The sequence below is a fragment of the Diadema antillarum genome, unplaced genomic scaffold (genome assembly GCF_040938485.1).
Source record: "Diadema antillarum isolate AM-2024a unplaced genomic scaffold, OU_Dant_1.0 seq00001863_RagTag, whole genome shotgun sequence".
Lineage (NCBI taxonomy): Eukaryota > Metazoa > Echinodermata > Echinoidea > Diadematoida > Diadematidae > Diadema > Diadema antillarum.
In genome coordinates, this window is record NW_027272533.1 from 153002 (window position 1) to 209921 (window position 56920).

The 56920-nt window shown below is 39.4% G+C and overlaps 2 protein-coding genes across 2 annotated transcripts; one reads left to right on the forward strand and one right to left on the reverse strand.

Annotated features, from left to right (window-relative positions):
- Nucleotides 1-7969: 7969 nt before the first annotated feature.
- On the reverse strand, nucleotides 7970-41279 carry LOC139712828 (radial spoke head 10 homolog B-like). The gene is made up of 18 exons (XM_071624619.1): nucleotides 41059-41279; nucleotides 38281-38356; nucleotides 37486-37554; nucleotides 35964-36137; nucleotides 31756-31962; nucleotides 30168-30344; nucleotides 29386-29533; nucleotides 28574-28704; nucleotides 25859-26045; nucleotides 24455-24566; nucleotides 23446-23623; nucleotides 22573-22734; nucleotides 13311-13478; nucleotides 12243-12374; nucleotides 11638-11734; nucleotides 10192-10347; nucleotides 8840-8994; nucleotides 7970-8179 (listed from the first exon to the last, which is right to left on the reverse strand). Exons 1-18 carry the CDS (start codon nucleotides 41277-41279, stop codon nucleotides 7970-7972), a joined length of 2760 nt encoding a protein of 919 aa, XP_071480720.1.
- Nucleotides 41280-41739: 460 nt separating this feature from the next.
- Nucleotides 41740-51272, forward strand: LOC139712827 (ciliary microtubule inner protein 2C-like). The gene is made up of 4 exons (XM_071624618.1): nucleotides 41740-41890; nucleotides 42730-43003; nucleotides 43637-43749; nucleotides 51116-51272. Exons 1-4 carry the CDS (start codon nucleotides 41820-41822, stop codon nucleotides 51270-51272), a joined length of 615 nt encoding a protein of 204 aa, XP_071480719.1. The 5' UTR covers nucleotides 41740-41819.
- Nucleotides 51273-56920: the final 5648 nt, after the last annotated feature.

The window sequence follows — 56920 nt, forward strand, 5'->3', positions numbered from 1 at the left end:
TCCCCTCGTTCATTAGGGGGGACACGATCTGTTTCAGTTTTCCCTATAGTAACTGCAATTCTCGCAAAATGCCAGGCACCTAACATTTTCAAAGGAGGTACCCTGGCTTTGTAGAGCAATCTTAGGGTCTGCTCCTTCACTACTTTCTCCCACCCCCCACCCCCAACACCAATGCATATACAAACTTTGCCAAAGGAGGTGTACAAATGATGCATCATTTTTTTAATTTTGTTTTTTCTAATGGAAGATGGAGATGAGATCTTGTAAATAGGAGAAAATGGTATCAAGATATTTACAACTTGGACAATATTTGGATGTAATGATTTTTTTTTCTTTTGGAACTGAAGATGTAATAAGTTATAAAGGCTTGTTTTACACAGTTTGTGACATGGCTTTTTTTTTTGTAGGTGCTCCTTGCAATGAGCAAAATTAAGTGAATTCAGCCACATTGTAAAAATTATTTATGATTAGATTGTGCAGTTTCTGTGTATCTGAGCTGGTTTTCTTTGTATTGACTTACAAAGTCTCCCATTCAACTTGTTTATAATGATTAGATGAACATATTTTTGTTTTTCGCTTTAATATATTGATTGATTTGACTTGTTCCTGTGTTCTCATCAAATACCAAAGACAAAAAAAAAAAATCAAAGAGTATTACGAGAAACTTGAAAAGGCCTTGTTAATTTTTCCACCGAATTTTTTGCTGTTGTAAAGTTTACGTAAGTAGAATGTAGACATGAAACATGAATGAGAAAATGGGTGTGTTACGTGACGTAAAGAAAGCTTTTCATCATGCAGGGAATTGCTACCATGTGACTCAGAATTTGCTTTTAATTCCCAAGACCTTTCCTTGTGAAAGAAATCAACTGTTATCTATTCTCTGTGTGTAACAGAATTACTACCAAACAGATAGGGACATGCTGGTTACTGTGGCAACAGACAGGAGTTGAATCCCAATTTCTTCTACTTTAGTTCCAGGCACATACTTGGCTTTTTTAGCGGTAGTCATTTCTCGTAAAAACAAACAAACAAATAGCAGTTGTACATATCTTCTTTTTTTTTTAGAACAGGATGCTACGACTGGGCAGTGTCTATTACTTCCTAGTAGCCCTGTGGAATTTAAGCTATTTACATACAAGGTTCTCATGACAATATGAATTGAGATTCCAGCAATGTCAATGAATTGAATGTGTTGAAATGTAGTACTCAAATGTCCACACACCCCCCCCCCCCTTTCAATGAGTTAGTTGTTTCAGGCATGAAGTCCCATGAAAACCAAATTTCTGTGACTTGGGGTTTAATCTCTCTACTACAATTTTATTTTACATTGTCAATATTTCATGAAGCAGAACAAAAACTGTCCTTTATTTGAACATCATTAAAACTGCTAACTTCAAAGTTGACCCATCAGTGGTTACAATATTTGAGAATTATTCTAAAGTTTAGATTTCTCTTTCAAAAGGGTAATGTTCCCTTTGTTTTTTCTAATTGTGTGCAGAATTGATGTCAAATTCAACCAGTTCAATCCAGTCTTTCTCAAATGCAGGATGCATAGTAAAATTCAGAGTTGCCAATTTGAGTAGGGACCAGATCATGATCACTGCAGAAAAATTACCCAAAGACGTGATAGGTTCAAGTGCATCTTACTAGTTCAATTTCTACTTGCAATTGAATGCATCTTTGCTATTGCTTGACTGTTGCAATATCGGGCAAGATTTAGCCAGCACAACCTTTTTCGGCTGCCTTGGATTTAAACCTGTGCAAGGCAAGTTGAATACCTGCAGTCTGAATATGTATTGAAACCGGCACGTTTCATTATATAGTGTAGTCCGTAATTGCAGAGACATCTAAAATGTGGTTGCAGAGGCAAGTGATAAATATAGTCGTACATAATTTATCACCTCCCGGGGTTCGGATGCAGTGATGCTTTTGCAATACAAATCTTTTTGTCCAAGATTGGGTGGAAGGCTGCAGGAATTTGACTGAAGTCCCATGTTGAGAGAAATCAAAGAGATTTAGAAAGTTCATACATAACCCGAGGGGGAAACCGGTGTGTCCAATGGTTGTAAGTCGTGTAGGTGATGATGCAATTTGGCAGCGAACGTTTCTAATGCTCCTTTTCTCAGTTAAAGAATGGACATGGACTGTGATTGGCAAATCACACCTATAGGATAGCAAACATCCATGAGTTGGTAGAGATATACCATAAGAGAAATCTGAACAGTGTAGAGCATTCATGCTTTCAGAGAGAAAAGCAAAAAAAAAAAGAGAATGGGTAGTTATATGCAGTTATAAGGACTGCAACAAAGATGTGCTCGTTTTGAGATCATATGTTCTGTTTTTGTATATGAATGTTGCATGATGAAAATTGAAGCTTGATGCTTCGTGAATGTCTTTTGTTATCTGTTCCATGTTTCAGAGATATATTTATATTGCATTTCGGGGTTCTCGTTCAAGCGGTCTTTATTTTTATGTTTTCGTTGTTTTTTTTTTCCTTCAAGTTGTCCTGTTTCATGGATGAGTGATCAAGAGATGTTAAAACGAGGGGAAAAAAAGTTTCTATGTATAAAGTGTTTTTAATAGGTCAGGCAAAATAGATAAATCTGATGTTGTTTGTATGTAGTTATGAATTAATATTATTGTTATTGATTATGTGAAGTTTTACTATCAGCTAGAATATCTGTAAAGAAAACAGACATAATTTTGTTGTGTGTTACGTGCATGTTCTTATCCTCTTTCTTAAAGGAATGCGTTTCTATATTTTTTTTTCCCATCCCGCTTTGCGCATCCCTGTGCTTACATGCTGGATCCACTTTTTTAGAAAAGAGAGAGAAAAAAAATGCATGTCTTTTTTTTATTCTCTCTTTCCTTCTCTCTAGGTCTTGGAGAGGTTTTGAATGATATTATCTGACTACCATGCAGTCTGTCATTGATCTACAGGATTAAGTTTTTGTTTTGTTCCTTTACTGTTTTAACTTTCTCGCATCGTTTTCATCCTTGTCCCAACCTTGCAAGAGAATCTGTTGCAGTAAAGTAAAAAGTAACGTTACCAATTGCCGTAGTACATCCAAAGATCTGTTCAGGAATACCAGTCACCGAAGGTCATTAGTCCGCGGGAACAGTACATGCTGCAATTTAAAAGTGCTGTTTTGTTTCGTTCGTTTCTACAATATAAAATTTCAGCCAAAGAACCCTCTCAGATGGTGAAAAAGAACATATTTGTGAATGTGTTTTATAAGGGTGTTTAATACCTTTACAGTTTTTTTGTGTTTTTTTTTTTTTGGTGTTTGTGCATCTGAGAAGTAAACTAAACTAGAATTAGAATCACGTTTCTGCTGTTCACATTCTGTAAATCACGTTTGACCGGCAGTGTGTGCAGGTCTTGCGGGGATATTTTCCAGTCGAGATTTGTCCACTTTTGTCGCTGCGTGTTTGTCGTACGAACGGCTTTGACCCATAGAACACCACATTATAAGAGGCAGAGCTTAGCATGACCCGACATTCACCTCTGTCGCAAAACTTTGCTCGGGGCTATCAAAGAGTTCATGTGTGACTTATTTTCGGCTTACAGCCAATGATAATTGTCTGAACAGCCTGAAACTCTGAATGTGATCTGAAACGCGCTTCGCTGAGTGACTACGTACAAGGTGATTAGCGCTATTTTTTTTCTCTCCTCAAAATGGACAAACGTATTTCCATTTGCCAGGGTGTGCTAAGTTCGGAAGCTTGTCGGCGGAAATGTGCATCGGTCAAACGGGGCAACAATCCAGGAATTTGTAGATGCATGAATGAAAGGCTGTGAGTTTTACATTTTTCCCCCAAAATCTCTGTTAATGTAAAGCGCACAGAGTAACATGCAGCTGCATGAAGAGAATTCTAGTATTAACCCCTGCCAAAACACACTTGCCAAGTCAAGCAAGGTAATTATCAGTCCATGCAAAATAAGATTGCAAATTCTCTAAATTCTTTTTTTTTTAATGACCACTTTTTGTAATCACAAGATAATGCATTGATTTGATTTTTTTTCTTCAATATGTCGGGGGGGGGGGGGGGGGTGTACACTTGTAACTCCTGTTCCCTTAAATGTGAGGTACAAATTCTTGCCATATATATATATTTTTTTTCTTTTGCAGAATACATATTTTTAAAAAGTCTCAATATTGTGTTCTTTCTTCTTCTTTTTTCCTTCCCCTCACTTTCTGTCAGATAAAACAAATTATGCTTTGCCGATTGATGATATACAAATTAGGTGATTAATGGATCGTAGTTGCTGGATCATGAACATAAATCAAACCGAATGCCAGTGGAATGAAAAAGAAAAATAAAGATGTAAAGCATGAATATGCCACTAGTGTGCTCTATGCTTGACCATATGTATTGAAAAACTCATAGAAAAGAGGTATATTATAATTATTTTCGAGGACGAAAATGATCGCCAGAATTTGTAAAGAAAAAGACTTGCCAATTTTCTGGAGGACTGATTGTGATATATTATATATATATATGAATATATATATAGTTGTTTTTTGGATACCAGAATGTGGTTGGTACCAACTATATATAAATCTTTGTATCTGATCTGTATAAAGATAAAAACATATTGTTTTTCTTTTCTCTCGTTTTTCAGTTTTAATGTGTATCGTATTTATGTGTGTTTTTGGTGTTTTTTGAAGAAATATTGTCAGCTTTTTTGAAGGACTTTAACAAGAAAAAAAAAAGAACAGGTCATTTTTTCCTTCATTTTTCTTCTCTTGAAAAGATTATTAAAACTGATTGAATTGAAATAACATCTCGCCTGATATGACTATGATTTCGAAGTTGTCCAGTTACAATCACTACAGCACAGTTGATAAATGTTGCCCTGAAAAAAAAAAAAAGCATATAGAACATGTTTATATATATATTTTTATATAATGCCTAGATAGACCCTTGTCATTTGATTGGTCGTTTGACATTGATCATTCGTCCCATTTCACTATGACGTCATCATCCGTGCAATCTTGGATCCATACAATTTGCTCCATTGCACGCACGCTGAGGGAGCCAGGCACACTATGCGTGTAAAACGCTTGCGTTTGCAGTGTGTGTATGCGACAGCGCCCTAGTGTAAAGCGCTCAGTGAGCACTAGTCTTGCGATCTCAGATTCTCTCATTTCTAAATTAGTAAAACATCAAATGACAAGGATCTATCTTAAGCATTATATAAAACAAATAAATGTTTTCATTCGTGCAATGGACAGAATATTTCATTCGGTGAAAGATGAAATGTCTGATCCATTCAACTTGGCCGCACCTCGTTGAATGGATCATTTCATCTTTCACCTCACGAAATATTCTGTCCATTGTACTCATAAACATTCATTATTTGTAAAATATACAGTGCACTCTCTTTGTGTGAAATTTTTGTTACAAAGTAAAAATTCAGGTCCCAAAATTATCATCTGTACATCTTTATGTACTTTACTGCTAGACTATAAGAAATAAACCAGTACCCCGAGGAAATATATTTTTTAGATAATATTCATATAGAGAGAGAAAAAAAAAGAAAAATATAGATATATGTTACATATGTACATGTCTATAATTTATGTAATACATTATTAAAATGGTCTACATAAACAATGGATGGTGATTGGTCATGAGGCAATCGCATGACTTATACTGTAAAAGTGGATATTCTCGCGCTCAGCCGGGTGACAAGAGTTTCGCATGTTTTTTAATTCCGCGGAATCAAGACATCAACCACAGGAACATACGGCAAGCAAAAATATTCATGTGCTTTTATTTTTGCGCTAGTTTCTGATTGCACGAAATGCGAAAAATTTCAACACAGCGAAAATTTCTACTTTTACAGTAAAGCAAGGATTGTAATCTGTTACAGGAAAACTCGATTACGACAAGGTTGGGACCATCAATTTTACCTCGTTATGACCGGTACCTCATCGTAAACGTACCCAAAGAGAGACCAGGTGAATACATTAATAGAATATACGGACTGCCAAATTTACCTCATTAAAAGTGGCACCTTGCTGTAAGAGATTCCACTTTCACAAGCTTTCCCCTGTACATACAGTACACTCACTCTAAGATTTCCTTTTGTCTCTATTTCACGTCTCACGCAAAACTCTTGCAAGCATACCAGACGTAGCTCATTCTACCAACAAAAAGGCAGACAGTCGCATCGGGTCTGTCACCTCGCTGATTACGATGCGACCTACGCCAACAAAGTCAGGGATCTAGGGCAATAACCCTCAGGTCAATTACCCCGGACCCTTCCCCTGGCCCTAATCCTAATCCTAATCCTAATCCTAATCCTAATCCTAATCCTAATCCTAATCCTAATTCTGAACCTAATCCTAACCCTAACCCAAACTCCTAACCCTAAAAACCAAACCCTAACCCTAATCTTTACTCTTAACATTACCACTAACCAGTATTTAGCCAGGGGGGTACTTGCCCTCGTGGGGTAATAGCCCTGATACGCAAAGTTAGATCACATGAATTTGCACAACCGCAGAAGCCAGCGCACAATTATGCCAGATGACAGTGAACAGACAGAGTAAAGTGTCAATATGATTTATTCATCAATACAATGAACAAAACTTCAGTCTTCTTTATGTACAGATATGTTCAACCTGAGGAAGAGGCCAGATAAAGTTTTTATATATAATTTTTTCTTCTACTTCTATTTTTGTATGGCAGTGCCTCAAACAACATTGAAATATTAATACAGATACATGTAAATACAAAATGCAATTCATGGTAATTATTTACAATTCACAATGAAGCAATGCATATATATATATAAGGAACGTACAAAAGTAAAAGCCTTGATTCTTACAACTAAGGCAGGACGGAGTACTGCAGAAATGAAATATATATGCTTGAGAGAAATTCTCAAATGAATGTAACATCATCTTCTAACTTTCCCCCATTCTTCATGAGGGACACTGTTGTAGACCTGCCTATAAAGATATAAGCAGTGTCAGGAAAACTAGTGGCCCTTGATTGCAGACTCACTACTTTTTCACATAAATATTTAAAAATTAACAAAAATGTGGCATTGTGTGTAGCTGTGCGATATGAGAGCAATTCCCAGTATTTCCGTTGCTATCTGAACGAGCTCCAAGGATTTGTTTCAGCCATCTTTCCTCAGTTATGTCAAATCCATGACATAATGCAACATCTCCACAATCATTCTAGTGCTAACACACCACTGGAGCTGTGATTTAAAAGCCAACAAGAAGTGATTTCTCGCAGAGACCTCGCAATGCTTCGTCACAAGAGGGTAACCCTAAACATTTGTGTTCAGATGCCGCGTTTACTGGAACAAACATTACAGACAATGCATGATCCCTTGATCTCAATTTTTTTACATGCCATATGTATGTTGTCGCAAGTTGCAAAGGGCGTTTCGACAGCTATCTGACTGTTTTCTGCAACTCTTGATGTCATCAAATAATGACACGTCCCAATCACTCATAGCAAGATATGTTCACACCACTTGGGGTCAACTACACTGTACTCTTTAAGGAGTATGTGATCAGGGCTTCAGGTAAAACAGAAATACATACATTGATACAACTGCATTGTTGATACACAACAGAACACATTTAGTCTTGATTTGACACAATGACAAGATACGGTGTGCTATCCGGACTGCATCATATGCCAGTCGCAAGATGATTTCAAAAGAATACCTACGTAGTCGAGGTACCCTGTCATTCCAACTTTGCTGACATGCTGCCAAATTTGCCAGTTCAGGTCAGAATTACCCGAGGGGGAATGTTTTGCACTATGGCGGACAAGGAGGAAGAGGAGAAGGAAGAGTAGGACGATGAGGAAGAGAAGGAGGATGAGGAAGAGGAGGAGGAGGAGGAGGAGGAGGAGAAGGAGGAGGAGGAGGAGAAGGAGGAGGAGGAGGAGGAGGAGGAGGAGGCGGAGGATGCGGAGGATTGACAGCAAATCATCATTTCTTGACCGAGATGTTGGACTTGGACCGCTCCACCCTGACCTCGCTGACGGAGCCCTCTATGGTCTCGTTCCCGCCTCCCGCCTCCGAGGCAGCCGCGGCCATCTCCCTCGCCTTGGCCTCCTCCGAGAGTCTGTCGGCTTCCCGCTGGGCCTGGACCCGCTTCTCTCGCTCCTCCCGCTCCCTTTCGGCTTTCAGAAGGGCCAGCTATATACAAAGAGGCAGACAAGGCCGAAAGGCATTTTTCTTAAAGGTGCAATCCCACATTCCACAACAAGCTTGAGTCTACCTTGATAAATGGGTTGAACCTCACTGAACAGAATGGTAAAATGCTGCGAAAGTTATCATATCATCATTACAGTACCACTTCTGAATTCCACTGCATATCTCATATTGGAAAAAAATATTAGATTCATCAATTCTGCTCCAAGTCACAGAGAAATTTAAGAAAGTATGAAAATTGAGAGAGAAACTATAACTTTAACCCTCTATTAAATATACTGCAAAATCTTTGAATCACTTGTGAACTAGCAGTTATGGTAAAGATGCATTGGAAAAATCTGTAACTGAAACAGTATTATATGAAAAACAACATGAATCAAATAAAGGCAATTTTTTGTCATTGTGCTCTACCTTGTGATACACTTAAAGGGATGGTATAGTTTTTGGTTAAGATGGGGGTTCAGATTTTAACATTTTGCGAGATAATTTCAGTGTAAAAACCACTTATGAAATAAGAAAAATCATACAATTCTAAGAGGAATTCAAAGTTTGTTTGACGAAAATCAGTTTTTAAATGGCTGAATGTCATTTCAGGACTTTTTGGGTTATGTTAAGATCATCAAAGAATCGTTTCCTGCAACCCACCTGACGCTCCTCACGGACCAACGCCCGCTTGGCCTGCAACTCCTTCATGTGTTCGTGGGCGGGGAAGAGCTTGCGCAGGAGGAAGATGTTGATCTGGTGGGTCCAGAAGTTGAAACGCCTCGTGTCCTCGCTCATCTCCTCCTCCATCTCTTCCACTGCTGGGTCACACGGGGTTGGGGGGGGGGGGAGGAAAATCAATTTGAATTGTTATTCAATGACACAAAGGAAAAGAAATAGGTTGGGGTAGTCTAAAACATGAATCCCACTTCCTTAGACTTGGAAAGTGCACCTGATAAAAAAAGATGGCCTTCCAAAGGTCGCTCATCGTTGAGTCCCATCACGTAAGTCCTGTAAACTAGACCAGGTCCTTGGATCTCAGGTCATCTACTATCATACCCATCATACACAGCCTCTAAGATGTGGCGAAAGTCCAACACGCAATGGACCCAACTACACTTGTTTTGCCTGGTCTCACATTGTGTAACCCTACATCCCCAATCCAAACCCCCCTCCAACATCCTTGAGATCTCCACAATAGATCCTGGTCCAGGACTTTGACAAAGCCACCCAAATGGTTCCTGATCCACCTATCAAATGCCTTGCATGCAACTGACGAAACCACACCTCTGTTGTGTTTGGTGCCACTGTATAGCCCCCATCCCTTCCACTCCTATCTCCTCCCCTTTAATAGGTCTCAACAATAGATTCTGGCCCATGACTTTTACAAATTCCCCAGACAGTTCTTAAAACACCTGGCAAACGTCCAGCATGCAACAGACCAAGCTAAACTTCTGTTCGGTTTGGTCTCACTGTATAAGCCCCACCCTTTCCACTTCTCTCCCAACCCCTCCCCTTGAAATCTCCTGGTCCAGGACTTTGACAAAGCCACCCAAATGGTTCCTGGTCCACCTATAAAATGCCTTGCATGCAATTTGGTCTCACTGTATAACCCCCATCCCTTCCACTCTGATCCCCTTCACTTATTCTGGTCCACAACTTTTAAAAATTCCCCAAACAGTTCTTAAAAACACCTGGCAAACGTCCAGCGTGCAACAGACCCAACTAAACTTCTGTTCTGTTTGGTCTCACTGTATAAGTCCCACCCTTTCCATTTCTCTCCCAACCCCTCCCCTTGAGATCTCCAACAATAGATCCTGGTCCAGGACTTTTAAAAAGTCACCCAATTGTTCCTGGACCACCTGGTCATTGTTCGGCATGCAATAGACCCAACTACACTTCTATTCTGTCCAGTCTCACACAGTATACGCCCCAACCCCCGTTTTGCGATCTCCATTTAGATCCTGGTCCATGACTTTCAAAAACTAAGTCTCCCAACGGTTCCTGGTCCTTACCTGCTTCCTCTTCCTGCTGCTGGGCCTCCTCAGCACCCATGGAGAGCACTGACTGGAGGAGGTGGGTCTGGGTCTCCGTGGCACCGTCCACCGGTAGGCCTGCGTCCCCCGCCACCAGCGAGAAGGTTGAGGTGACCTTGGCTTCCGTTCCAGCCTCTGCGAAAAATTTTTAAAAATTGACAATTGACATAAAGTGTAGCTGTATAAACAATGTTCAATAGAGATGTGTAGTTTAGAATAGTACTGAGCATAAAATCATATCCAAGAGGATGGTACACATTATGTACTTATGATGATGTACTAATCATGATGATGCTGATAATGATACAAACAGAGTTAATCACACTAATAATGACAATGTCAATGGTAAGATGATGATGATGATGATGATGATGATGATGATGATGATGATGATGATGAAACAACATTTATATAGCACCATTTATCTGTAGAAACATTCAAAGGCAGCTGGCTCCCACAATGATAATGGTGATAACAATGATAAGGATACTAATCATAATCATGCAGTGTAATTGCCATTGTCATAATACTCATAATTGCAATAGCAGTCAAACTTGTAATCATAATCACAATCACAATCCTACTCATAATTGTTACTGTCATCATAATTGTAATCATAACCATGATTATAATAATAAACATGATCATAATATCAATGATAACATTGATAATACTAAAAATGCTGTTGATAATGATCACGTTGAAGGATATACGACCTATGTTCATGTAGGCAACAACATTTTAACAGCAGACAGACAGGGAACAATGTGTGTGTATCAGTATCTCATCAAACTTGAATCTGCAGTTGTACATTAAAGGTAGGGGATACCTTTTACAGACCTCCCAAAATGCAGCAAAACATTAAGTATGAACCTCAGGGGACTTGCTTAGGCCACTGCTTAGAAATTTGGAAGTCAACAGTTATCTAAAATTTGAATAATGCACAAAACTCAACTACTCAGTAGTTCTGTGTGTCAGCCACACTTAAGCTTTTTTGTTGCATTCTTCTGTATTTGTGATCTATAAACACAAATCTAAAAGTACAAGAGCTGATGTAATAACATATAGAGTGTGTGGTAAGAATGTATATAGAAATGTTTGTAAGTGTTGATGAACTATCTTCACAAAATATACATGATGGACACACATGCAGTACATGGGTCTGCAAAGGTAGCCTAGTAATGTACTGGAATTTACGGTGAGCCCCGAAAACAATTCAATTCAAAATCTAACCGTCAAAAAAACGTACTAAATGTTACCTTCCACTTTCAATACTTTATGGGAGTTTCTAAAATGATATTCTCTTCAACATACCACTGTATTTATACAACTCTTCATTTAAGGCGTGCAAATGGGATTCCCTACCTTTAAGCACATTCTTTCATGCTTGATGGTCACATGAATCTAGCAGAGGATTTTGCTCACCTGACTTTGACGGTTTTATCGGCTCGCCGACGGTGGTACTGCCCTCTGGGACATTCTCCGTGTGTAGACTCAGAGTCGCTACGATCGATCCAGGCTTCTGCAGAAATCAGACACATGTCAAAGAGTTGCACATTGGATTGACTGCCGAGCTCAATCAAACCTCTCCCCCCACCCTAACATGAGGTATCTTAGTGGAAGGCAAGTTGATATATATGTTTTTTTTTTACAGGACTTTTGAAATTAATGAGAGATTCCCGTGCATAGGGCGATGCTACCATCAATCTCGAAATAATTGATCTTGAACAATTTTACGTGCTACATGCCAACTCCACTTCAACTGCTATTCTGAGTACTTACAATACAATTGTGAAAGTGCAAACTTTTGAATAATTGATTTCATCACTCTAGGCCTATTTCAGTGAACTTTACTCATTCATTACCTTGTAGATCAGAGAAAATTGCATACACTGAACAACTTTTCTGCATCATTATATTTGTGCAAGTTCAGTCGAATGTTAATTTCAGATAAGATCTTCAAACGGCAAGATATTCCGTGTTTGCAGCAATGGAAGAAAAACAGAAGAAATGGAAAAAGGATAGCCTACCTCAACCTTGGCTTCAGACGCCTTCCTTGCTACCTCTGAGGACGACATGGCTCTGGGGCCTGGTGAACCAAAGTTTGAAGTTCGTGGTGAACCCGGGCCTGTATTAACCGGGTCATCTACATCATCATTCGGCTGTGAGGTCAGAAGTTAAGTGAGAATGTCGTGTCAATGTCAAAAGGGAGAGGTGCCACACTATGTGGCCTAGAAACACGGCATAAGTTAAGACACTTTGTCCTCCTTAAATCTGTTTTGGGGGGTTAACTGGAACCATGAGCATTAATTCTGACAGACATAATCCTATGACAAGGTGCATTAAGTAATCATTTTTAGAGGATGCTAAGAGTGTTATCATAATCATTATCATTAGCATTAGCATTAGTATTTCTGAGGTGGCTATAAATATTATCATAATTATTTTCATTCGCAAAAGCATTACCATTATTATCGTAGTATTCACGTTTCTTGCATAATTTTCATGTGAAATATATGAAGTTATTATAAAAGCTCATTGCCAAGATTGTTATATCTTCTTGCTGTTTCTCTCTAGGCTGTCATAGGTTAAAGAAGCCAATAATCATTTCATCATTAATGTCATTATCATCATCAATTATTATCAATGTCAATACCACAATTATCACCATCATTAACACTCTCATCATCCTAATCACCATGACTACTGTTGTATCTCTATCAATTTCGATAATCAAAATTACTACCATCATTATAACTCTAAATAAGTCAAACTTATCATCTTTTTCATAGTCATCATTATCATTATCGATATCATTACCAGTATGATTATCAATATCACTAGCATTGCCATTATTATCATTAATGTCATGCACAATTCTAAATCAATAATACAATTACTAGCATGATTTTCACTGTCACTGCCCTTATCATTATCATTAATTTCATAATCAGAATTGCGACTATGACAATCATCATCATCACCTTATCATTATTGCATTGGATACCACCACTATAATACTTAGTGGCCCTCTGTTGTAGTTGTTGTTTTTGTTTTGTTTGTTTTGTTTTTGATTTATCTTAATCTGCTGGACTCACATGACTGGTCCTTGAGGTGGAGGGGTGTGTGGTGGAGCTGTAGCTGGTGTGGGTGTGGTGAGAGATGACCGTACTGGGTCTGGGCGTGGCCGGGTCCTTGATGACCTCCTCCGTCACGAAGTACATGGCGCAGCCGATGACAGCCTCGAAGAAGTCAAGGAAGGTCATCTGTACAGGACACAACGACATTGTCAATTTCATCACCCACATACGTATTTTGGCATGTTGTGCAATGTTTGTCAATATCTCACAAAGCCATCAAATGCTGTAGAGACCAGAAATTTTCGCCTGCATGAAACTTTTGCAACTTCTGCGAGAGGCCAAAATTTGCGAAAATAAAATGCACGCAAAAGGTTTTGTCTACACAATGCACTGAATGCCAATGACAATTCACAGAAGTTTCATGCCGCGAAAAAGGTAATCGGCATCAATAAGCAAAAGTTTCACACCACAAATGTTTTTGATTTTACAGTAGTCACTGCTGTTATGGCACAAGAAAAGAACGCTTTAATAGTAAATTCCAAGACATTTCAAGACAGTAGCAGTGACTACAAACATAAAACATGTTCAAAGTGTGTAACTAAACAGAAAACAGGAACTCACAATAGCACTATTCTTCAGGACTATAACACCTGAATATTGCTTGCCAAGAGCTCATTCACTTCCCAACTTTCACCGGGTACAGGGGAAACTCGGTATAACGAACACTGCTATAACGAGATATCGGTTATAACGAGGAAATTTTCCCGGTCCCAAATTTCCTTCCACACAAGTCTATGTAAAATGCTACTCTTATAGCGAGATCGGCTATAACGAAATAACTGCTATAACGAGATAAATTTTGTGACTTCCAAACAAAGAAAAACATAGTCAATCAAACCTGCTATAGCGAGGTAAAGCAAAATGCCTTCGGTAAAGCATTCGCCTGTGCTATCATCTTCCGAGATTGTAAAGCTTGATGCGCCAAAAACTGTCTTGTACACACATAATCATTTTCTTCAGTGCACTCCAGCTAGCACTGCATGTTGTACGTGTAAGTGTGTGTGTGCGCGCACACTGATACATGCAGAAAATGTGGTGGGACGGCCATATGTATACATGACATCATCATGACGTTTAGCAGGTGTGAGGCAATCTGATGCTGTGATTGGCCTTCTACGTAGGGAATTCCCCATTTTCACACACACGCAGTCATAATGTACATACAGAATGTGTTACATACACATACAGCATTGTGCAGACCATATTCAAGCTTTCCACACAACACACACCCATACGATAACCACATACCAATCCACAGACGATCTTGATACAATCGCAAGCTATATCAATTTACAAATTCAAACATCTACAATTAATAAGAAACACATTCTTGATCAGGGGCGTCACCAGCTTTTTTTCAAGGGGGGTGCGTTTTGACACTAAATGTAACGAGATTTTGGGATTTTTGGACAGACATTTGGAAAATAGAAAGCTCTCAATCCCTAGACTTTTATTGTTTTTTGAGGGAAACCAAGCGGGGAAAGGGCACTGGCGTAGCTAGGATTTCATCTTGGGGGGGGGTTAGTATGGGAGGGAGCGAGCAAGGGGGGGGGGGGAGGGTGTGGAAGTGCCTGTTGTCCCCCCCCCTCCTCCCACGGTGAGAACTTTTTGCATTTTGATGTTGTAAATAGTGCAATTTGATGCAGACTTTTTGCGTGTTTTTATCGACTTGAAACAGTCCCACTTGTTTAAGGTAGCAGTACATTTTGATGGAAATTCTTCTTGAACAATGTGTCTATAAACTATATCTTTTCAATAAACTTCTTGTATTGATTCTTACACTGATGTCATGAACGCGACCGAGCCCGAGCAAGCGGAGCGAGAGAGGGGGGAAGGTGTGGGAGGGGGCACTGGCGTAGCCAGGGGGGGGGGGGGGGCGATGGGGGCGATCGCCCCCCCCCCCCCCTAAGATTTGGACTGGGGATTTGGGAGGCGGAAAAAAAGATGCGTGTATACTGTATATGCATGCACATGAAGCGGGTCTCCTTTGCAACCTTTCATCAAATAAGATATTTTTTGAATATTTCACTCAAAGTGTGCACCAGATCGTTGAATTTCAATTCAAAATATGCAAAATCTCTCGTGCTTGGGAGGGGGATACCCCCTCCCAAACCCTCCCTCTCTGTGCCTCTTTCCCTAGCTTAGTACACTTTTTAGATTTACAGAAAATTATGAATAATTCTGAGTGCACAAGACTTATCACTTATATTCCGAAAACTCAAGGTTCCCTCATGTATAAGGGGAATTTCCCCTTTTAATCGACTTTTTCCTCCCTCAGCCCCCCCCCCCCCCCCCCCCTAATCAGTTTTGTGTGTGTGTGTGTGTGTGATTTCCCAAATGTTGATTCCATCAAAAATGCGTAGATGAGATATCTCAATTTCAACCTTAAAAAGGCAAAAGCTCGATCGGAAGGGAAGGGTGGGGATAACACTCGCCCACGCCTTCTCCCTGCTCCCCCGCCCCTCCCCCCTTCCACCATGCATAGAAGTATAGACTGTGGCTATATACCCAGATCGCTTTATTTCAATTCTAAAAACGCAAAAGCTCCGCGAGCGGGAGGAGGAATCCCCCTTCCTCTATATACCTCACTAGACTTTATACATACACACAGATGGTGCACATTCGGCATAAGAGCTAAATTCCGTGATTTTATCACTTCGATGAAAAAGTATTGCACCAAAAATTTGCAACAGATCGCTGAATTTCAGGTCTGAAAACGCAAAATCACCTTCGTGTGGGAGGGGATATACCGGCCCTATGAGTTCTACACCCTCGTGTGCATGCTTTTTCTGTTTGACTGCTGAACAGACGGTGTTCATGATATTCAGTGTAAGAATTAATACAAGAAGATTATTTAAATGATACCATTTTATAGGCAAGTTGTTCAATAATAATATACACTAAATTATACTGCAACTTTAAACAAGTGGGACTGTTTCATCACGTTAAAATACGCAAAAAACATGCATCAAATTGCACCATTTGCAACATCAAAATGCAAAAAGTTCTCACCGTGGGAGGGGGTACACCCCCCTCCCACACCCTCCCCTCCCCCCTCGCTCTCTCCGCTCTCTCGGGTTCAGTCGCGTTCATGATATTCAGTGAAAAGAAGTAATACAAGAAGCGTATTTAAATGATAGCATTTTATAGGCAAATTGTTCAATGATAATCTACATCAAAATATACTGCAACCTCAAACAAGTGGGACTGTTTCACGTCGATAAAATGCGCAAAAACATGCATCAAATTGCACCATTTACAACATCGAAATGCAAAAAGTTCTCACCGTGGGAGGGGGGACACCCCCTCCCTTCCCCCCTCGCTCGCTCTGCTCGCTCAGGTTCAGTCACGTTCATGATATTCAGTGAAAAGAATTGATACAAGAAGTGTATTTAAATTATACCATTATATAGGCAAATTGTTCAATGATAATCTACATCAAAATATACTGCAACCTTAACCCTAACCAGGCCGGGCTTTTTTGGGTGTTCTGTGGCCGGGGAGGGGTTGATTCAACCCCCCCCCCCCAAGATCTCGGCCGTCGATTGCGCAATCGCCATGAAATTTGGCACGTGCATTACCTGCGGCGTAATCTACCAAGCTATACAAAAAGAAATGGAACTTTTCGTCATAATAATTAATTATGCTAATATATGCATAAAATCATACATTTTGCTCTAAATCAGAAATTAAAGCTCCTAAAATCCTAATTTTTGGTGAAAACATTCTGTGTAGCATTCCTAACAATGTACTTGATAAAAAAATTTGGTATCAAAATCAATTTCTGATGTATTCTATTATTTTATGAATTTCTTATGTATTTCCTTGTTTTTTCGAATTTTGTTTTATCATTTTTTTTTTCGCAAAATTTATGACAGAACCTATATCAAGCATAATCATGCTAGAATTAATTAGTTTCAGCCTATAAAAGTGAAAATAATCATATCTTTATGAATAAGAAGAGAAAACTCCATTTGCATAGACTTTATACACAAAATCACGTTTTTGAGCCATTTTCGGTCTGACAGGCATGTATAAAACGTTATGCAGCGTCGTAACGGTATGTGCGAGACTTGAAAGTAAAAAGTCAGCGAACGGCGCGGTCAAAAAATTTCGCGCGGCGGAGTAGTCGCGAAAAACGTCGAGGGGGGGGGTTGATTCAACCCCCCCCCCCCCCGGCCTTTTTAGGGTTAAACAAGTGGGACTGTTTCAACTCTTTAAAACACGCAAAAACATGCATCAAATTGCACCATTTGCAACATCAAAATGCAAAAAGTTCTTACCGTGGGAGGGGGACACCCCCTCCCACACCCTCCCCTCCCCCTTCACTCGCTCCACTCGCTCAGGTTCAGTCGCGTTCATGATATTCAGTGAAAAGAATTAATACAAGAAGTGTATTTAACGTACACCATTTTATATGCAAATTGTTCAATAATAATCTACACTAAAATATACTGCTACCTTAAACAAGTGGGACTGTTTCACGTCGATAAAACGCGCAAAAACATGCATCTAATTGCACCATTTGCAACATCAAAATGCAAAAAGTTCTTACCGTGGGAGGGGGACACCCCCTCCCACACCCTCCCCTCCCCCTTCACTCGCTCCGCTCTCTCGGGTTCAGTCGCGTTCATGATATTCAGTGAAAAGAGTTAATACAAGAAGTGTATTTAACTTATAGCATTTTAAAGGCAAATTGTTCAATAATAATCTACATCAAAATGAACTGCTACCTTAAACAAGTGGGACTGTTTCACGTCGATATAACGCGCAAAAACATGCATCAAATTGCACCATTTACAACATCAGAATGCAAAAAATTCTTACCGTGGGAGGGGGGACACCCCCTCCCACACCCTCCCCTCCCCCCTCGCTCGCTCCGCTCGCTCGGGTTCAGTCGCGTTCATGATATTCAGTGAAAAGAAGTAATACAAGAAGTGTATTTAAATTATACCATATTATAGGCAAATTATTCAATGATAATCTACATCAAAATATACTGCAACTTTAAACAAGTGGGACTGTTTCAACTCGTTAAAACGCGCAAAAACATGCATCAAATTGCACCATTTGCAACATCAAAATGCAAAAAGTTCTCACCGTGGGAGGGGGACACCCCCCTCCCACACCCTCCCCTCCCCCTTCACTCGCTCCGCTCTCTCGGGTTCAGTCGCGTTCATGATATTCAGTGAAAAGAGTTAATACAAGAAGTGTATTTAACTTATAGAATTTAAAAGGCAAATTGTTCAATAATAATCTACATCAAAATAAACTGCTACCTTAAACAAGTGGGACTGTTTCACGTCGATATAACGCGCAAAAACATGCATCAAATTGCACCATTTACAACATCAGAATGCAAAAAATTCTTACCGTGGGAGGGGGGACACCCCCTCCCACACCCCCCCCCACACCCTCCCCCCCCCCCTCCGCAGACTAACCGCCCCCCCCCCCCCCCCTAAGATGAAATCCTGGCTACGCCGTTGGGAGGGGGCCAACCCCATCCCACGGTTAGAGCTGAAATTGCATTTTGATGTTGTAAATGGTGCAATTTGATACATGTTTTGCTTGTTTTATCGACTTGAAACAGTCCTACTTGTTTAAGGTAGCAGTATTATTTTTGATATAGATTATTATTGAACAATTTGCATATAAAATAGTATCATCCAAATAAACTTCCTGAAGAGTGAGCGAGGGGGAGGATGTGGGAGGGAGTGTCCCCCTCCCACCGTGAGCACTTTTTGCATTTTGATGTTTGTAGATAGTGCAATTTGATGCAAGTTTTTTGCGTGTTTTATCGACTTGAAACAGTCCCACTTGTTTAAGGTATCAGTACATTTTGAAGTAAATTGTTATTGAACAATTTGCCTATAAATGTTATAATTTAAATAAACTTCTAGTAATAATTCTTACACTGATGTCATGAACGCGACCGAGCCCGAGCAAGCGGAACGAGCAAGGGGGGGAGGTTGTGGGACGGGGGGTTGTCCCCCTATAAATGGATTATGGAATGACGGTGTGAAACGACAAATTACTGGCAGCAATATCAGGAGAATGGCAAAACGACTACATGCGAGCGAGCGGATGCGAGCAAGCTTGAAAATTTTGACATTTTACAGTGAAAAAACCCCTGCCGTTTGTAGCTATATTTTTTTCGCTTTGGAATTTAAGGGGGGGGGCGCATCGGGCGCAACTGCTGGCAATTACTGGCAGCAATATTAGGAGAGCATAACGATTACATGCGAGCGAGCGGAACGAGCGAGCTTGAAAATTTTACATTTTACAGTCCCAAAACTGCCGTTCTTAGCCATATTTTTCGCTTTGGAAATTAAGGAGGGGGGGGGGGGGGGGCACCGGGCGGAACTGCTGGCAATTACTGGCAGCAACATCAAGTGAATTGCATAACGACTAAATGCGAGCGAGCGAAGAGAGCGAGCTTGAAAATTGTGACACTTTACAGTCCAAAAGCTGCAGTTTGAAGCTATATCTTTTTTTTTGCTTTCGAAATTAAGGAGGGCGCACCCGGGCGCAACTGCTGGCAAATTACTGGCAGCAAGATCAGGAGAATTTAGATGCGAGCGAGCGGAGCGAGTGAGCTTGAAAATTGTGACATTTTACAGTCCCCAAAACTGCCGTTTGTAGCTATATTTATTCGCTGTGGAAATTAAGGGGGGAGGCGCACCGGGCCGCAACTGCTGGCAATTACTGGCAGCAACTTCAGGAGAATGGCATTACGACTAAATGCGAGCGAGCGAAGCGAGCGAGCTTGAAAATTTTGATATTTTACAGTCCAAAAACTGCCGTTTGAAGCTATATTTTTTTCGCTTTGGAAATTAAGAGGGGGGGGGGGGGCGCCGGGGCGCCCCTCCCCCTGGATCCGCCACTGGTAGTCAAGGGTGTCGGTTTATGTTCATGACCGGGGAGGTATGACTAGCGAAGGGGTGGCGTCGAAGTGACCAAGCGGGGGAAGGATGTCCAAAATCTGCACTTTAGAGCATCCCCTAATTGTGCGTGTTTGTTTGTGTCTGTATATTATATATATGGAAAAGTTAGGAATTAGCCCAGGTCAAGTCTTTTTATTGGCAATGCAAGACATTTTTATACAGACTAATATGTGAAGCAACACTGCAAAATCAATGATCTAGCTTTGATATAACGAAGCGTAAGGTACAAAGGTGTATATTCTACATCACATTGCACAACATTGTAGCGATTCTCTTTGCCGTTCGGATGTTCTGAGTACACTGCGCACATCCTGCTTATATGCAGAATGCCAACCAGGAATCACTCTGAATCACAATCTTTTGTCGGGTCCGGGCTTTTTGAACAATGTTTCACACTGTATACCTATTTAATTATGGTTAAAAGAAATCATAGAAAAATATCTTATTTCTTGATCACCCTTTCATTCAAAAGCAGTTTACCAACCCTTGAATTACAATTTTGGTAAGTCTTTTATTTTTACCAGCGGATGGGGGTGGGGGGGGGGGTGGGGGGGGCACCACCCCCCCCCCCCCCCCCCCCCCCCCCCCCCCCCCCCCCTCCGTAGTTACGCCACTGCTTTTGGGTGAAATGATTAGACAGATTTCTATAACAAAAAAGCAAGAAAATCTTTTCATCGCGGGAATTATGATTATGTGGGGTGGGGCAAATGGTGCGCTTGCCTTCCAATATTTTTATGGGGGCAACATTTTTGTTTTCTTTCAAAAGCAAGAAAATCTTCTCATTTCGGGAATTATTAATTATGGGGAGGGGGGCAAAATCAAAATATGCTTGCCCCTCCAATATTTTTATGGGGGTAACTTTTTGTGTTTCTGTCTACAACAAAAAAGGGTAAGAAAATCTTCTCGTCTCTGGAATTATGGGGGGGGGGGGGTGGGCAAAATGATATGCTTGCCCCTCCACTTTTTTTTTTTTTTTAATGAGGCTAACATAAGGCTCACTCTTGGGCTGACAATATGGATTGGTCAGAAGTAACGTACATAGACCCTACATACTTGTAAGTAGCACACGTACATGCAAACGTGTACGCGCTCCGTATCGTACGGATGTACAGTATGGTCGATAAATAGTAAACACTGTATAGAATACTAGTAGATATGTATAAAATCAGTGCTGCCAGAACCAGGGGTGCGAATTGCTTTTGCCCACGATTTTTTTTTTTTGGTTTTTTTTTTTTTGTTCCTGGTGCAAAATAAAAAAAAAAAAGAATAGAAAAGAATAATTATTTAGCGTCCGGCGTTGAGGTCGCTCGCAGAATGGAAGTTTTTTTTTCTTTTTCTTTTCTTTTTTTTTTTAGGATCTGAAGGGGGGTGCGTTCGCACCCAACGCACCCCCCCTGGTGACGCCCATGTTGATACATAATGTATTGGATTTCCTTGGCGAAAAACATCTTCTTACCCATAAAGGTGAGTAATTCCCTCACACACAATATCAAGTTATCACAATATTGATTGAAATATGATGGGTAGTCCCACATGTGCAAATTAATGTTTTCATGTTATGCTTTCTTTTATGCCTACTGATATAACGAGATATCGGCTATAACGAGGAAAATGACTCGGTCCCGACCATCTCGTTATATCGAGTTTCCACTGTATATGCTTTTCTGTCACATTCATAGCTACATGACTGAAATTTGTTGGCATATTATGAAGATTCACTAATCTTCGATCCATAGCATTAGGATCATTTCATGAAGTGATGGTCTTCGAGTAAATACACATACATCTCAGAACAGTTCCCATTCACAAAGCTGCCGACTAATCTTTGGATCAGCAGTTTTTGCAAACATGCTACTATATATACAAAATATTTTGTGAGGTTTTTATTTTCGTGAATTTCGCGAGTCAGGTGCAATTCACGAATTTACAGACACGCGAAAATATTGACTATGATCCCGACATGAATATGACGTGCACACATACATTTCTCCATTCACTACCATACTCCCTGATCACGAATTGAACCACTCACAAAATGGTCGGGAAGTCCCAATTCGCGAAAATTTAGACTTGCTATTATATGGCATGTACAGTGTGTTTCTCTACGAATTCACAGATACAGGTACCTATGTGCAGACTATGATATGATTATTCCCTGAAGTCCATTTGCTCTTTCACGATCACAAAGAATTTCAAGAGGACGTGGATCTCATTATAAAATTTTGGGAGAACACATCAAAAAGCCTCCGGACTGTTTTTGCCACCTTAAACCTCACCTCTAGTTCCAGGTTGCAGTCGTGGGAGTCGTACGCCGCCGGGTCATCGCACGATAGGATCTCCAAGATCCGCTTCGCGGTCAGGTTGTCGTTGACCAGGCCGTAGTCGTTCATTGTGTGCAGGAAGTCACGCATCTTGAGGGTCTGCTCGTAGGGCGGATACTGTGGAATTAAAAAAATTGTGACATTTATGAATGAATCCTTTTGCTTACTGGGAATATGAGATGTCCCGTTGTTCTGCTGAATTCTTCATCAGAAACATGAAAATCTTCTTCAGCAAATCACTTGTGCACATTAGCTGCATCTACAGACTGCAGTTCACACCCTACGAACTGTGTCTGTGTTTTGAAATATCAACCACAGTCTGGTGCATGTAACCACTGCAAAGCATTAAAAGATCTGATCCGACAGCAGATTGGGGAACCTGCTCTTACAAACGACAAGAGGAAATTTTGTCATTCTAACTCATGATAATGGGACAAAAAAATTGCATTAGTCAGTGAGCTTTGAGCCTCGTACTGCATGTCATGGTACATCTCTATATCACAACTTCTTCAAGGTGTCAACACGTGCAACTTCCATGAATATCACAACATGAAGTGATTTCCCACACCATGCATGTTCTGAGGCTGATATTATAATGAGAATCTTTGATAGATAATTGGTCTCAGAACCATGAAGTTGACAAAGACCTCATAAAGATGCATAGACCCGGTTTAGCAGAGTCGGGGAAATGTGTCTAAGTGCAAGCACTAAAGAGGAGTCCTCACGTAGGTGTCTGCAGTAAACTTGCGCCGTCCTTCCACATATGCATTTGACTAAACCACCGGTCTATGTGCCTTTAGACAACACCAGGTAGGTGTAACAAGGTACCTTGTTTTGACTGCATATCGCCTGGTACACCTCATAACACCTATCCATGTAGCCCAGGGCGTTGACGGCGTGGCGTTCATCAAAGAGGAAATTCCCCTGCACATCACAGGCGAAGGGGACGATGTTCTCCGTGATGGTCCTAGAGAGGCACCAGGCTAGCATGGGACCGCATCCAGGTCTGAAAAAGAGTGTCGCCATGACAACAAGATGCGAGCAGGGATGACGTCAACTGCAATTTTGTGATATCCACAATGAGATTCAGCGGGAAAGATGTGGTCAATCACTACGAGTTGCCATCACATGTTCACACAAATATAGATGAAGATGAAGATTAAAATTCAAATTAAGATAAAGATTAAACTTTAAAGTAGGGGCATAGAAGTGATTGCCCTCTGACAAAACACAGGAGAGATGTATGGCTTTCGAGCGATCAGAGAGCATTAGGGTTATGATTAAGGGGATGGTATAGTTTTGGTTGACATGGGGATTCAGGTTTTTAACTGTTTGCAAGATAATAAGAACTTAACAACAAGAATGAAATATCAAAGAGTACTCAATTCTAAAAATAATCTAAAGTTTATTTGATGAAATTCAGTTTTAAAATAGCTGAGATTACCAGAAACAAAGAGGTCCTAATAAAATGGGAGCACCTTTTACTAGGACCACTTTGCTTTACTTTGTTTTTGGATATCTCAGCCATTTCAAAACCGATTTTCATCAAATAAACTTTTGATTACTTTCAGGCTCTTTATATAATATATTATATTATATTTCATATAAAGTTGTTTCTAATTATCTCAAAAAAGAAAGAGTTAAAACCTGAATCCCCATCTCAACCAATAGTATACTATCCTTTTAAAAACATTTCATGATGTGTCTACAGGAAGAATCCCCTTATGTTCTGTCATGAGGACCATTTCGTCTCAATAATCATGCACCAGACTTTCTGTCATTCCTATGCTGAAAAACCCTCTCAAATAAGAACCGCAGCAACAACAGACAGACTCACTGGTGCTGATCCCTGTAGAGATGGTAGGCCAGAGTGATAAGATGATTCAGGAATTCTCTCATCAGGAGCTTGTCCAGGGGGGAGTGGATGTCGGTGGCTGCCTTGTCTGAAGCTGCAGTCAAGACGCAAATTCATAAGGGGGGGGGGGGGTGGGAGTATATTCCTTTAGCATACACATCATTCAATGAGAATTAAAATACAGGCCATAAGAGATTATCTCTTTTGAGATGAAATATATATTTTTTTCTCTTTCTTATTCATGGGTATGATCATTGAGGTGTAAACCTTAGATTTCATATGATACAAAAAACAAACTGGAATAACAATGGTGACAATGATGACAAGCATAAATGCAAATCACAGACGCAGCCCTAACCCCAACCCCAGCCCAATCACACTTGTAAACCTAATCATAATCATCACCATCACCATAATCATGACACCATAACTAACAATGATGATGATGGTAGTGTAAATATTACCATCATTATCATTATAACCACAACTTTGCTGGGAAACCATTTGTGTGCCATTCACGAAAATATCATGTTTTACAGTAAGCAAAATTGTATTTAAGTTATTCCTCGTTACGTCACTGTTGCTCTCAATCACAAACTCAACCCAACTCTCAAAAATTCTTACAAGCTAATCTTGATTTGCTTAATATCACGCCTACAAAATATCTGGTGATTACGGTATCAGAAACAGAAAGACAGAGAGAGAGAGATAGATAGAGATAAATAGATAGATAGATAGATAGATAGATAGAGGGAGAGATATAGATATAGAGTAACATAGAGATAGATAGTAAATAGATAGATATACAGATAGATAGATACTTGGAGAGAAAGAGATATATATAGAGAAAGAGATATATCGTCGCTGGGGCGACAAGACCTCATATCTACAAAATGTCAAATGTTCAAGAGAACCAAAAAAGATGGCGGCCAAAGCACTGTGGCGAATGGGATAGCCTTTCCTTTGACATGCCGTGGTGGCTTCATTTTTGGAGTAAGATAGTTGGGATTTGGACAGGACATCACATAACCCATTATTTGACCATTAATCCAAAAAAGTCATTTTCACCAAAATTGCAGATACAAGGTCTTGTCACTCCAGCGACGATATATAGAGAGAGATTGACAAAGATAGAGATAGAGATAAGCCACGGTCACATTGGCAAAAGATCAAGAAGGTAAGATCACAATCTGTAAGATCTCGAAACTTTGCCAGTGTGACTGCAAACTGCCCGAGTCCAACAAGGGATATTTCCCCACCCCACCAAACTTCTCGATCTTTAGTCAGTGTGACAGCTAGAAACTGAAACTTCGTGATCTTAAACTTCTCAATCTTTTGCCAGTTTGACTGCGCCTATAGAGAGAGAGAAAGATGAGAGTAACTCACCCAATATTCTATCCATCTCAGCCAGAGTGGCATCCAGGTGGTGGAAGCGGCAATCCTTGAGGAACCTCCAGAACTGGAGCCTGGTCATGATGAAGGTGTTGTCTGGCGAGGCGTCGTGCCCGAGCCCGCTGTAGTAGGAGTAGACCTTCTTCAGGGCTGTCATGTGACGCAGAATGACAAACATGACCTGAAAGGGTGGAAAACACAAGCAAACAAACAAACAAACAAAGGTCAGAGCTCAATGAGGTAAGGCATCCATGTGAAATTCATCATAAGGCTACTTGTTAAGTGAAGTAAGCATTCAACTGACTCCAAAGTAATACCGTGGTAGCTAGTGAAAAGACAGCGCTGTAATGGCAAAGATTTAAGTCCTGGTAGCCAGCTTTGATTCTAACTTTCCAAAAATCAGTTCGAAATATGTTGTAAAAAGAAGGAATTAGAAGTGGTTCCACTTCAAAGGTACTGTTTAACATTGGGAGCAATGATTTGAAAAATGTTCAAGTTATCACATTTGATGTGCAGGTCAGTTGTATCACAAAACATCCTACAAGTTATGTATCATATAAAGGTTTTGCAATAGCGCCTAAAATACAAGGAGATATCGCTATTTTTCTCACTAAACCATAATTATAGATGGTTTTGATAGTCAAGAAACAATTTTATTATAGCTATTGTTCACATTTTGTATATTTTACAATACTTAACATCGACTACACTGATTAATTTTATACAGTGGTTGTTTCTATCCCTACCTCACATTTTAGAACTATTTTGAATAACAAAAATTGGGTTTTATTTCATCTGCAAATGGTAAACAATGCCTTTAATAATAACAATAGTGGTCATTTGTACAGCACGCAGGTCCACCTTTTGGTGCTCATGGCACTTCACAGTGATATGTTCAATGCATGACTCAATATTAAACATAAAATGAAATTACCATCAAGAAATATGAACACTGTCACTAGTTATAAACTTGCAAATAGACTTTGAAAAAAAAAAGTTATGAAGTAGATGCTCGGCAATCAAAATATTATTGGACACGAGAGGGCTGCTCAAAAGTTGGATTTTTGAGTTGCAGCTCCTCAAATACATGTGGATGGAATATGTGTGATATGACATGAATATCATCAATCAAATAGGATTTGATAGATGCTACAGTATGATTGATGACTGATGATAATTTCACGCTAATAGCTGGTGACCCTGTACTGTGTGTCTTTTTGTGTCACTTGGTTGAACAATGAAACCAAGACAGAGTGATGACATTGAAATGAAGGTAAAGCATGAGAGCAGAATTATGACAAATCAGTACCAGTAAATATGAAAGCATTCAACCTTCATTCGGCAAATCATGACTTGAGATAGCTCAAGATCCTCCCCCTCCCCCAACTTCCCTACTGACTTGAAAAATTTCTTTGTCTTTTTTTTTTTTTCCATCTCTTACAAAGATTATGTCACAACAAAAAATCCTTGACTATATATCTGTTTAATTTGATGCCTCTATCCTTCCTAGTTTTGACAATTTTGATCAATTGCAAAATTTAGATATAGGTATTTTTGCTTCAGTCATATGCTGTACATACCCTTTTATTGGTGTGTGTTTTTTTTTCTTTTCCAGTCTATCTTGCCACACAGCCCTCTGCAATAATCTAATTATGGCATTTGGCATACAGTGGTATATTTGAGAGTGTCTTTTAAGTACCACAATACAGAATATGAGCTTCAGAACTAATGGTGTTCAAAATGAAATAGTAAACTATCCTTAATAAACATTCACAGACATTGCATCCTGAAATGTATGCTTCAACAACATGTCTGCGGGCCATCTAATTTGTTGACTCTTTACAACTAAAGGAAAGTTTTAAGTGGACATCCTGGTCATTAGATGGACGAGTGTTTGTGTTGACATGTTTGTCCTGGCTCAGAACCATGGCTTGTTAGCTTGACCACATGAAATCTAAACATCTGACCAAACATTTGCAACGAGTTATTAGGATTTCGGGCACCATTTGTTGCAGCTATAACAGCTCCTTGGATAAACCAGAATATCAAATTCCAACAGAAATAAATGAATAAATTTTTGATCGTATTCTAGGTCATAATTATGTCTCAAAGTTGCCTTTAATTTACAATTACAAATTTCTATCTGATTTGGCGCATTTCCATCTGTTATAACTTGGAAATAAGATACATAAGATATGCAGTGAAATTCAGAAGAGCCAATTTGATGATAAAGATAGCAATCAATCATCATCATCATCATCATCATCATCATCATCATCATCATCATCACAATGGTAATATTAATAATCATAATCATAATAATAATTACAACAACAACAACAATAATAAAGTACAATTTGTAGTCAGAGCACTCGGAACAACGCCAAAGCAGCTACGATGTTACTTGGACCATGCAAACGCTCAAAAAAGCTTTTAAAAAAAGCAGCACTGCTGGGAAGAATCCTTCGTACTAAGGTTACAGAATGGAACTCAGTGTGATATTGATCTCCAAGAGACATCTTGTGATGATAGAGGAAATAATAATAACAATAATAATAACAGTAACAACAACAATAACAATAACAATAACAATAACAATAACAATAACAATAACAATAACAACAATAACAATAATAATCATGGCAATATAAGCCCCTCCCCCATCTGACTTGATGGGTTAACTTGATATGAGTGATAAGCTCCTCCCACCTGTTGAAGCTCCTCCTCCTTCTCCTCCTCGCCAAAGTCCTGCAGGAGGTGCTGTAGGTCAAGAGTCAGGGACGGACCGAGGGTGTTGCGGCTCTCGTCCGTCCTGGCTGTTAGATCTCCCACGTCTGGGGCTGGGTAGGGTACAGAGAAATTTATCATTTTCGTTTTTGCCCAGGTCTGGAGCTGGGTAGGACACTGAGAATTTATCATTTCAATTTTTCCCAGTGATTGGAATAGTCAGGGATTCCTACAAGGAGTTCATCAGGAACTTGTACTGCAGATGAAACTGCAGATTAGACAAGCATGCAATTAATTAGGTACTTCTCTTTCTTCTTTTCATTCATTCTTGATCCCAAGTCCAAGAAACCATATTTCCCTCGTTTGATGTTTGATCAATGAGTTACAACATTCATTATTCTTTGTTAGTGTGTTATAGGGTAAGTTTTCTATTTTGTAAAATCTCGTCCATCTGAGCTCTTTTTGACCAATTATGATTCTTTGTTTCAATTGCAGAATTTCCAAAAGCCTGCCAACTGCTATTAAACTTTATATGTGATTCTGAAATTGCCAAAACATTCCAGATGATGAAAGTTCCTGTGTCTCTATCACATTGGCAAGCTTTGATAAATTTCTCTCTAAATCCATCCAGATTCAGTGAATTGGACCAGTTCTGTGTAATCTCTTCTCAACTATTAATTATGCACTGAATTTGAAAGGTGCCAATTTAACTATGACAAAATTATTCATTTTTGCAGGAAAAACAAACATTTCTCCCAGGACCTGACAGGTTCAAATGTTTGGTTTGGACCTACCAGGACCAGCTGGGTCCGGAGTCCTGGTCCTGATGCCAGAGATGTCTGGGGTGATGTTGCCGTCGATGGTGAACTGCGGGTACTCAGCCATGCGGTCCTCCACAAAGATCCCATCGAATATTCGGCCATTCTTGAAGGTGAACACGCCCTAAAGTCAACAGAAACAAAAAAAACGCTTTCATCATTCCTGGTTGTATCCATCCCAGTTTCATAAAAGTCTCTGGTGCAGAAATGTTCACACATCAATCCATGTTCCCGCACAATTATTTCTAATTTTTATTCACAAGCAATGTATCATGACACAGTTGTACATCCACATCACATAATACAGTGGACTCCCATTTCAACTAAGTCCTCGGGACCGGTAGTTTTCTTTCGTTATATCGAAATTTCATTATAAGCGAACAAATAAACATTAAAAGAGACATAGAGCCGATGATGTTGCGGCCTGAATTTTTATTTCATTGTAATTAGAATTTCGTTGGATCCAGGGCACAGTTTTCTGAAGGATTATTATTGGCAAATAGGACAAACAAACGAGGGAGTTCAAGCGGCACGTATTTGAGGTGTGCATACACGCACTTCACTGAGCATGTGCTCGAGGCACAGCACGCAGCTAGGTGCTGATGAGGTAGACTGTAAGATGCCACAACAGAAAGGCTTCTTTATCAATGGGAAATAAGGGCGATTTTTAGCAAGGGTATATGGATGGAAATGAGCTGCTTGGCGGAGGTCTGTGCTCTCCAAGTGCTTTTCTAGTTCTTTGTTTGTTCCGCACTCACCCGTCCACTCTTTTTGTCGTGCATCCATTCCCCCTCATATTTGGCTCCGTTGGCATAGAGGAAGACACCGTAACCATGGCGCTTGCTGTAAACGAAGTCCCCGATGTACTGGTTCCTAAGCGGGTACTGGGATCCCGGGAGACGCTTGAGGTACCACGTGTGTTCCCCATGACCATGCTACATGAAGGAGAGAGAGAAAAAAAATGTCACTAAAGAAGAGGTACCCACTAACTCTTTATGTGACACGTTCACACACCCGACTCAGTCGACGGCGTGCCAAGTTCGCATATTCTACTCAAACGCACAAATCTGCCCTAACCGATCAAAGAATAGCCAAATTCCACAATTAGATGAAAGCTTTCTTGCAGTTTCATTCCTGTCACGTGCAGTTTGTATTTTATGTGGTGATTGACTATCAAATTGTGTTCCCGACTGGACTTGCATGTAAATTCTAAGTTTCTGTCACTGTTTTGTGTGCAAAGGACATGATGCCTCCACAATAATTTATAGCTACTGGTCATTTGACAGAAAAGCGATCATCGATTTGTCACACAACTTATATCAAAGCAAAACTTGGTATTTTCTTTACAACATTGATTATCACATGTCCAGGGTGACAAAAAGCCGGAAAAGTTACATAGATTTGAAAAAACAGAATGCTTTCCTAAGGCATGACAACATTGCTGTCTCAGAACAATGTGGCACACAGGGGGTGTACACCATGGCACATATAGAGATAAACATGGGAGACCCAGTGGGTCTTGTGCTCACCGTAGTATCGCAAGTTCACCTCTCATCCATTCTTGCAGACTATCACCTTGGAAAGAACATAGCAAACCTGGAGGGCAATGCGGGGCTCCAGGGGGGACATGGGGTCTGTTCGTATGTATTCAATCTCACCAGCAATGATATCTGCAAAGTTTGCTCACCGGAGTTCCGCAAGTTCACCTTTCACGCATTCTTGCATACTACTGTAAAACAAGGAATTTTCGCGTGCATTTTAATTTCGCGAATTTCGCGAGCGCCAAAATTCGCGAAATTAAAATGCACGCGAAAGCTTTTGTCTACACTACATGCATTGAATGCCAGTAGCAATTCGCGAAAATTTCATGCCACGAAAAAGGCTATCGGCTCCAATTCGCGAAAATTTCATGCCGCGAATATATCATGTTTTACAGTATTACCTAAGAAAGAACATAGCGATCTTGGAGGGCACTGCGGGGCTCCAGAAGGACATGGGATCTGTTTGTATGTATTCAATCTCATCGGCAATTAATACCTGCAAAGTTTGTAGGGGGTATGATTGACCTTTCACCCCTCCCCCTTAAAATTTTCTGCTGTCCCTGCTGACAGAGGCTTTGATAAAACCAAAAGCTCAACAACTGTTGTAGAATGAAGATAGAAAGCAAACACTGTCACAGTCTTAAGGCTGCTCCAGTGGAAGTGCGTGAACACAAGCTAGGTCCACCTGACCTACAAGTTACAGCTCTAGAAAGTGGAACACAGTCTGAACGCTCCATCTGTTAGCCTTTCCAGTGATACATACTATCAATTACATGAAGTCACAAGGAGAGGGGCTCTTTCTCACCTGTACGCCCTTGTCCCACTGACCGCTGTACGACTGGTTGAGGTCTACCCATCTCATCATTCCCTGGCCGTGCCTGTTGTTCTCCGCCCACTCCCCCTCGTAGACATTCCCCGACCGGTAGCGCCTCACGCCGTAACCGTGACGATTGTTGTTGACCCAGTCACCTTCGTAGAATGAGAGCCCATCGGTGTCGTAGCGAATGATGCCCTGCAGAATCATGCCAATGGACGAAACCTCTTGTCATTAAAATAGTAAAATAGTGTGCATGCACACTATTAAAAGTATCAATAAATACTGTAAAACGAGAAATGTTCGCGTGCATTTTAATTTCACGAATTTCGCAAGTGCCAAGATTCGCGAAATTAAAATGCACGCAAAATTTCTTATCTACATTATATGCATTGAACGTAATAGGCAATTCGCGAAAATTTCTTGCCGCGAAAAAGGCCGTCGGCTCCAATTCGCAAAAATTTCATGCCGCGAATATATCATGTTTTACAGTATTCAAACATTGCTACTTGATTTCATCCTGCACACAATTCATATGAAAAAAACAAGTTGACAGATCTCACTGAAATGTCATTCTCTATAGTTATAATAACAATATTTTATATTAAAGGGTATCTAAAGTAAATCATATATGTAAAGAAGGCTGATTACAAGAGTAATTCAATATATGACTATGAAGGGACAATAGCAAAGTGATTTTCCTTCATGACAATACACAAATTGCGTCCAGTTTGAGTGGTTACGTTTGATACCAGAGAGAATAATTTTATTACCATACCAGTACTGAACAAATTTAATGTGAATCATGTCCTGTGTAACAAGCAAATGAGATTTATAAAACCTTTAATAGTCCATAACATCGTAGTCCTGTGCAAAAGTTTTGTGATAAATGGATTTTTTTTTTTGTCTTTCTTTCTGTCTTTTAAGGGGGTAGGGGAGTGCTAGGAATTTTTGCATTTGTTTCTGTCAGCATTTTACATTTATTTGGGTAACACAGAGCAGATTATGGGTATCTTGGTTACACAGAGCAAATTTCTGGGGAAGGAAGCTAATGATATCAAGCAGTCAGAGGGTGATTTCATACATCAAAGAGCTGGTAGCATGGGAATTCAGGGGGTCTGATTGAAACGATCTTCATTCGCCGTCCACTGAGGTACATTCGAAAACCATGATTTGCACTAGTCGGTGAATATGTGCATCGAAATGTACGCTCATCTGGAGCAGTAGACTCCAATTGAGATTATTTGGCTATGTGTGTACTTAAAGGCATAATCTACCATTTGCAGGAAACAAAAACCCAGCATTAGTGCTTCAAAATAGTTCCAAAAATGTGAGTTAGGGATGGAAACTACCAATGTAAAAATATGAATCAGTATAATTGATATTAAGTATTGTTAGATATACAAGTTCAAGTTCAAGTTTGTAAAACATCTATTTTTCCATCTTTTTCATGTTGTAAATCACGTACATAAGGTTGTACAAGGAAGGCAAAAATACAAAATGTGAACAATAGTTATAATAAAATTGTTTCTGGAATAAACCATTTACAGTTATGGTTTATTGAGAAAAATAGTGATATCTCCTCATATTTTAGGCTTTATTGCAAAATGTTTAAATACAGCAGGATGTTTTGTGACACAAGCGACATACACATATGGATCAAATGTGATAACCCGAACTTTTTTTGAATCACTGCCGCCAATGGTAAATAATACCCTTGAATAGAGATCAGTGGCAAAGCTGTACACAATTTTTTACTGGGATTCTTGAATGTAGTCTTGCCAGGCCAGCCTTCTCACTCCATATTATCCCTATGCTACTGGGTCTTAAATCTCTCAAAAGAGGATTTCCACAAAATCAACTGCTCTGTGGGTTCTACAGCGGATCCAGAGGGGGGTGCACTGGGGGCGCACCCCCTCTTTGTTTTTTGTTAAAACATAAGAAACTAGAGAGGGGCCGTCAAAGGCGGCAGACCCACGCCTAAGTACAAAGTCGGGGTAAACATAATGTGCATTCGGTCATCTACCAGAATTCGGCCACTTAATTGCCAGTGTGCTTTATCACCAGCCAGTGAGTTCTACCAAAGATCGTACACTGAAGTGTACGATCTTTGGTTCTACAGTCACATCACACGCAAATCACATAATTACACATACGGTATTAACACTCATTCACGTACAGGAAAGTCCTTAAGTCTCCTCCAAAAATCCATCGAAAATCCCAAATTCCACCGTCAAAAGTGCAGAATCGGAACTTTTCCAAGCGCGCGCGAATTAAGTCCAGTTTTAAGAGTATTGTCTACGCGACGGGTCGCGGAAAAAGCGCTAAAAATCGAGAAATACGCCGTTTTCTTGCGGGATATTTTGATTATAGCAAGCCGAGAGTGTGATGATATCAAAGGTCGTATGAGTGTACGATCTTTGATGGTATCCACAAAAGCAAAAAAGAAAAACAAAATTTACGTACCCCCTAGGCAATTACCCCTATGATTAGTGTCTACGGGAATTATTCAATGCAAGGGTTGAATGCAAATGTCTACTGCACCAGTATTCGGCCACCAACGAGCGCCGCAACGTCCCCGGTGCAATTTTGCACCAACAGTGTAGAGCGCGATGCATTTTCAGCGGCCTTGCACACGCATTGACATTGAGCACGCATATCGTGCAGTGTGACTGCGACCGAACAAAATGCTCCTCCAACGAAAAAAACAATCAATGTTAATTTGAAAAATCATCAAATATCAAAGGTCGTATGAGTGTACGATCTTTGATGGTATCCACAAAAGCAAAAAAGAAAAACAAAATTTACGTACCCCCTAGGCAATTACCCCTATGATTAGTGTCTACGGGAATTATTCAATGCAAGGGTTGAATGCAAATGTCTACTGCACCAGTATTCGGCCACCAACGAGCGCCGCAACGTCCCCGGTGCAATTTTGCACCAACAGTGTAGAGCGCGATGCATTTTCAGCGGCCTTGCACACGCATTGACATTGAGCACGCATATCGTGCAGTGTGACTGCGACCGAGCAAAATGCTCCTCCAACGAAAAAAACAATCAATGTTAATTTGAAAAATCATCAAAATACGGGCCAGTTTGTGATGACGGAGAACGAACTTTCATAAATCTAGAAGGACATATAGTCCCTCAAATAGGCCTAAACGTAAATTTCGGAATTCTTACGAACATTTGAGCAGCGAAGTCGGATCGTTGGGGAGTTTATGTCTTCGTATGGTAGCGGAAAATCGCAAAGTGAGAAACGGGAAATTTTCGGAATGGTCACTATACCATGGGGTCAAAACTTCAAGGTCACACAGAATTTGCAAGGGTCAACCGATTATCACCAAAATCTAATCGATTCTTTCCTGTCATTATCCAAACATTCCCTGAACATTTCGTGCAAATCCGTTTACCCGTTCTCTTGTTATCTTGTACACAAACAAACAAACAAACAAACAAACAAACAAACAAACATACAAACAAACAAACAAACAAACAAACAAAAAAACAAAAAAACAAACAAACAAACAAACAAACAAACAAACAAACATACGGAACCCTTTACATAACCCCCTGCCGATTTTCATCGGCGTGGGTAAAAATAGGGGGCATGTGTGCCCCCTTTAACTCTTTATGTGCCATGGTGGAAACCCCCTGTGTGCCACGTTATTCTGAGACACAAAGATAGCCATGCTTAGAGAAAGAATTCTGTTTTTCCAATCTGTATAACTTCTACAAATTTCTGTTAAGCTGGACATAATAGTGAGCAAAGTTAAAGAGGAATGCCAAACTTTGCTTCCATATACAATGTATAACAATTCTATTTTCAATTTTTCTTTTGAATTACCAGTTGCTACATTACTGTAAAGGAATGACTTTGCACATAAAATAGTGACAGAAACCAGGGAGGTGAGAGGAAGTGTACATGCAAAATCTAGTTGGGAACACCGTTTGATAGTCATTCACCACATAGAATGCAAGCCGTATGTGAGAGGAACAAAAGCGCGAGAAACGCTTTGATTGTACCGCGGGATTAGCGATTTATCGATCGGTTTTGGCGGCTTTGTTTGTTGAGCAGAATACGCGAAGTTGGCACACCGTCGACTGAGTCGGACGTGCGAAAGTGGCAAACAAAGAGTTAATTTTGTAAAGACCCCTCCCCTTTACGGAATTCCTGGATCCCCCCTGTACACACTGACCGTGCCATGGCGGAGGCCCTGCTGCCACTGTCCCGTGTAGGAGGAGGGGGACGACATGCAGCGGAAGGTTCCGTGTCCATGCCTCCGCCCCTTGAGGACCTCCCCCTCGTACATACTGCCGTCCGGCCAGGTGTAGGTGCCCTTCCCTGTGATCTCATTCATGTTGAAATCACCCTAGGAATAATGAAGATGATAACAAAATAATGAAAACAACAGTAAAAATGATGATGATGATGATGATGACAATATTAATACTAATAAGAAGAATAAGAAGGATTATTATCATTTTCATTATTCTAATTATCATCACCATTATTATTATTATTATCATTATTACTATAATTATTATTATTATCATCATCATCATCATCATTATTACTATTATAGTAATGCTAACAATAACAACAACAGTCACAGAAAGACGAACACAATCATGTGATGGCAGAACTTTGGTCATATTTTTCCAAGGGCAACACATTCTCGACTTATAACTTGTATAAGGATTTAATTTCCCCCTTTAAGGGCATGCCAAACAGTATAGAGAGATCATGCTGTACATATATTATGTATATTCACACCCCACCCTTTTCCAGTCATCATCTATCATAATGAGTGTTGTAATCTGTCCCTTTTGCACCAATGTCTTTCCCTGCAATGCCAGCAGCCCACAGATTAGGAAACTTTCTAAATCAGTCTTCAATAGACATTGCAGCAACAACCAGTAACCACAAAATGTTGGAATAATTAGTTTTAGCTATAGCTGCTGAAATATTTATATAGAGGAAACTGTAAGCATGCCACAGAGAAGGGTAAGATATTATTCCATTGATATACATGACTGATATATTACTTTTCACGCACTTTTTGCATGGCAAATTTTTAGAAATCCAGGTAGAATTTGCATAGAGTATTTGTATTAATAAAGTTTGGTATTTGGAGCACAGAACCTGAGATCAGTACTTCTGGAGATATTTGACTCACAATCACTGTATCCATTGACTCTTTGCAACAGGATTCTATTTCACAATGAATTCATGAACTTTTCATCATCAGTGATTTTGCTTGTAAATAAAGACAAAGCCTACATTCTGTGAAACCTCACTTTCATACTGAGCATTGAAGAAAAGCTATTCTTTGAATTGAATTTGGCCTCATGTTATGTGCTGACTTCGTCAATTACAATCATTTCACATATCCTATGTATCATTCCTAAGCAATACTAGTAGCATGCTATTTGAGTACAACATAGGCATGTATATGAAGAATTTGAATACAAAAACAGGTAACTGGAATTTCTATAGTGTTTAAAGGTCATCATCACATAGGAAAAAAAAAATTCAATGATTTTGCACTCAGTACATTTAAGAAATATTATGAAGATATCGTTAAAATTATCATATATTTCTCGCCTCAAATGATTTATGTTTTTCCAGCAGATTTAATACACTTTTATTATAGATCTGAAATATCTCAAATTGGTAAAAATGGATATATAACTGTTTTGCATTCAAACTCTACTCACCTCATACTTTACACCGTCTGTCCACAGGTAGGTTCCCTTTCCGTGCATGAGGCCATGAGAGAACTGGCCCTGTGTCATAAGCAATATGTCTTGTATAAACTCTTTACTAGCAAAGCAAAGGAACCGTGAGTTGTTGTTGTTCTTTTAATTTTAATGGAGCTCTGCTGGGTGGGCAATTTGCTCCAGAAAATACATTTATTCATTAATCAAATTACTTAAATTTGAATTAAAAAAACCTACAGTTAAGTACAATACATTTTTTACAACTTATATTTCTTATATCTAAATTGAATATTTATATTTCATATGATTACAGGAAATAAAGTGGAATTGTGAGCGCTATGGTGCTTTTCCTCTACACCCATGTGTCTTTACACATATGGTACATCAACATTTAATCATCAGCAGACCTCCTACTGTTAACAATAGTCTTTTGCTTTTTCATGCAGATTTTTTGTTATTTGTACATTATCACTGACATGATTATTGTGTAACATCAGCTAGATGTATGAATGTGGCACTGCTGCACATACCAAAATACATGAGCAATTTGTACAAAAAGTAATAAAAAAATCACCTCTACATACATGTATAGATAGTGCTCCCATTTGTAGATTTATAAGTGGGATTAAACTCATGAATATTATGAAGTTATTGAGAGGTAGGAAATATTGGAAGGTATTGATGCTTATTTCAGAGTCTGAGTCAAACATTACTGATCTAGCTAGACACTAGTTACTAGTAGTAGACTTTCTAAAAACATACAACAATACTGGCATAAACATCATAAGATACCTTGTAACAATGTCCACCACTGAAATATGCCACACCGTCATTGTCATACAAGCCACGAGTCTTGTCACCTTCATAGCTGAAAAAAAAAAGAGAGAATAGATAAGGTTCTTATGAATACTAGAGCTAATTTCACAAATATCATTGATCAAGATAGACTAAGTACAGATGGTCTGAATTACCTATGATGACACCGAGTAAGTTAAAGACTGGTAGAGGACCATTCAACGGATCCAATCCTGAGCCTGAAGAGTTCAGTGTGATGTATCCTAGAGTGGTCAATTTATGCAAAGAGCAATCTGGATCAAATTTACTATGTTTCCGTTTCCAATGGTCATTGAGCTTAGACTTGAAGGCATTTAACTGATGTTGCCTCGACAGTAAAAGCACAAAGCCTATTCCAAGAACTATCTGCTCTATGGCTGAAAGAGTTTAAAGCGGGACACCTTCCTTTCTACAAGTTAAACTTATGACTGTGTGTAACTTGATCAATGATAACAAAGAGAATCACTGGATCAAAATCGTCCACATCATTCAAAATCTTGAAAACTTGAAACATATCTGCATATCAACGTCTATTCTCTGGGGATGGAATCCCCAAAGACTTGAGTCTCTCAGAATGTGACAATTATGGTCTCTCTGCTCTGAACAGATTCAAGCTTTTTTTTTGCATCACTCTTTGCAAGTTCATTCCAGACACAAGAACAATATTCCAAGAGCAGTCTGACTTGGGCCTTACACAGTAAGACTAACCCTCCCTTTAACCCGTTGAGGATGAGTCCCAAGTATACTCGGGCAAGCGCCTATGGGAAATGTGTGTTGTAGCAAAATCAAATCGTCCTCCACAGGCAAATAGTCAGATAATGTAAAGTCCTTTTGATCAGACAAAGTACTTTATTGCTTTGGTGGTGACTTTGTGTGTACATGAAGAGTAAAATTGAGGTTACGAGAAAAATACACCTTACCGCCCTTTCCCTTTTGACTGTCTCAATAACTTTCAGATTTTCATCCTCATCATGTGAATGCATCTACGTCAGTACGTGTACTAATGTACTAATTGATACCAAAGTTGTTTTTTGTTTTGTTTTTATTTTTTTTTACAACCACTGTAGAGTCTACATAACATGACATTTTCATGATTGAACTCGAGCTGCCATATCCATGACCAGTCCTCAAACTTGTGCCAGTGTCTGTCTAGGCCTAGATACATTAGCAGTCATTATTTATAGAACACTTAGGAACCTCCGCTATTTAGGTGAGTGTTTGTACAAAAACAAAATTAAAAAACTGAAGCTGCTTTTGCGAGACAATTAGAATCTAGATCTACGTTAGACTGTCTAGACTTTGTTAGACGTCTACACGGTCTACTACTTCTGGCTAGCATCCTTATAAAGTTAGAGGACAAGTTCACCTTCATACGAATCATAGACATGTGGGTCTTGTGAATGCAGCAATATTAGTAGAACACATCAGTGAGAGTTTGAGGAAAGTCTGACAATCCGTTCAAAAGTTATGAATTTTTGAAGTTTTTGCTCTGTCACGACTGGATGAGAAGACTATATTGTACTATAGCTTGTGATGTCACATGTGTACAACGACATAAAGAAAGTATAAAGAAAATTCAACATATTTTTACTTTTCTCGCGTAACAAAAGAACACTCGACTTCTCTCTTTCAGAAGGCAAGGGGAATAATATCAGGCCTACAGTATCCTTGGCCTTGAAGATATGTCAGTACTACTAGTAGACTTAGCAAGTCAAAGAAATGTGCCCTTTTATTCAAAAAGTAGAGGTTTGTGAAATTCTCTTTTTATTTTTCTTATATCGTTGTACGCATGTGACATCATACACTGTGGTACAGTAGTCTTCTCATCCAGCAGTGCCTGCGCAGACACTTAAAAAATTCATAAATTTTGAACGGATTTTCTGATTTTCCCCGAGCTTTCACTGTGTTCGAGGCCTACATACTAGGGAGCTTTATATTTTAGACGTGCGGACTTTTAGAAGGAAAAAACATGTTCTGAGCGTGCGCAGAAGCGCGCGTCAAATCAATCTACTTTTAGCTTGCATCGCCTGAGTTTTTCACTACGCGTACTGGGCTATGTTTATGTCCGCACAGTTTGCAACGTAGCGAACTACTTCAAGCACTGATCATATGGGGGCGCGATTTTATTTTTTATACGTTGCATCCCAGCGTAATCTAAAGCTATTTTTCAACGCAATGCAGGGGAGAGGAGAACGTCACGTTGAGCGCACTCGTCGTCTCAAACGTCCGCACGTCAAAATCTAAAGTTCATTGCTGCATTCACAAAACCCACATGTCTATGTTATGAAGGTGAACTTGTCCTTTTAAGTTGATGAGTAACCACGGGGCGCTCCTTGTAGTGGTTAATTCTCACACTAGTCACAGTTATACTGTGGGAGCCTCGCGTTCGGTGTTCGGGCTGGTTGCAGTTCGTCTAGTTGATGTGTAACAGTTAGGCCGTCAGTGTAGCATAAAATACTATTACAAGGGCCTACCTACTAACGTTAGTTAGTACAGTTGAACATTCATAACGCATATTTGCATGTGTGGGACTGAGTATTATTAAACGTTAATGAACGTCGTCGTAGTAGTCTAATTAACGTTAGGTAATTATCAGGTATTGATAAAATTCACCTGATGCCAATTTCAGAATTATCAAACGTATATTGCCCGTATATCTAATATTTACAGGAATATGAAATGCCAAGAAACACTGTGAACTTTTAATATCAATGCTAAAAAGTTAGGAATGCTCACTGTTCAACGATTAATTCTGCTAGAGTGGGTTCATCATATTCTGGAGGTGGAGTTGGTTCTTTAACCGGTTCAGCATCCTCTGCGGGAGCTGCTTCTTGCTGTTTGTCATCCTGATTTTCTTCAGCCGCTTCATCCTTCTTTTCCTCTGCTGGTGGAGGTGGTTCTTCGACGACTTTTTCAGCCTTTTTAGAGCCTTTTTTGCCACCTTTTTTGGAGGCCATCGTCGTTCTTTTTTTCCGGCGTAGTCGTAAATACTAAATCTTACAGCGCCATCTGCGTTTGATTATGGTAGAAGCTTACATAGCAACTGTTGCTAGGCTATTTTTCTACCTAATCTTCTGGTCAGGAACGAAATGCAAAAGTATTTTGGGGCAATAAGAATTGGATTGTTCCTATATTTTATACAGATGTGGAGTCTATATCAGAAGTAGGCCTATATTACATTTTCAATACCCCACTCCTCGCTCAAAATTAATGAAACCCACAGGCAACAACATAACAGTGCCCATGAAAGAGACTAGGCGTTACTTCCGGGTTGTTTCGTTCCCCGTAGATACGGCTGTACACAAACAGTAACATGTGTGAATTGTGCTCTCGTTGATCTGTGTGTGCGTTGCGTGGATAGAGTTTATGCAGCTAGCTCTTTTCAACTGATTGATACGGATACGATACAGTAACAATCCACTAAACTACCAAGCTAGCTAACGGTACGGCTCGTTGATATTTCTTCGTATTCTGAGTATTTCTTTCAAACACCAAACATGTCGAGAAGTGCTGGCACTTTGCAGACGACCCATCAGGCGACTTATATCCCGCCAAGATTGATGCCTGGGTAAGTATTCCATTGCTTTTTTAAGTTATCATGGTTTGTTATTGTGGCGTAGCCAGTAGGACTCTACCACCACCGAGCGCTATGTTTCCGCAGAGTTTCGGGCGGGCGGACAACAGAGTCTACCCGCCGAGGTGGAAAACACTCCACCAGACATGCAGCGCAGCTTAGCGCAATTTGATTTTTTTTTTTTCCCGAAAATATGTCTGTCATTTTCACAAGGGGTTTTAAATGACTGAATCTTTGACTTAAGATTGTTGTTTAAGTATTTTAGCTGAGTGCCAGTGGATTTGTTAAATCTGAAAAAGATACCCTTGTATACTGTAATGTAAAGTAACAAGTTATAGCGTTAGAGTTTAGACCTATTACGTTAGATATCTAAGCTGTTATTTTCGCAAGGGTTTAATTTTTGGGAATCTCAGTTGGACTGCGAATTTAAGAACAGGCAAAAATGTTACCTTACGCTAAGGTAGTAGTGCGCTTATGTACATTGTAGGCCTCTATGTCAATTCGTGAAAACAACTTCTCGCAAAAATGTCCGTGACCTTCGCATTCGCGAAAATATCTGTAACAAGTTACGCGAAAATATAACAGCATATACAGCACTGACATTACTGACAACAACATAGGGTTCTACTTCTAACTGTGAGTGTTAATGCCAATTAAAATCAATTAGTCTTATGCCTAGTGTTGGTGTTGTATCCAGTTTCTCTCCCCCCCCCCCCCCCTTCTCTCTCGTTACAATGAAGCATGCTTGTGATTGCACCATCAATAGAGTAAGAGTTGAAGTTTAATTCATTTCATCGTTTCTTTTTTGTTATTATTTTTTTGCACACTTGCAGCTACAAGGGCCACTGCCCCACCATGAAGTTTGACTATGGCGAGACGTACGGGAATGCCACAGCCAAGTACTTTCAGGACTACCGCTCAGCAACTCTGAACACCAGCAAGACCAACTACGCCAACGGCGGCCAGTTCCCGACGGTTTACACGCACAACCCGGACCAGGTGATCGGGGCGAGGGACAGGACGCGGGAGAGGTGGCGCACTGAGCCCAGGTACCAGCTCAGCAACGTCAACCACGACCGCAAGGAGGAGGTTTCCAAGTTCGATAAGGTGCGATAATGCATATATTGCATTGTAATCAGGTTACATCTTATCCCAGATATGAATGATCAAGTATTTGTTGTATATCAGTCAACAAGGCACACGAATAGCTGCTGGAAGTATGTTATGCACATAATAGTGCCTAAAGTTAAACAAATACAAACAACTCTTGAAGAGACTAAAGATATCCTATGCTGAAGGCCTCGTAAAACATGGATTCAAAATTTGGTCAAAACCGCAGGTACAATGTAGGTTTTTGCAATGCAAGTAGAAACAACAGTGATTACTTGAATTTTTTGTGTTGTTCTCATTCTGCTTCCAGTCAGTGTCAGGTTCAGTCATGTTAGATGGCACAGTAACTTAACTATGACCTCAAAAGCCTTCAAGCCAGCACATGATAGAGTTGATGGAGACGTAGATTATAGTTTTGGTTGGAACGAGCCACAGTTTTGGTTGAATCATTTAGTATCTGACATGGAAATTTGGTAATACATACTTTAATTTTAACCTGCATTTGTCGGATACACCATGATTTTAGGAAAATACAGCTATGAATAAAATACATGTTGAACAAATAAAAGGTTACCTGTAGTAGCAATTTAGACATTACAGTTTTATTTCTGTTCTCTTTCAACCATTCAGCTTGCTCAGGAGCACAGAGAGCATTATAAAGATAGGACGGGGACCATCTCCCGCGTCAACGAGTTCCTGATACCGCGGTCAGCGCAGGAGATGTACCACCAAACCGGCCCATCGTAAGTTGCCATGACGACTGCCGTGCCGTGACGAGATGCACACTTGCACCAATTCTTGCGCTCTGCTGCACCATGGGGTTGTGTCAGATTAACCGCTCTTTCTCTCTTTTCTCAATCTTGCCTGTCCATTCTAACCATTGTCTTTTCTTTCTTTCTTTCTTTCTTGATTGATTTTCGCTAATGCGTGGTCCTGCTGTCAAAGACAAAAGTTTACAGCTTGACAGTTTAGAGATGCATAGGTGGTGAACGAAAATTATGATCAACCAGTAAGACTGCATTTGTTCTGCAAATCAGCGTGTTTTTTTTTTGTAGCCATGCTAATTTTTGTTTGCCTGTGATATTCCATATCACCAAATTTAACTTACAAATGAACTTCGTGATCAAGAGATGTAATATACATGTCTTTGAAATGTTGCATGGCCTTTTTGTTTTGAAATAATCTTAGAATTTTAAGCTAGTTGTTGTATCTGCAGTATCGCCATCAGCTTTGAATGATTTTAATTTGCGTGTGACGTTCAGCAGGTGTAGAAGAAACTTGTGTTTTTTTTAAGCATAAGTTTGCACATATGTATGTGAAATGTCAGCATTCTTTGCCAGATACTAGTGGTCCCACCTAGGTTGTAAACTTGTGATTCTATGACATAACCTCTGTACAAGAAAAGCATGTCTTGGTTGCCCATGTATTGAAGTAGACAGACTAGAGTGGGCATACATGTAAGCACATGTTTATATCAAGCACGATGCCATTTGAGATGAAATCAGGGAATTTGATGATGTATCTTGATATTATAATTTTCAATATACATTCTTGATGTTTCATTGGGTTGAATGAAAAATGTTATCATTCCACTTCATTTGAGCCCTTTATAAATGACATTATTATTGTTCAGTTTGGTTGTAGATTTTTTAAATGCACTTGATGAGTAAATTAAAAACTTCTAAATTGATAAATATGTAACTTATCCTCAAGCTTCTAAATTGGCTCAATTGGTAAATTCAAAACAGATTCTTAAGCTTCTTGAACTTCTGGAAAGGACAAGAACAGAATCATGCCATTTCTGTCCTGAAAAGTGTTGGGGAAAGGGGTGGGGGAGACCAAAGGTGAATGCATTCACTGACACTCTATCGGTACAAACAATATTCATCTCAATGTAACACTCAACTTTTCTATGTGTTACTCAATGGGCAGTGTACTTGATATCACTTACAAGTTGAAAAGTTTGCTCACAGACAAAGGCATGTACCAAGGTATGTATTATAGAAGGGGGTGGTCAATTGATAAAACAACAACTTGACTATAGACTGTGCTTTCATTAAATGTGATGTCAGATTTCAGCAGGTACAAATAACAACCAAAAGGCAAACATGAGATAGTAAACATATCAACAGGATCTAGGGCCTCACTGAGATTTTCTGACACTAGTCTGGTTGATGTACATATCATTACAGGCATGCTAATTCAAGTGCAGATGCTGTATGATAGACGCGAGTTATGTATCATGACTATGGATTTTCCAATTCTCCTGTACATTGAGGTGATGGGCTTAACAGCAACTTGTCGACTGGTGGTCGCACATCTGGGATGTCATTCACTCCACTTGAAGGACATGCGCATTCACTGTCTAATTCCGAGTGTTATTAACCCATGGAAATGTACTGTATGTGGTCCTTTTGCCAAATATTCTAACAGTGTGATGTCTTCAAACTCATGTTGGACTGTCCAGATTCTGTGCATGTTCTCTAAACTCTAATTGTAACTTTCACTTACATTGTGTATTTGTATAGAGTTTAATGATGTTGAGCAAAGAATTAAAAAAAAGAAGAAGAAATCAAGTCAGAAAGCTGGTGTGAGAGAGGAAAATTTAGTGACGATCAAAAGAATTGTTGCATCATAAGTATGATATGCAAAGATGAGCAATCTAGAGAGATCAGAAAATGTACTGATGTCCAGACAATATTTGTAACCATCCTTTACCTAATGGTGTACGTGCTTAGTTTAGGACATGCCTGAACTCGATAAACAATACTGGAATCAACATTTTAGACCATGAATGAGAAACAGGTCCTCATATTGTGGGAAAAAACAAACTATGAAATACTGTCTTTCATCAAAGAAGCGATATGACTAAAGGAGTAAGTCTAATACGAAGCCTTCCACAAACTTTCTAAAGCCCAGGTGAATTCCTTCACTTCCGCTCAGAGCATATCTCGGTTCTCGAGCCAGGAAAGTTTGTTTGATTTGTTTTGTTTTGTTTTTGTTTTGGTGGGGGACTTTTTTTTTTTTGTTAAAAAAAGTTCTTCGAACTTGATTTTCTATTGATGCCCATGGACGCTTAGCTCAATTGTTCCTCGTCAACATTTTTAAATGAAAATGACAAGAGCTCTTTGCTTGTGAACGCAGCACGACAGGAAATTCAACCACTTTGCACGTGTGATTTCGAAGATTAAGGCGTGCGCTTGAGCAAACAATAGGTCGAGATCATTTTCTTTTTGCTGCTCTTATTTCGAACAGAGAACGTTCGCGAAACGAGAGCATGATTGTCCCCGTCTGTTTTCGCAATATTTCTTGTGGCGTTCGTTTGTTTTTTTCGTGGCCGGTAGGTCCAACCTCGCCCGCTGTTCATGGCGGAACCCTGCGTGCGAATGACTGATATATGTCAAGAACAATTTGCCCCACCGAGACGTCGGTCATGTTTTGACAGACATCATTAATCATAATACGTAAAAAAAAGTGATGACGTGGAGACATTTTCTTCGTTCGGACCCGTTCTTAGGGTAACGCGCAATGTTAGCCAAACATTCTGCTCTTCGCACTGCCCTTGAAAATGTCATTTTCCGTAATAACCTGTTGTCCTTTCGAATGACCAGGACCTTACGTTTTGCGAGAATCATACCGTATCTCTCTGCCATGCAACATAAAGTGCGTTAATCATCGTTCATTAAGACGCATTTGACTGCACTTGTAGGCCATGAATGAACTACTTCCCGACTGTTTAAAGCAGGTAAATACGTGTATACTAGCGCATATTGAAAAGTGAATCTCTGCAATTAGCACTTCAAATACAGTAATAGAAAGATAGCTGCTAGATGTACACCTTTTTTTTTTTGTAAACAAGACGGTTTACACAGCCGTGGAACGGACGATTACGTTGGATCGGAAAAAAAGAAATTAAAGTGTTTAGAACCCCTTCGTAGCAGAAATTCACTACAGACTGTATTTGATTTTTAAACCTCGCAAATACCTCTATTCACTTCATTTGATTTGATTTGATTTGATATGATTACAGATTGATGTGATATGCTTGCCCAATGATGCGTTTGGTCGCAAAAGGGTTAAATCAGACCTCCGGGTGATTTCCAGATATGTGCAGCTGAACAACGATAAATTACTTAAACCGAGTACAGAGTTTCAGAATTTATAGTGATTGGGATGAGGAATAAGAATGTTTTCAAAATTGATAACAACTTGCAATGAACAAGGATGATGACATGGCAGCCTCACCGTAAGAATGCATGAGTTGGGGCTCACAGGGAAACAGAATAAAAGAAGAAGGCATGCAGATTCTACACAGGTAAACTTGTCAATCGAGTGGTATTGTAATGGAATTACACTGCTACATTTTTGAAATACATTATGTACTTGAGGCTCTTATGCCATCAACACTATTCAGTGTAATTTTTAAAAGATTTTTCAGAGTATTGGTTTCTCTGCTCAAAGACCACAACAAATTCCCCAAATCTGTACATGGAGCTGTCGATTAATGTAATACATGATATGAAATTATGAAAATCATCTGGAATACCCCCCTTTAAAAGCCATTTTTAAACATTTTCCAAGTAAGCCCGTCATCGGACAGAGCAAAATAAGACATTTCCAGTGATTCCTCCTATGTTATACACAAGAGGTATAGGGAATATTTTTGAAGTTTGGTTAAGGATATCCGATATTTTCCTTTTATTCTTATGTAGAATGGGTGGGGGCGGATTCGAAAGTGATACAGACTCATAAGAACCCTCGATTGGCTTCTAAAGGGGAGTATAAACATGTCTCATTTCCAAAACACTCAAGTTCATCAAGTAATGCCGGAAAAACCCTCCCAAAGTGCATTGTTTCAGCGTCGCTGTTTACCAGACTATAGGTGAGAGTAAGGTTGTGTAAACGTGGAAAAAAAAAATCGCCTCGTACTAAAATCGAAAGGTCAAAAGGTCATTTTTTCGTAAGTCTTGTCCTCAGTGCTGCAGCTTTGACATTCTGAACGCGACGGGGAAAAAATATCAAATCCTGTTTCAATAAACACAACGGTTTTATCCTTCTTTGTATCAGTGTCAAAAATTGGAAGGTAGATTCGGCAAGGGAACTGATCTCCCGTATTATCGTGTGGAGGTGGAATAGTTGAGCGTCATGTGTAGTCTATTGAAATAAAGCTCTTATCTACAAAATACCGTTCATCTTCATGTAGACTAAAAACGTTCGATATTGTCCATGTGTGTAGTGTTCATACATAAATGCTGAGCAACTTTGTCATTCATGGTCACTATTTTGAATATGATGGTTAAACGTTAACTCAAATGTCATCGAGTCATGGACGAACTCATTCTGTGTGACGTTTACATCGAATATGGCATAGAATCCGTACTAATCACTTTGTAAGTGGCATTTTATATACAGCTGTAGTGTATGTAGTAAATTGTATTACGCGATGCATGCTTTTTTTCCCTCCTTTTTTTTTTTTTTTTTTTTTTTTTGGTCTCCTGCGTTGTTGGTGTTTTATGCATGTTTTGGTATAGCGCTTGTATGCTAGATTCATGTCAAAGATACAAGTTACTAGTAATTTACCTTTCGTGTCTGCGTCTGTGTAGCGCTTGCTCCGTACTGAAATAACGGTGAAGATGTTCTTCAATGATAAGATCAAAGTCACAGATCAACGAAAGTTTGAACAAAATCGCAGGAAACTATAACTACGAAATTTATTAAAGTTGATATGTTGTCGGCTTGTTCATATGTCGTATACTGTAGAGTTGTCATACATGTACATTATCTGTTTTTGCCATAGGACAGTATCGTCACTCGCCTATAAACCTTCCTTTGATGTTTACAGAATTGAACAAGGATTTCGTATACGACGAGGATGTCTGATAAAAATCAATATCCTCAGTATACCATGAGCGGAGACGTACAGGCTGTAATAATCGGACAATAGGAAATACCATTTTTACTGTCTTAGGCAACAATAAGGAATTACGGAGGTGGCATCATGACGTCACTGTCTTGTCAACAGAACAACTCTACAAAGGTGCACTTTAATGACATGTCGAATGACAATTGACATGCCAACTCTGATAAAATGGACATCATTTTGATTAGTGTTTTTTATCTGATTTCGTTTACATTTCAGTGATCTGTGACCATTATTAGATTGTTTTTTTTTGTGTGTGAAAGCAACTCTGTAATTATGTTGATATTCTTAGTGTATTATGGTAGGCTGTAGTGGTTGCCTATACCATTTAGTAAAGTGAAGAAAGCCGTTTGCACATGCCTTATGCCGCCATATTTATATGCCTGTGTAGCATAGGTTGTGACGAAAACTTGTGGACAAACTGTTTTGCCAAAATGTTGTATTTTTCGGAATTAAAAAGAGTATATATTTAGCGATCAACATTGGAAAATGGAAAAAAAAATGTTTGGTATATGCTTGTAAATGAGCTGTACATAACTGCGCAACAGAGAGAGAGAAAAAGAAAGAGAAATTAAGAGGGAAAGTCGACGAGTGTGTATACGATGTTGATGTTGATGGTGATGATGACACTGCTGACGCTTATGAGGCGTAAAATAAGAAAAGAGGAGAAGGTCATCTTTTTTTGAGAGCGAACGGACGAGAATATTTTCGTTTGAAGCGTTTGAGTTCAAGAGTTAGCGTTTATACTTGGGCTCTTTGTAGGTGGGGTCTTGGCGTGTCCCGTGTAACGTCGACGTACATTTTTTCTTACTATCACATGGAAAACATTTGCAGATTTTACCACAGTTTAATACGGGTTCTGTGTGCGTGTTTTGCTTTGTAATCGTTGTGTGTCCTGTATGTTTGCGATTTTCATGATATTGTGTTGAATTCGGTGTGTTACACGTGAACTTTGGTGACATCGTGTGGCCAGACTTTGCTTGGTCGGCCGATCTGCTTACCTCAGCGTAATTAAAACCCATGATCTAAAGTCGAGCAAATGTCATGGTCCCTGGTCCCGTTAATTGCTTGTCGGATTCCAGCAAAGCCTTGTACTCGTCACTATCATGAAATGGTCAGACAGCGAGGGTTCCGTTTGACTTGATGTAAGTGTCTGTCACTAAAATTTTATTTGTTTATCTGTTGTTCTGTCCCCGTTGTTTCGTGTTTAGACTGTTTGTATAACACTGGATGATGGCATTCAAACGCCAGACGATTGGATGTGTGCCGAACTGAATCTAACACCCGCACACCAGCCTGTATATTAATGCACGCACTACACCGTAATTAACAACCACACATGCATGCCACACTTGCACATCTGACAAGTAACACCTGTTTTTAACACCACTTACCATTGTTCTTTTGTATAGAGCAGCATGATTCGCATCGTTCATAACATATCTCGCACATCGAGCAGGTGGCATTGTTTGTTTTATTTTCCATGCAAGTAAATTTCTAGCATTTTCCAGTATTTTTTTTCTCACGTTGGAGCCACATTGTTTAGCCGAGGAGAGGAAAATGCATGCAATTATATATCAATGAAGGATTTCCACTGTTTCATTAAACAAAACAAAAAAATCAAATACATTTACGAAGTTGTTCCTTTACTTTGCAGTCTTGATCCCAATGGATTTCTACACATTGTTCTTAGCATAGCCTACCCCTATAGTAAGACCGATTCCCTCCATGTTTATCAATAATGCTGGCACGTTGTTTGACACAAACTATACTCATGTGGTCTTAATTTTTATAGACAGTTATTTTGCATGGATCATTGCATGTGGCTACCTCACCGATTCCTTTCATAATTTCCCCATTAAGATTGAGTGATAGTTAATCCTTGAATATGAAAGATACAACAGTAGTATTTTTTTAGGAGAGTCAAAAAAAAAAACCCAACCAAGTGGAATATGCGTTTTGATAAGACACGTCGCCCGTGTCATACAAAGACACTGTTCACACATTTTATTGATGCTATAATTGCAGCCTAAAGTAGTCCCCTTGCTTTGTCCCCGCCCTAGATACCGATGATAGCACCTGTCCCTAGACATGAATATTTATAGAACTTATATACTGAAAAAAAAAGGCGGAGACATGCCAGTACTATCACTTAAACTCCGCCCACTGTCAATTTTCCTCCCTTATAGCATGGACGAACACATGGACATGCGAGAGGAGGCGTCCATGGCGACAACGAGAAACGCCCACATCAACCGCCAGGCGATCCCGCCCATCCAGACGTTCAGCCGTTCGTCCACGGTTCGCGACAGAGCCATGCGCGACGTCTACTTCGAACATCGGTAGATCATCGTAATCAATGATGACCACGGATTCTTCGATTTAATTTATTTGTTTCTTGCGCAACCACAAGTAAATCTTTGCAAATCAGCTTCGCAATATTATCGCATCCAATTTCTCATTGCTTTCTGCAAACATGAATTGACTAAATTAATGGTTACGTGGCAGCCATTACTGTAGCATTATAGTTTGAACGTGTAAATAGTTCCTGCCTCTCGAACAGACTGGATCACGGCAGAGTGTTTGAATGCGAGTGAGAATGACAAATTTTCGGCCGTACCAAATAACATATTCGCCACACCGAGGTTAGAATTGATCTTGTAAAATTTATAGTTCGATGTCTGAACGGATATCTTTAGCTATCTTTGTCAAAAGCAATAAACAGCTAATGTCGTCATTTTATTCTACGAAAGATGGAAACAATCATGTTTATGTCCAGTTGTGTCAAAACCAATGCAGGACTAACTGTAAATTGTGTCTTTTATCTTGACATTACCTTAAGCTCTGAATTGTGTGTGTAACTGCCTCGCAGGACACTCTTATGCAAGTCGACGGTTGGCAGGAAACGAACTTCCAGGGGTTAAATTTGTTTAGTCAAACCGCATTATTGGTGATGGAGGTCTACATACTATTCATGTGTTATATCAAGGAGACACTATATTAGGCGAGACTCGCCTGTATAGTATATCCGTATACTAGTAGTACCTCCTCGGTTACATCTAGAGTAAGTACTGTGAAAAGTGCTTTACCATGACGGGATATGCCATAACGCAAAGTGCAATTTCTACACACACGATAGACGTATGCAATTGAGTGAATTCCGTCCTTTATATTATATCGCCACTATTATAACGCATATCATATACTTGAGAACATGGTTATATAGCCTACTACACGTGTATCTCGGCAGAACTTTAGGGTATATCAATGTATATTTATGTCTTCTTAATAAGTGAGGTCTGCTTTTCCTGATTTTACCATCTTCCCCCCCCCCCCCCCAAAAAAAAAGAGCGACCGACAACAAAGGGGGGGGGGGGGATGCCTTATTTCGACATTTTTTGCATCCATTTGTATGTAACTACATTGTATTTTACTTATATAGACATAGTTTCATCGGCTTTGTCCAAACGCAAAGTACGAACGGAGAGCTTTGCTAGATATTGATCTCGGCCCATTTTAATTACGTCAAACTTGTAAGCGTATAGCAATGAGGAACAGTCGGAGCTGTATCCATGGTTACTATGGAGTGGTTGCTATAGGGCTCTGCTTGACTCGGATGAAAGACTATGGGTTCGAATCCCCAGGAGTAGTTCGGTAGTATTCCCGAGCTCGATTGGAAGGGAATACCAATGAGGAGGCCATCATACAATATATCCTGAGCCAGCTGTATCAATTCTAGTAAGTCGACCAGTGATGCATACATGACTTATTGTATGAATCAAGGCGACTTTTATTATGGACAAGATAAAAAACTGCAGCGCAAAACGTTTCTGATGAAGACTAATTTGCTGATGTGCGCTGCAGTTTTCGTCGGGTGGTTACTGGCCCGGCGAAGAGGTTGCCCGATTTCTCTTTCTTTTTATTACTTATTTACTTCTATCATTTTTTATTTTTGCGTTTTATCAAGGAATCAAAACAATACAATCTTCACAGGTAGATATAACTTGATGGGAATGATCAGTGAAAAAGGGGGAAAAGAAAGTATATATGCATTAATTTTCTGCATTTGTCAGATTTCAGTATGTATGACCGATGGATCGATTCAGTGGTCGATTAATATGGAAGTATAGGCTGGAGGAAATCTGTTTATCGTCCTAAATATTAGCTGTGATTTTATTGCTTAGTTACTATGCAGTGGGTGTATTTCTTGCGTAATTACGATAGATGTTACTTTTTACTTTGCTTTTTAATCGTGTCAGTGATGTGGTGGAGTATGCATTTGTCTCTTATTAGCAGCTGCCTCGTTCATGCCTTCAAACTTTAAAATTCTCGATGGCTCATTCTTCGTGTATTTGGAATGTAAAAAGGAATAAATTAATGCTGTAAATATATCACTGTTTCTTTTGTCATCAATTCTCTGCTGTTAAACACTCATGTGGAACGAGAGCGAAACAAGAGCGGGTTTGTGTGGCGTTTTGGTATTCCGGAACCTAGTGAACCCCTCACTCTCCAAATAATAATGATAACACTGTAATGATAATAATGATGACAATAATAATGATGATGATAATGATGATGATGATGATGATGATAGTAATAACAATAGTAATAATGATAATAATAATCATGATAATGATAATAAAAACAACAATAATAACCAGAATGTAGCTATGCTGTGGGATCTTTATATGCCAAGAGATATGAGGCGATTTTTATGAGTGACGTCATAGTAAAAACCCGGCGTTGCCGTTTTGAAAAGATGACAATTTACCTATTCTCAAAAGAGTTGATTTTGAGTTTTCCGTCAGTTGTCATTACATTTCCTACACCAAATATCATGTTGCTTGAAATTTCACACACATACACACACACACACATAATATGCACTTTGATAGTGGTTGAAGTGTCCCTTTAACATCATAATTACAACGAGGAGATATCGATGGTAAAAAGATGTGTAATTGGGTTTTGAAATTGATTTGAAATAAGACGACGAGGGGTGGAGGTCACACCGTTTCAGACTAGCAGACAATTCAAGGTATAGTGCTCAGAATGATAATATCGATATGACGCGATCATGTAGGAGTCGCATTGGTGACATTCAAGATCAAATAGTCTGTCAAAACAAGCCACGTCGCCCATATATAACAGAGAGAGAGAGAAAAAAAAAAGAAAGAAAGAAAGAAAGAAAGGGACAGCGGGAAAAATGAACAGCATGTATGGGGAACAGAACATTTCATGAACATTGCCCGATCCATGACCTATCATACTGTTAGTATCGTAACCGAAGAAAGACATCACGAGCATGTTTTCTTTCGACAGTTTCCTTCGAGTTGGGGGACGGCTGAATCACGTATAGTTTTCAGCTGGATTTCTTCTGTTGACAGTTGGTATCCGATGTTTCAGTCCGATACATCAACAGCACCTTAAAGGAAACCAAAACCCCAAAGAGCAGTGTGGATTGAGTGAGAGCAGCAACATTAGTAGAACACATCAGTGAAAGTTTGAAGAAAATCGGACAATCGATGCAAAAGCTATGAATTTTTTAAAGTTTTGGTGTTGTAATGACTGGATAAGGAGACTGCTAGAGTTTATGACGTCATGTGTGAACAACGATATAAAGAAAACAAGAGAAGAATTCCACAAAAATTCATTTTTCATGAAAATTACACATTCCATCCACTTGCTACTAACATGGATTATGTTAAGGGTAATGTGTTAAGGGTAATATCATTCCCCCTGCTTTCTGAAAGTGGTAAGTCAACTACTCAAGGTAGACAAGTGAAAGTATGTTGATTTTTTTTTTATATCTTCTTTATATTGTTGTTCACACATGATGTCATAAACTGAAGTAGTCTTCTTATCCGGTCATTACAACACCAAAACTTTAAAAATTCATAACTTTTGCGTCGATTGTCCGATGTTCTTCAAACTTTCACTGATGTGTTCTATTAATGTTGCTGCTTTCAGTCAGTCCACATTGCTCTTTGGGTTTTGGTTTCCTTTAATTTCTGCAGATCGAATATTAATCGTGATGATTATTGTGTGACAATGATATAATAATAATAATGGTCTACGTGAAATCGTATTTTCTTCCACAAGCGCCGTTCTTCCGGGCACACGACATTACTATGTCTATTTCTCTCTGCACATACTTCCTTGTCAAAATGGAGGATACCGACAAGTACCTGGTTGCAAAGAAAAATGATGATAAATAAAATGTAAAGCTGAAAGATATTCTGTCGGAAAGGGGGTTGTGATCAAGAAGTGAAATGAGGGAAAAAGGTTCAGAGAATGTACCACGTCATCAATACTGAACTTACGGTTAGTATAATATAGACTTCCTGAAAACATCAGGGTAAATGACGTAATGAATGACGTGTGAAAGGTCGTTACCATCTTGACATTTCGGTCGATTTGGCCAACTTTGTGACGGTATGCCTTCCCTCGAAAATGGCTTTCTCACAAGTTGATTCATATTCGCTTAAAAGCGTGTAGAAATTACTCGATATCAGGTAGCGTGTGAGATTTTGGTAGTGGTGGTGGATTTCTTATTGGCGTTTTGTTGTTTTGTTATGTTTCTTCTTGTTTTGCTTCCTATTGTTATCAAGAAAGTAATCCGAGAAGTCCCGGAGGGTGAAATTGACTTAAAAAGCAAACACACACACACACACACACACACACACAAATACACAGATCATATCATATCATAGTCCTATAAATATCGACAACTGTTTATTTCTACATGTACAATGTATGCTATGATCGCTAATACACACATAAAACTTGAAACAAAAAGGAAGTACACGCAAATGTTAAAATAAATCTAAACAAGAAAAGAAATCGGTACATGACTAGATATCAGAAAACAGAGAGACCACGGTTTCCTTAACTTTCAATAATCTTGTTGCAAGTATACACGATTTCAAAACATAGGATAATCTTTTAATTATCTCAGGGCAGGTGAAAAAAAAACACCCAAGAAGAATGTGGTAATGTAGGCCCTACATGATTGTAAGTTTTGCACGAATGGCTTTAGTTAATTCGATTGAAAAGGATATTAGACCTATATCAGGGCTCGACACTAACGGTGGCCCGGTGGCCCGGGGCCACCAAAAATGAAAGTCGGGCCACCAAATTTCAAAAAAGGGCAAATTTGATGGCCCGCCTCGGGCCACCAAAATTTTTTGAAAAGTGTCATTTATCTATGTTAAGATGTTGCAACCCATGTGCCTGTCAATGAATATTTATACTGACTGAATGAGTGCCTGAGAGTGAGTGTTGCGAGTTTTTTGAGGTTTATTTATGAGTAGATATGTCCAGCTTCCAATTCTTACTATGATAAAACTTAAATATTCATAAAAAAGCAGGAATTTTAATGTTTTTTATTGTTTTTGGGGGGCCACCAAATTTTTCTCTCGGGCCACCAAAAATTTGAAATTTATGATTTTGGTGGCCCCATCGGGCCACCAAATAAAAAAGTTAGTGTGGAGCCCTGCCTATATATATACACATTCACTTCTACATTCCAATATGCAGCTACATAGTTCGTATATAAAAAGAATATTTACAAGTATAACATAGAGTTTTCATAAAGGCCAACTGTTTTTCAGATACCTCAGTTACTTGTCAGTTTAGCAGGCCTGCGATGACCTTAATTTTTATCATGCTCAATAACACTATACACGAACTGGTTTATTATAATATTGCGGCGAGAGGGCCTTTAGCAGAGGACTCCTTCATACCGCGCAGTAAACTGCAGTTAGCGCACTATACCGTAGGATGGCGTCACACTGTCCCGACATTAACACATGATGGCCATTCGAATATGGAATTTTCAATTAATGAGTAAAGCAAGTAGAGTACTTTACAGGGGCACACGGGCAGCGTGACGAAGAGGTAAACCACTCCTTTGCATTGTGAACGTTAAAAAGGCGGGTGAGAAGATTGAGTCATATTTTAGTTATCATCTCGATTATTCTTACTTTGCGCAT

Bases quoted from the DNA above. Each gene is read 5' to 3' on its own strand.
- LOC139712828 (XM_071624619.1), bottom strand. From the start codon at position 41,279: ATGGCCTCCAAAAAAGGTGGCAAAAAAGGCTCTAAAAAGGCTGAAAAA. The intron at 36,138-37,485 runs GTGAGTAGAGTT...CATTATTCCTAG, and splicing joins CAGACGGTGTAAAGTATGAG to GGTGATTTCAACATGAATGA. The intron at 13,479-22,572 runs GTGAGGTTTAAG...TGTCCTGTACAG, and splicing joins ACTGCAACCTGGAACTAGAG to ATGACCTTCCTTGACTTCTT.
- LOC139712827 (XM_071624618.1), top strand. From the start codon at position 41,820: ATGTCGAGAAGTGCTGGCACTTTGCAGACGACCCATCAGGCGACTTAT. The intron at 41,891-42,729 runs GTAAGTATTCCA...GCACACTTGCAG, and splicing joins CCGCCAAGATTGATGCCTGG to CTACAAGGGCCACTGCCCCA. The intron at 43,750-51,115 runs GTAAGTTGCCAT...CCTCCCTTATAG, and splicing joins TACCACCAAACCGGCCCATC to CATGGACGAACACATGGACA.